The sequence below is a fragment of the Mchenga conophoros genome, linkage group LG5 (assembly GCF_057382185.1).
Source record: "Mchenga conophoros isolate Kocher_MC1m ecotype Shallow Benthic linkage group LG5, M_conophoros_male_GT1.1, whole genome shotgun sequence".
Lineage (NCBI taxonomy): Eukaryota > Metazoa > Chordata > Actinopteri > Cichliformes > Cichlidae > Mchenga > Mchenga conophoros.
In genome coordinates, this window is record NC_140530.1 from 30,164,840 (window position 1) to 30,225,787 (window position 60,948).

The window sequence follows — 60,948 nt, forward strand, 5'->3', positions numbered from 1 at the left end:
CATTCAAAATAATTTCACGATGAGTTAAAAAAAAGGTTTAACTTGTCCAGCCAAAAGTAAATCCACTGAACACTGATTACCTGTTGTAGTCAAACGGCTACATACAGTGAAGATTGCTTCAGTCAAACACACACATGCATATAAAGTGTTACTGAATCAGAAATGGAAGATAGAAACCATCATGTAAAAATGTTATTGTTATAACAGCTAAAATCATTTGATATCTTAGTTCTTTAGTGAGATCTACTCCCTTTCTACACACAGCGTGGAGGTCAAAGTTCAGATACCTTCTTAAAACACAACTTCACATGTGCACACACAGTCATGTCACAGAGGATGGAGTCGTCATGCCAACAGCAGACATTACCGCTGGTTTCATCACAGAGACAATCCCAGGCTGGCCTCTGTGTGTGTGTGTGTGTGTGTGTGAGAGAGACTGTTTATACAGAACTACACCCCCAACACACACACACATGCATCCATACAGTATTTAAGTGTCTTCTTATCTCAGTTTTGCATCATCCCTGGTGACCTCTGTGTGTGTATGTGTGTGTGGGGATTACAAAGGAGGCTGAGACAAGATCAGGTTTCACTCTACAAAAAGAATCAAAGGAAAAGCACAACAATTATAACTGATAGGAATAATATGTACTGTAATGAGGCTATGGTGATTTTAATAATCTGAGGGATCATACTTTGAAGGCTTTAGTTGCTTTTCATTGCGAAGAGTACTTTGAAGTGATCGTCCCTTCTTGTGCAGCAACAATGGTTGTCTTTCATTTAGAGGTGCCAAAATCAGTTTCTAAATAACAGAAGAAGCACAGGGGTCTTGTGCTTGGATATGAACTCTTAAAGAAGTAACATATTTTAACGAGGGCTTATCAATGGCATATGATAGCATAAGAAAAATCTAAAATCCTGCTGTAAGTAATTTTCAATATGTGGAAATGTCTTTAATATTTATTCACTGTGTTCACTTTTGAATAAATACGTAGGCTTTCATGGGTTTTGTAAACTTGTCCAGAATTGCTGATTTGCTATCAGATCAGCATTTCATAATGAAAGTTCAGCTCATGCCTATTAAATCTTTCATTTATTTTTATTTTTTCATTTTTAACTTTTTTTTTTCTGCTGCCATCCATGCAAATTCCATTCATTTAAAAAAAATCCTGTTAATGTATTCTAATATGAAATCACACACAGATTAATTTTAGAAACAAGTCTATTAAAGTTTATGTAGCCTATTAGCACCTAAACAATATTTCATAAAGCAGGAAAACCCAAAACAGATCAGTCTGCAAATGTAATTCAGCTGTTTATAGGAACTTTTGTAATTGTTTCTCAATCATCAAGAAATCCATGAAACTGAATTTTTTATGCTCATCTGCTCATTAAAATACTTCTTCAGTCCTTTAAATAGACAAAGTTGATCGTGCCATACTGTTGTTTACAGTACATTTTATAGTGAAGTGCCCGGACTTCACAGCTCTGAGTCACGGTCACAGTGCTGTTCATTTCTGGATGAATCATTTTCTTTATTGCAAAGTCTAAAAATTACTTATTGCGTTCATGGAGTGCTAACTTTGCACTCTCCAGCTGTGGTATAGAGTCAGGGGAGTCCAGAAACTAGCTCCCTGCAGCTTTTTAATAAATGTTTACAGTCTGATCAAATGGCCATTTCTATAACATAACACAGAAGAAAAAAGGCAGGACCATCCTGTGGTGAACAGTGTAAGAGAAAAGTTTTGCTAAAAAGAATGGGACTTGTAAGACCTGTGCTTAGATGAAAGTAGCAACTATGTAACCACAACTATGAACTATGAACTCTGCAAACTTAACTGGAAGAAAAAGCATCGCTTGGGTGACCAAAGGCTCAACTTTCCACAAAGCCAGTAAAAATTGTTAAAAAAGGACGAAAAAGCTTTCATGTGCTTGAAAATCTGATTTGCTGCCACCTCTCCAGCACCAGCATGCACTAAATGGAAAACCATCTACTATCTGTACTAAATGGAGAACGCATTTAAAATCACTCTGTACAGAAGGACATCCTAGACCTCCACTCACTAAAATGGATTCTGCTTTTACTTTGAGACAGATTCACAGTCAAAATTATTTATACAGAAATCCATTTTTATTTGTTTGTTTATTTGTGAACTGCAGGGGATTGCAGTTTTGTCTTCCATAGACTGTATATAAATGATGGCCATGGCAAGGGACTCCTCTGGTTGCAAAAAAACAAACTTGTGAGCTTGCTAAACACTTTTTTGTTTCAGATAGTAGTTTCAATTCAAACCTTGAATGTAGGATGAGGTTAATTTGCTGGTAACTTGATGCTTTTAGAGTCAAAAAAAGTGCATAAAGCAGCGTATGCTTTATGTTTTAATAAGTTGTTACTTTATGGTCATCAGTTGTCAAGAGCAACATTCAAAGCACTCAACTGGAGGCATTACAAAGCCTGATGATGTCATGGTGGCTACATCCATCTTTCAAATACAGTCTATAGATCTCATAGACATTTGCCTAAATGTAGGTGGAGAGTATAATACAGACACAATAGCAACATTAATTGGAAAAAACAAAACAAAACATCAGGCCTACAGTGATATACAGTCCCTAAAAAGAAAGGTTATATACTGTTTATTGCTGTGAGTTTTAAAAGTGAGAGACCATAAATGCATGTAAACAGTTGATTATGTAATGAACAAAACCTGTTATATTGCACTTAGATGTGGTGGCACCAAGTGGCCTAGTTGTAATACATGAAAGTACACCTATAATATTCATGTAGCTCTTAAATATAGCCAATAGGAAACACTACTGTGGAAAAAAAATCAGCTATCAATTGATTTATGCAGCACTTAGCACAGACCACAGAGCGAACAGGTCCCAGGCGAAGAATACGCTCAAGGGTGTTTTATTGTCTAACCACCTCAGGGCTTTAACGGTCTTTAAAAGCTCCCACTGTTAGCCAAATTTTAAACTCAGTGTGTTTCCCTGAGGCTCAACAGATCAGGATGCCCTGAAGCGAAACACAGAGAGGGAGAGACAGACACAGAGAGAGAGAGAGACCACCAGAACAAAGCAGAGACCAGCAGCGGGTCCAAATACAGGAAGTCGATTGAAAGCTATAATACACAGACAGCTTGACTGCAGCTTTAGTCAGCTGGAGATCAAAATATCAGTGTCACAGCAGCACAGGTGTTAGACAGGTGGTAATCCAGAGACTAAGGACGGTGTGTGTCAGAAAAGAGAACAAATGTGTGTGTTTTAAATGAGTGTGTGTCTCTGCGTGTGCGAGTTTGTGCATGCTGTGGAGTGTTGTTCTCGGTCTGTGTGTGTTCTTGTGGCAGGCCGTAGTTGAGTCAGACACTTGGCCTCTGATTTCATCACGTCGGTTATGAAAGAGACAGTAAAGTTTAACACACACACATCAGACACACACATTCCTCTGTTTCTTCAATATTTCATCATGTGGCATAAAAACACGCTAACCATGTGGAGATAACCTGCTATGTGTGTGTGTGTGTGTGCGCATGTGTATATAACCAGGTCACTCATTCTCTTTACCTGTCACTTGAAATCTGTCCAATCAGAGCAGAGCTGCATATACTCAGAGGTGACAGGTCACCACACATGGGAAATCTACTTAACAAGGATGGGATCTCATTTCCTGTGGAGCAGCTGGTGTCTGTCTGTGATTACTGTGAGGATTAAAGGACAAGTTTGCCCACAGGTCCATACACACATGCTGCTCCTTCTGTTCTTCCTATCTGAGATGCTGTATAATACCCACAGCCCTCATTATGTGTAAAAATGACTCCTAAAGTTCAACTGAACATAATATAAAGCTCAGGCACTCTAAGTCAAACAAATCAGGAGCAGAGTTTCCGCATTTCTATTCTGTGCTGAGATACATATTACCTGTGCTGAGTAACGACATTCATTCGAGTAGACGCCGTTTTATTTTTCTCCTAAAGTGAAATAAAAATGTATATATTTGTAAACAAAAAAGAAAAGATTTTACACATAAATATGATTTTTTTTTTAAATAAAATTATTTTAAATCATAAACTTCTTTTTGACTTTTTCCATTTAACTTTAATTTTGTTTGCTGGAGTGATAGTTTGTTTGTCCACGCTTACTTTTGTCCCTTTATTAGGTACACCCGTTCAGCTGCTTATTTAGGCATGTGGACATGGTCAATACAACCAAGCATGTGAATTAGGAAGAAAGGTGATTTTTAGTCACACTGAACGTTGCATGGTTGATGATGCCAATGTTTTAGAAACTGCTGATCTTCTAAAGCAGATGAGCTTCAGCAGCGTGTGACAAATGCCACAGATGCAACTTCTGTCTGCTAAGAATGGGAAACTGAAACTATAATTTGTATAGGCTCACTAAAATTGGACAACTGAAGGTTGGAAAAATGTTGTGCAGTGTGAGAAATCTGGATTTCTGCTGCAGCATTTGCATGGCAGAGTCAAAATTTGGCGTAAACATGATGAAACACCACTGCCTCCGTGTGTTGTGAATCGGAGATTTAGGTCATGGCTGGGGCTGACAAATCTGCAGTAACTGAAGAAAAAAAAGAATACAAAGAAAATATGAGCTTGAGTACATTCATGTATAGGGTGCAATCATTGTTTAATGTGTAAAAGTGAAGGGATTCACATTACATTTTTGTAATTCAATGGATTCTGTTACTAATAAAGAAAAATGTCATTTACTGCATATACTGCATTAACCTGTGTGCAGATCTGGGCGAGGCGGGGAGGGGCTGAGGCATGTCAGCTGAAATCAAACAGGAGAACGTCACTGGAAACAAAACAAAAATTTAATTAAAGCCAAACGATACGTAAACAAAGCTGAATTCACGTGTTTAAACTGTGTTGGATTGTTAGAACACTGAATGATAATTTGTCATCTCAGACAGGTTGTTTATGGATCTAAATATACCCGAAAATGTCAGAGAGCTGCAATAATACACACATGTGCAGTGCAGTGCTGGTGAGAGGTGTGTTTCATAGGTTTTAATGCCTGAAAAAACAATCAGACTCAGACAAACCGACACAAACAAGTGCAACTGCTGAGTGTCTGATTGCTCCAGGCTGAAAGGAGATTAAGGTGAGGGGTCAACAGGTGTCTGAAGCTGTGCAGGTCAGCAGTCTGTCTGAATGACTCCAGATTACAGACAATATTGCGATTAGTCTGTGAGTGCCAGAGGAAAACCTCCTAGCTAGTTGATGGTGTTAATCAGAATCAGAATGAATTGTTTTCATATGTAAACAATGGGATTGTGTTTGTAACAATCTAAACATTGTACATGAATGTTGGATTGTCTATAATTTAGCAGCAATATAGAAAGTTTAATAACTTTCTTCAAGCAGCAAATGATGAGTTTTCCATCCTGACAAATTTACTGATTCTTTTTTTTACTGTTAAGACTTAGCGTAAATTTTCAAAATATTTCCAAAGACATAAAACTTACGTGAATAGGTTATCAAAACAGCTGGATTCTTCTCATTCTTTTAGCTTTGCGGAACCAGGAGGGGGTGGGGAGTCTTCAGGTTCCCTTTTCTGTGAAACTGTGTGTTCAGCGCAGCTGCCATTAACTTGGGATAAACTGGTGCATTTTTATAGACAAAGGAGGCCTGTCAAAACCCTGGAAATCATTAATAACCTTCCTTTCTGTGGTCTTCATCAGAAGTTTACATACACTTATGGGCATAAATCTCATGGAAATGTTTTTTAGCTGTTCTGTTGGTTCCGGACAGGATTTAAATTGGCTAATATTTGACCGCTCTTCCTTTGTAAACAACAAGCTGGGAATTTCTCCTTGGCGGATCTTCACTGAGTTCTTTGAATTTTCCCATTGCTCTGAGTATTGGCCGATTTCACGAGTGCTATCAAACAAGAACTTTTTATGCTGGCAAAGAGAAACTACCAGTTCTCATCACTCATGTCATATTTGAACCAACATGTTTTTAACCATGTGTAGACTAGAGAAAATACAAAATAAACTAACTTATACATGGAATTCTTATCTTTAAGGTTCTACAGTGATTCTACTCTGGAAAAAGAACATTTCAACCATTAAAAGCCCCAAATTACTATGATATTCAAGCCTATGATGATTGTGTGTAAACTTCTGATCACAACTGTACATCACTAGTGAAAAGACTGTGTTCACTCAGTCTGACACACATGTTGCATTTCTGCTTTCCTAAAAAATGTTCATTTTATTCACGTTTTTTGTCCTCTTTTTGTCTCAGTTTTAGTAACTGCTTCTCGCCTGTGGAAGAAACTTCCAGGTGACTTAAGAACAGACACAAACTTAAAGAGTTCCTACAAAACCTTTCACTGTTTTTGTGATGAGTCATATTTTGCACCTAACGATAATACTCTGTTTGGATTAAATGTGAAAAAAAGACATTAAGCCACAGATTTCACAAGCAGTGAAATTTTTTTATAGTCTTACATGATAAGAGTAGCCACTTCCTGTTAATTCATAGACAATGAGCATTTATTTAAGGAAACACAAAATAATGAAATATGAAGTAGCTGCTCTTTTATTGGTAAACAGTCATAATATAAAGCAGCTTCACTCCCCCGTTTAATAAAAGTTTAAATCATTTTTACTTTTTATCAGGAGTTTCTGTATGAAATTGCATTCTTTCCTTTCGTAACTAGCTTTGTGCAACTTATTCAACAACGTGATACATTTTTTGTTGAATCATACATTTCACAAGTTATCTTCAGTGTTTATGACACAAACGGCTCTTTTGTGAAATCTGACTATTGCAGCTTCTGACGTCACATCAGTGCTGTTACAATATTTTCAAAATAGTTTGTTAACACCTGCTTTTTCAGAGAGCTGCCTCCCTTTCACATTAGTTGGAAAATGTCTTGTTCTCTTCAGGATAAGACCAAAGAGGTTTGACACAAAATGATCTGCAAATATCACACCCCCAGATACTTTCTACTTTGGCATAAAAAGGAGCTTTTGGTAAAAGGCATTTAGAAACTGTGACTCAAACTATGAAAGTAGACACTAATGATGTAACTTGCGTTATAAAAAAGAAAGCTCTGAAATGACTGACTATGTTGCTATTTTCTTTTTCATTAAAGCCATTCAAGGACATCTTGTGATCCTTCCTGCTGGAAGAAGTCACTTTCATTAGGACTGAAATGTCTCAGGATTAAAAGTTATAATCAGAATAACTTTGATTAGCAGAGACCAATATAGCAATACAGAAGTTGGCCAGGTGGGTGTCACAAATAATAAACAACCCACAGCACAACAAAATAGTTTAGGAACAATAAAGGTAACATGTAATATACTCCCCTTTGACTTTTTAGCTACACCTGTTCGAGTACCTGTTAACACAAATCAGACACAAGGCAGCAGCTCAATGAATTAAGGCACGTAGACGTGATCCAGAGGACCTGATGAAGTTCAAACTGAGCAAAAGAATTGGGACGAAATGTGATTTTAGTGACTTTGAACAAGGCGTGTTTGGTGGTGGTGCCAGATGAGCTGGTCTGGGATTCCCCTACACGGCCATTTCTAGGGCTTCAGGGGTGAATGACCAGACTGCTTTGAACTGACAGGAAGATAAGAGTAAATTAAAAAACACAACAAAAAACACACACAGAAGTAGAATAAGTAAAAGATTAAAAAAATGTTTTCTGGCCTGATGAGTCTTTTTGCTGCAACATACAGATAGTAGGCTCAAATATTTGGCAATAATACGAAAGCACGGATCTGCTGGTGGTGGTGTAAAGGACATTTTCTTGGAGCCCCTTATTATGACCCGAGCATCATTTAACACCATGGCCTACCTGAGTACTGTTGCTGAACATGTCCATCCTTTAATGCCTATAGGGTCTGATGGCTGCATCCAGCAGGATGACGGGTCATGTCACAAATCTCAAAACTTGTCAGACTGATTTCTTGAACATGATAATGTGTTCATTGTACACATGGAAATACACCTGACTAATGTTTGCAACTGTGTGATGCTATGAATACGGACATACCTAAATGTCGAAGGAATGGTTCCAGCACCTTGTTGAATCTTTGCCATGAAGAATTAAGACAGTTCTGAGAGCACAAGGGGGTTCAAAGCTGTACTGGCAAGATGTACCTAATTTTCCAGTGAGTGTATTAATGGAAAACTGATACTTAATTAAATTCTGGTTATTAATAATTTAATGTTAACAAACAATTAACTGATAACAATGTTTAGTGATTGGTTTACATCTGTTTGCAGGGGTCACTGTAAAGTTGTAAATTATATTTACCTCTGTAAATGGTTAACACTGTGTAGCTCATTTATAAGCATTGCTTGAATGGAAACTGATATTTATAGTACTTGATTGAAAGAACGGATATTTAGGGAAGTGCAATGATAGCGTCGCAAAACAAGCTTGTGAGCTTGGAGTCCTCTTTTATTCACTCTTTAGTTTTGGTTTCACTTTTTTGGTGACCTCGAGTTACTCTCCCTGTCTGAATAGGTTTAGGGAAAGACTATGGCGTGGGTTAAAACCTGATGAGTTAGTAGTGAAACCTGTATCACTATTGCCACCACAAATGAGTCACAGGAAAAATGCTAAAGGAAACCCCGTGGGTGTCTCTGAAATGACAGCAGGGTTCAGTAAATGGCAGTATCTGATGCCCTTGGGATAAGAACAGGTTCACTGATCACCAATAACCCTCACTATAGTACGCTTTATCTGCTGTAAAATACTACACACTAATATCTTACTCATAAAGTAATTATTTGATGTGTATGAAGATTTTTAAACATTGTTTTATGTAAACTAATAAAGTTTTAATTATTGATCAGTTGGCCATTTACAAGCAATAGTTATCCAACTTAAGGGTTTCCAGGGAGTGCTGGAGCCTATCCCAGCTGCTATAGGGTGTGAAGCAGAGTAGCAGTTCATCACAGGACAAACACACAGAGAGACAATCGTTCAGACAGTGGGAGAAAGCTGAATCATTCTGAAGAAACCCACACAGGGAGAACATACATCCTCACAATGAGTGGTGTGACAGAAGTGTTAACCACCTTACCCCAAAAAGTCAAACAAATACAACAATTGGTTGAAAATGAAGATTTGTTAGAAGCATTTGGGGGATTTTTTGGACTCTTTAAGCTGAAAACTCCTCTTTACTTTCAGATTTTTAGAATTTTAGCAGTTTAAATCAGGGGTGTCAAACTCAAATACACAGTGGGCCAAAATTCAAAACTGGAACAAAGTCGCGGGCTAACGTTAATATTTATTGAAATATATTTATTCCTCCAGATATAAGAATGAATCTTTTCTTATGGACTCAAACACGTTTTGCTGAAAAACTGAATATGGAACAAGCAAAACTTAATACTAAACAATATATATATTAGCTGTATAATACCAGTAGGCCAGCTCTAATAGTAATTTGGTATGGCTCCGCGGGCCAAAGTTTGACACCTATGGTTTAGATTATCTCACTGCGTTTGTCCTGCTCCATATAATCTCATATGGAGACGGTGCTCCACATGTTGACTTACTTTAGTGAAGTCATGTGAGCCTCACAGGAATGTGTGGTTCATAAAGAGGCATCACTGAACCCCAAAATGCTTACCAGCTGCTGATATGAAGCAGATTAAACATTTCATGCAACAGAAGAACTGAATGCACGAGTGCACATTTATTATAAATAAAATAAACTATTTGTTCTTCATATGATCCATTTCAAACCGGTTTATTAAAGTTACGTATACCCAAATTTCACTCTGCGCCTTCCATATTGTACTACTCAAAAACATTTCCCCACCTCTAGTTTGTTGGGATCTCATTTAGCTGCTCTAATGGGTCAAACTTTGTCGAGGTCTTTCCTTTAATCAGTCACCGCTCTGCCATGCCAACCGTCTATTTTCTGACGACTGCTCGATACAGGATTGCAACATCGAAACCCCGCCCCCGCTAGATGACGACACCGGGGGAAGAAATATCGAAACCAAACAGAGCCGAAGTCACTCTGAGTCCGCTCAGCAGTCCGGCTGAAAGTTCTGAACTGCAGCAGGATCCGTGGAGACCGGAGGGGATCTTATCCGGACCGGGGTCGTTTTAATGAGACCCGCCGATAGACGGATAAACGGACAGACAGGAGGACCCGAGGACTCGCTTTGTTCACTTTATCTCCGGATATTCACACAGAGAAGGACTCAAAACTTTCTCTTCTCTATTTCTTTTTCACACATAAGTTTTGCCGATTTGCTTTCTTTCTGCTGCTTTTTCATTGAAACCAAAGAAGTCGCTCAGAAACCGCCAGCTGACTGACGACAGGTTGCGCAACCTAGACAATAAGAAGCAAACAAAGACGTCACCACCAGTTCTCCCAGTTGCTGGTCCCAGTTGTTTTTATGTCTACACCGATTTCTGCTGCAAAGACAGACAGAAGCCAGCACCTAAACGCCGACTCTACTGGATTTCTACTAAATCTACTGGCTTCCTGTTGACCTGCAGTCCGGACCAGTCTGCCTCAAGGTAAAAAAAAACCCCAAAAAAAACCCCAACCTGGCTACTTAACAAAACTAACCAAACCATAAACGAATGCGCCTGTACAGACACATGTAAATAACATTCAAACTGTTACTTATAAAATGCAAAAGTATTATCTGTGAAGTGCACTTGAAGTATTACGTCATATTCACGTGTATTTCACTAAGCTTCGTGCATTGTCAGTTTATAAAACGATAATGCAGGTGTATGAGGCAGAGAAAAAGCGCTGTCCTATCAAATATGAACAATAAGAACAGCAAAGATCATTCCTAAACTTTAAAGTAGTTGCTTGGGAAAATCGAGCTGGAGTTTCGCTTTGTTTCCAGGTATGACGTGCTCATCATCATTTGGGTTTTGCGCTCTCGTTTCCGGTAGTAAAACCTGAAACTGAACTTTTAGACAGCTTCACCCTTATTTTCAGGCCTGCAGATCTGAGCTGATGAAAACTGAAGCTGTAAGTTTTATGACAATTTAGGACCTTGAATGATTTACGTTTAAATGCATGTTACAAACTGACTGGATTGTAGCAGTCTGAGTGTGCAGTGTGAACACTAATCATAAACAGACAGATGCATTAAAAACCTCCCAGAATGACACAGTAGACTCAACAGCAAAATACGGCATCAAATAAATTATGAAAACAGGAAGAAGAGAATAGCTGAAAAGCTCTGTAAAAAGTAAAAGTAAATTCTACAAATCAGATTTTCATTTAAGTTATTTAAGCAAAAATGCCAAAAGAAATTGGGATTTTATTGGAGTGACTGTTGAGTATATCTGCTGCATATCTGAGTTTCTGACCAAGTTAAAAAACAAAACAAAACACTACAGTGCCACACTGTTCCCGTGCGGTTCAAAAGGTTCGGTGGTGAAAACTGCTTCATCTCCTTTTACCTTTAAAGTACATTTGTGGACGGTCAAAACAGCGGTTCTGACTTATCATTCATATGGAGATAAAAGTAAAAATCACAAGTGAGGCTACGTTAAAGACTTAAGCAAACTCAGAAACAGGAATACACACAAAAAGCCGAGATTAAACTACAGAATGAAGAAACCTTGTAACAAATACCAGTGGGATTTTTGATAACTGCATTTACTTAAACGCAGCCTTGTCACAGATCTGCTTTACCTTTTTAGATGATAAAGTTGGATTGTAATTAAGATTAAAAATAAATAAATAAATGTTAACAGTTGTGTAAACTCCCGTTTCCCATGAGCTCTAGCCCCTCTCAGTTTGAAAAGTCAAAAGTTTATTCTGTTAGTCTATTTAATAACTGTTGTAATTTTGCTGAGCTATCTAAACTATTCCAGCAAATGTTCACTTGTTTTTGAATATGAAGAATAAACAAAAGAAACGGGCATCATTAACAAAATGCTGAGTGCCACTACATTTCAGCACACACCGTTACACACCCCACGAACGTTTTCTTTTAGATTATTTTTAAGAACCGGATTTCTGATTATGAGCTGAACAGAACGTCATGGAGAAATTATTCATCTTAGATTCAGTGTTTGTGTATTTGGGGGTGGATGACGTTGCTGCTGTGACTCAGGGTGTTTCAGCAGAGTGAAAGCAGCATTGCCCCACAGCAGGCAACATAGCGTTACCACAGCGACCACAGGCTCTAAAAAAACTTTACATAAGTCTCACTCACTCACACACACACACACTCTCTCTCTCTTGCATGTGTGTGTGTGTGTATTTGTTGACTGTATTTAAAGCCTGTTTAAACTATAAACTGTTGTGCTCTGATGCAACTATCTGAAAGCTGAAGCACCCATCAGCTTACAGGAAGTTGCATCATGAAGCCTATAGACACACCGACTGTGTAACATGTGAGCAGCGGAGACGCAGAACACGGAGAGATATGATACAAATATAACTTCTCTTACTGTATGTGAAAGTGTTACTGACAAGTGTTCAGCGGACAGAAGGGGCCAAGTCAGAGTGTCACCTGCAGAGGGCGCTGCAGTGCGGTCACGGCCTCTAAAATTAAACAGCCAAATTACCAAACACTGAATGAAACATTACTTAATCATTAACAATAGTGCGCTCCTCTTCATAGTAACTGTTTAGGATTAAGGATTTCTGCAATTTTTAAGAGCTTTTTAATGCTGCATAAATTGAGACTCTTCACCCTTTTATCATACTGACCATATAATGACAAAATGCATTTATAAAGGTGCAATGCACAGATACACACGCCTGTTATTAGTGCTAAGTAAGATACTAATAAATTACCAGAATCTCAGAAAATCACGTTTAAAATGCTCCAGAAGTAACCAACAAGAAAAGCAAAGTAAAGAGGACAAGTTCAGTGATTGAATTAGTGGAGATGAGGCCACCCAGAGGTCAGATTGGGGAAAAAGTGTCTGAAAGTGAGGGTTTGGAGCACTCTGAATCCTGGCCTTTTGGCTCACAGGTATTACTTCTAGATATGGTGGCTTTATTCATTTAAATATTGGCTGTGTTTAATTGGGATAGTTTGGGACTGTACTTGCTGCAGCATATTACATGGAAGTGTACATTAACCTGATGATGTCCCCAATCACAGATGAGCGCCAGCGTGTCTACAACCAGATCTCAGCTGTGTCTTAAGAGGCTTCTGGACGAGCCTCAAGTCGATTCACTGAAATGTAAACGAGCCCGTCTGGCTCCACCCCCTACCTCTACTGGGATATCACCCTGCCTGAGACCCACAAGCCCCGCCCCCACATCCAACTCGAGCCAGTCTTCATCAAGAGTTGGGTCATATTTCCTCTTTGAACGGTGTGAGAGGGAAGAGACCTACAGGGCTGTGCATGTGCACACACAGCAGCAGTACACCTGTCAGGTAACACTCAGAAAAACGTCACTGTTACTTTTAATAAGAATTGAATACATGTTAAAAACTGTACTGTCGATACTACAGAAGTAGTGTTAATGATAATATTAGGAAGAGATTACTGTAAAACACTTGTGAAAGTAGTGACTGTATTGTACATCATACTACGTTACCCATGACAGTCACTCCTTTTTTTCCCCACAGGTGCTCCCACTGCGTGGATACCAGGAGCGGTTGGCGGCCTATGACCGGATTGGTAAACATGAAAACATCTGCGCTCTGCAGGACGTTGTAATTGGCCAAAACAAGGTGTATGTCTTCCTGCCTGGTCACCACGGTGACATGCATGCGTATGTGCGCAACAGGAAACGCCTGAACGAGGAGGAGGCGGGGCTTTTGTTCGCCCAGATGCTGAATGCTGTCATGCACTGTCATGACCACGGAGTCGTTCTGAGAGACCTGAAGCTCCGCAGATTCGTCTTCATCGACAAATACAGGTGAGACTCCGAGACTGGTGCTTTGGTAATAGCACTATTACAGCAGTAATACCTGGGACTGTAAAAGACAGATGTAGGGCCCAGGTGGAAGTGCTGTGAAATATTAACTTTAATGGCCTGCAGGGGGAGACTCTTGTGGTTACAAAATACATTGATGAGGCATATCATAAATGGATACAGTCCATTCACGCTTACATTTGTAGTCACAAAGGTCCATTTTGAGGGAGTCTAAAAGAATGCATACTACTCCCAACAAATGGACAAGTATAAATATCGCTAGATTGATCTTACTAGCATGAAGGAGGCATATGGGGGGGAAAAAAAGTACCTCTATTAGTACTTTTACTGTATCTTACAGTCTTGGCTACTTAGCCAAGACTGTACAAATACTACAAATACTGCTGCTGATAAACTTCTGTCTGACTAGTGTTTTCTTTTTCTTTTCCCAGGACTCGTCTGGCACTACTCGGACTCGATGACTGCGTGCTCCTGCATGGTAACAACGACGATGACTCTCTAACAGACAGACATGGCTGTCCTGCCTACGTTGGCCCTGAGCTCCTGACCAATGGGAATGGGTCGTACTCAGGCCGTGCCGCAGACATCTGGAGCCTGGGCGTGTCTCTGTACACAATGCTGATTGGCCGATACCCTTTTCAGGACACGCAGCCTGCTGCGCTGTTTGCTAAGATACGCCGTGGAGCATTTAGCCTGCCCGATTGGATGTCGCCAGAGGCCAAGTGTCTGATTGGCTGCATGCTAAGGAAATCTCCCACTGAGAGACTGACGGCATCTGAGCTGCCGATGCACCCGTGGCTTACCAAACCTCGCATGCCACACAGCAACATGCACAAGATACATCACAGCTCCCACACAACACTACAGAATAAACAAGAGGACAATGACCAAGTGGTGCCAATATGGACTGAGACAAATTAAAAGACATCTCTATTTCCTTGTGAGGACCTGAACTGCTATACTGAATCCCTGCAGCCTAAACCTGATTCACACTTCAGGTGTAAAACCTAATCTGGACTATAAAAACAGCGTCTTCGGGATGTGTGGCTCCGTCCTCACACTCAAAACTCCAAAGAGGTCTTCACAGATATAGACACATTAAAAGCACAGCCGCACTACAGAGACAGTCTAATCCTGGATTACTTGACCCTTATGTGCCTTCTTTCTCTACCTGTGTCTCAGTTCAAGCCCGGCCTCTTTTAGGTGGCAGGGCCTCCAAAGGTGGTTTTCTTTCTCAAATTTTCCTTACAGTGGACTCCCAGCAGTCACTTGTTCCAGCAGTAACAGACACAAATGAGAACTAATGGTGTGTTCAGGTGCACATCCTCAACAAGTGCAGTGGAGAATATCCTACATCCCAATCTGCCCAACTAACATGTACTTGAGCAATATGATTAAGCAACTGTCATCTACTAGACTGCCCCTCATAAACTGAAGGTTTGAACAGCAGATGGGTGTGGCTTCTGTGCTCAGTGCTATCAAAGCTGTATATTAGGCATACCTCACTGACATCACATAGAGCCAAGTACTGCAATAAATTGCTAAAATAGTGTTTAAAGGAAGGTTATGTATACATATGTTGACCTTGTTATTTGAAAATGTTAAAGGTTTAGCATTATATTTTTATATATAACAATAAGGCATAATAGGTCCCCTTTAAGGGCAAAAAAATGTACTTGAGTGTGTTGAGAATTGCCCTGAACGCACCTTTATATTTAAAACTGTGGACTCAAAAGGAGGTGGAGCTTAAAATGGGACATAGCTTTTTTGTTTCAGTGTTTACAATGCTGATTTCCTTCTGTGATTGTGAGAAAGATCAAACACATCTTTCTGAAAAACATTAGGAACCAGATTATACGGTAATTGTTTTTAATATAAAAAATGGCATTGAAAAGGAATACAGCTTCAGCTATCAGTGTTCTCATCCATTTTTACACAAGCAGAGAGCAGCCATGGTTGATAAAATATTTTTCAGATCTTAGCAGACCTTAAAATCAAAATTTCATTGGGTAATTTAATATAATTGTTTTTTGTGGACTTATAAAAAAAATCCTGTATCTCATAATAATCTCCACAAATTATTTATATTTTGATACAAACTTATAAACTGTTTTCTCATGTTTGACATTTATTTGTGAATGAATAACAACTGTTTATTCTGGGACACATCTTATTCTCTCACAATGTCACTGAGCAATTTAATTTGGGAATAACAGGATAAAGGAGAAGCAACATTTGTTGACTCATTAAGAAAATAATGAAGTGATGATCTTGAGATAATGGAATACGATTAATCATCACTTACTGGTCTTGTGTGTCTATTGAGGATGATAATAATTAGAAACAAACCTCAACTCAGACAATAAGCTGTTTCCTGGTATGCTGTATGATTCTGGTCCAACTTACAGATGACGAGAAAAAAAATAAAGGTTTTGAAAAATGTTTTGGTGTCAAAGTTTTTTTTTGTTGAATTTTAATTAAATAAACTTGACGTGTTCTGAGCCTGCATATGGTCTCTTTTACATGTACACACACAATCCCCGTATTATCTTAAGACAACATTTTTTCAAGTCTGAAGTGTACCTGTACCAGCATTTTGGTATCATTGGCTTGCAATTTTACACCCTTAATTTTCAAACATAATAATAAAAATAATACATGTTTGTATATAACTGCAAACAAGTGAATGACCCTTAGAGGTGCTAGAAAGAGAGACTGTTGACCTGTCTGTGCAAGTGCAAAGTTTAGGGTAGCTCCATATTCAGAGAGGGTTTTGGGAAAAACTGATGAAATTTCCAAAAGTGGTGCAGAGTATCATCTGCTAATCATCCAGTAATAAAGAACTAGAGAGTTGCAGTAAGAGTAGTCTGAGTATAACTGGAACTGTTTCATAGTATTATAAATTATACAGCAGTTAAGAAATTCCACCCTTTTTTTTTTTTAAATATCAGTAGTTGTACTGATATTTGATAGTTGTGGGGTGATACCCAGCTACATATTAGTTGAAAGCACAGAGAAATAAAAGAGTAGCCTTGACTTTAACAAAGAAAGTAGGAGAAGAGAAAGAAAAGAAAGATTACAAGTAAACATAAATACTGACAGGAGATTTTCCCCCCCTCACCTTCATGTTTTATTATGAAATCCCACCTGAAAGCAGAGTAAACACTCTGTGTTCATTACTTCAGTCAGACCTCTGACTCACCTCTATTCCATTTCTGTGAAACCTTCACTTCACTTAGAAGTCTGATAAGAACCACAGGCTGCTCTGTCCTTGTTCCAGTCTAAAACACATTGCATCAGCAGTCAGTAAACTGTCCCGCATGCGTCACTAAATCAAGAGGTCAGTGGGAGCAGCCATTTAGGAGCCGGCATCAGTGTCCATGTCATCAGCTTCATCCCCCTCTGAGCGGCAGATCTCGTCCAATGCCAACTCTACAAGATGTGAAAGATGGCAAAAAAAATGTGACAGTTTTAACGTATGAGAACACAAGAGCAATCGGGTAAGGTGTAGAGATGGCACGATACCACTTTTTTATGTCCGACACCAATATCATAAATTTGGATATCGGCCGATACCGATATGAATCCGATATAGGGTGTTTTTTAATCAATAAAACTGTTTTTTTAATATCTTGCTGCTTTTTGTATAAGTTCATACTCAAGTTAAAAAACCCCAAAAAAATCCACTAAAGCTATTCCTGTTATACCTGTATGCAAAAAATGCACTGCACCCAAAATATTTCATAGTTCAGCAAAACCCATCAATCTAATAAACTTAAACCTACTCCATCCTCCCTATTCTAGTATTTTAAAGAGTAAGCAACCTAACTAATAGGGCTCTAAAACTCCCAGCAAAAAAAAAAAAAAAAAGGGAACCACCCCCCACCTCATGATGCTTAGTCGACGTAATCAACTTTAATTTGATGCAGTGTGGAAAAAAATGCACAGAAATCAATTATTTTTCAAGAATAATTAAATAGATTCAACATCTTTCTTCAACAGAATTGCAGACTGCACAGATGGTACCTTCCCAAAGGAAAAAGTACTATAGCTTACTAGGGTATATTAGACTTAATAGTTACTATATACAGTAATGGACTTCTATTCATTTTACATCAGATTAAAACTTTGGGTGTAAGATTCAGATAATAATTTAATAAAAGCTAGACATTTTAAATGAGAATAAGAAAGAAAAGTATGTCTTTGTGCCCCCTTCTCCCTGTTCATGCCCTATCGGCCCCCCTGGCTAAACTTTGCTAGATCCACCCCTGCACAGTTACCGTCAGCTGCGTAGAAAAGGATCCTGGTCTAGAAAGTAATATTAAATAAATTCTAACAACAGATTATCAAGCTTAAACGTGCTGCTGTTATTCAGCCGCTGGTTTCCTCTTTCTGGTGCAAAGTGGGAGATAAACAAGCAAGAGAGACGGACTCGCGACAGAAAAGCCGATCAGCTGATCACTGATCAGTTTCATGATTGAAGTAGCAGCAGGAGACGGAGAGAAGAGGCAGTCGCTCCATATATCGGTTGTTAAGCTTAACGCTGGAATGCTTTACAAACATTCAGAGAGGAACTTACACACTTGCTTTACTTCTCTCTGGGATAACTTCCTCGGAGATGAAATGCTGGTTTGGTAGTGAGGCTACAAATACACACAGCCGCTCTATCACGTGAGCACACTGCGCTACTGTTATGAGGAGAGTTACGCCGTGTCGCAAGTTTTGTGAGGTGCTTTTTTTGATATTTAATGGATCGGATTACATTTTTTATTTCTCTCCGATATCCGATCCAGTAATCTACATCAGTATCGGACCGATACGTAATATTGGATCGGTCCATCTCTAGTAAGGTGTAAATACTGGATGATGTAGCTAGCAGTCATACTAAAATGGTCAAATTGATAATATCAATGACATTCAGACATGATTATGTTTTATTATGAGCAATGCACACTAAGTAGCTCTGACGTGGAAGACAGACAACAAAGAGAATTAGTTTAGATCACTCAAAGAGAAGCAGACCTATAAAGCTGCATCATGCATTAAATATGGAGAAAAAAAAAACAGAAAGCCATCCTGTCATGTTGGGCTGATGAGTATTTGTTTTCTTTTCTTTCTTTTCGTTTTGCACTACAGCAATACTAAAGTTACATTTAAATATCCAGTGATCCTGGTACATACAGCTAGATTTAAATACTGATGAACAAATAAAAAGCTGTTTAGGTTCGGAGATCTCATCAGGATGCCCCCCCAGAAACTGCCTTTGGATGTTATCTGGGCACGTTTAGCTTTGAGGAGACCCCAGGGAAGACCCACAACTTACGGGAGGTTATAAATATATGATGTGACCTGTGAGCACCCAGCAGCTGCAGCAATGGGAGGTGGAAAATGTTGCTGGACAGAAGGTGCTGTTTCTTTCCTTAAGTTTTATTTCTGGCTTTTCTGATATAATACAGGAATAACGGAAGGTGGGAGAGAGAGGCGGAATGACATGCAGTGAATAGTGCGGGGGCAGTTGAATATAGGAGTGCTGCACTAAGGATTTTAGAGTTAAATTTATGGAGCACATGCTCTACCAGGTGAAATCCAGAAGCACCCCAAACCTCAAGTTTAATACCAGCATAATCACAGATCATCAGGTGGAATTCTAGTATAAAAATGGTTTGACAACACGTACTACCAGAGATGCCTCATCACACAACTGAAGACAGACATGTTGTTATCTAACAGCTAAAATTATCTGCGTGATACATGTAAGATTCGAGGTGGTAATTAGTCATATCCAGGAGGGGGTGTGTGAGGAAAAACTCATCATGCTCTTAGCGGTTAAGAGAAAGGAAAGCCAAAGCTCTTCATACAAAATTCAGCTATGTTTGAGTTGGTGTATTCAGGTGTAAACAGTTATAGTGGAACTTAAACATCACATTAAATCTTCCTAAATAGTTTAAAAGATTAATTCAAGGCTTAGATTCAGCGTGCATGTTTCTGTGCGTCCATACCCTCGCTCTCGGTCAGATCCGGGATCTTCCTCAGCGTGTCTCGTACAGCAGGGATCACCTGGTCGTACATGTGCAGCAGCGGCCTGCAGCTCTCGGAGAAGCTGCCATGATGCAGAAGCAACCAATGCAACAGCAGCACACACTCTCTGAGCAGAGATGCCGCTGAGTTGTGCCACCATGGCAAAGAGGAGCTACAGCATGGCTGCAGAGGTGAGGCAAACCCTGGAACAAGAAGCAATGCAAAGAAACCGTGTTTTTAGAGACAGACTGTCAGAATTATTATAGTTTTGTATTTATTATTGGGTTTGTATTGTTATTGTCATTTTGATTTTCAGTAGATTCAGTTTAGTTTTAAATTCAAATTCAAATTTTATTTGTCACACACACACAACCATACACAGTATGACATGGGGGTGAAATGCTTGTAGCTGTACAATGCCCGACCATTAAGTGACAGTTCATTTAAAGAGTGTATTTTCTTATTTCAGTTTTATTTTTATTGTTTGAAATGTTTAGTTTTAGTTTTTTATTAGTTTCAGTGTTTGTTTTAGTCTTTTTTATTATTATGGTAAGTAGATCAGAGGCAAGATTTCAAAATAAATGCAAGTATTACGATAAAAACCTTTCCAAAGCAAGTTGACTCAGATTGTTATAGACATCCAGAACTTCATCCATCAATGGCTCATCAGCCAAGTTGTAACAACATTTTATCAAAAACTAAGGATAATTCCGTTATATTTTTATTTTATTTATTTTTCCAAGTTCCAAACCTGCTATCCTTAGTTTTAAAAATTTCCAAGGTCTAGTTTACTTCTGTTAATTAATTTAGTTAATTATTAAGTTAATTATTTTATAATAGTTTTTAACTATAGTAATCTTTCAGACCATTGTGTTACTGACATTTCATGCTTTCAACCTGAAATATGACCAACCTGTTGGGTCTGTTTGCTCCTGAGAACCACGCAGATCTAACCACTGACGATGGAAAACAATCACTGCTGTCTGAACCAGCTGTGAAGGAATCAAACACAAATGCATAAAGATGCAACACTCGTCACTCTTCACAGGGACACAACATTGTTTCACACAGTTACCTCAGTATAACACTGACAGCTGCTCCGCTGGTTGGTAGCCCAGCTCTCTGATCTCTGAGTCATCAGTCTGCTCAACAAACGAACCACCTGACACACACAAAAAACCCCACTGATTATTAACGCAGACATATCGTAAATTCTCAAATAAAAGCAGTTCATGTGTTCACAATAACAGCATTCCCAGAACGATTAAGCAGTGTATTAAATGCATTGCTTAAAGTTAACAACTAGAAGAGGGAAAAGATTGTTTAAATCAATGCAATTGATAATTAGTAATATTAATTAAATCAAACATTAATAAAATCAACAAAGCACTTTGGGAGAAATGTATTGTGCAAATGTAAAGTGCAAAAGAAAGAAACACGATGCAAAGAGGATAAACAGTCATAGAGAACAAAGAGGATGAGCACATTGGTGTTTTTTTTTTTTTTTTTTTTTTTTTAAATAAATGCATCCTTAGGGTTTAAACACTAAATTTCAAATAAACCATGAAATAATTAGTGACCGATATTTTTTCATATACATTTTGATGGCCTTTTTTAAGATTAAGAAGTATGACTCAGGGTGTATTTTAAACTTCAGGGCTTCGCGTGGCCTGTATATTCTCATCCTCCCATTCTAACTTCATCTGGCCTGATCATCATTTCAGCTGCCAACAACTACAGACATCTTACAGTTTGTTCTTAGCTGAAGGAAGCAACTGAATATCTAAAATATTTTCCACATTTCTCTGAACAGGAGACTCACATTTGTTACATTTTCTAGGACTGTTATAAAAAAGTAAAGAAAATATGTGAAGGTTAAGATCCTTAACACAACTACTTGTGTAACTTTTCATAACATTAGCATTCTTAGACAAGATCCTGTCTAAACATGTGGATCAAAGCATGGCTACCACTTATAGTTTAAATATATATATATATATATATCTAGATATATATATCTAGATATATCTATCTAGATATATCTAGATATATATCTAGATATATCTAGATATATATCTATATATCTAGATATATCTAGATATATATCTATATATCTAGATATATCTAGATATATATCTATATATCTAGATATATCTAGATATATATCTATATATCTAGATATATCTAGATATATATCTATATATCTAGATATATCTAGATGTTGGTGTTCTATATATCTATCTATCTATCTATATATATATATATATATATATATATATCTATATATATCTATATATATCTATATATATATATCTATATCTATATATATATATATATATATATCTATATATATATATATATATATATCTATATATATATATCTATATATATATCTATATATATATATATATATATATATATATATATATATATATATATATATATATCTATATATATATATATATATATCTATATATATATATATATATATATATATCTATCTATATCTATATATATCTATCTATCTATCTATCTATCTATATATCTGATTCAGAGAGTTTAGACTACAAAGCCACAGAGTTGTTGGAGGGAGATAGAGGAGCCCAGACTAACACAAAAAGGATTTTTCTTCTTCCCAGTTTGGATATTCAGAGCACACACAAATCCTGGCTTCAGATGCAGCTGACACACATTAAACAGAATACTGTACAAGTCAGTACACCTTTACAGTGTGTGTGCACTACCTGAAGGTCTAGCTGAATCCAGTTTGTGTGCGCTGTGTGGTTGTCTGGTCTTGTCCTGATGAACTGAAACAACTTCAAGAAAACACAGGGATCTAAAAGAAAAAGAATAAAAACTGCAATTGATTTATTCTGCTTCACACAGAAACTTCAATAACTTTGTGATTTTTTGAGCTGAAATAAAGATACATAAAAGCATAACAGCACACAATAAATGTCATCATCAGAAACATAAGAGGTGGAAACATGGCACTGAAATCTATGGAAGGATTCAATTAGATATAAATAAATAGTTCTGAGACTTGCTTCTTGTAGGACTTTGGTCGAGCATATAAATGATATTAAACTTCAGACAAGGTAAAGTGCTGCAGAGGGGGCAGCCTCACCATGCTGAGAGCATAGCTTCTTCGCCAGTGCTTCATGGTCAGACATCGATGTGAGGATGGACACACACTGTGAAACTGTCTGGAACTGGCTGTCCACTGACACACACGTACACACCACCGGCATCACACACTCTAACCTGTGAGAGGGAGGAATGATGCACACATGACTAACAGAGATTCATACATTTCTAGGTTTACACATATTGAGGCCTATATAAAAATCTTGAACATGGTTACGCACATCTAAAAATGAAGAAATTCATCATAAGCATCTTTCACATAAAATGAATAAACTATAGAAAACAAACACAAACTAGAAATTGCAGCTCTGAATCTCTTTTTGATTAAACTATAATTTTGGACTCTTGGACCCCTGTTGGTTTGGATGTTTCACAGACAGGATTTTTGAAGTTAATATCACAATGAAAAACTGATATTACCAGTAAAATTCACATTGTTGAAACTGTCAGGAGTCATGTTGTTAAGAAATGCATTTAATGATTTATGCTGAATAATTATCATCATTACTTTCCAGCACCTTCATCCAGGTCTTGAATGAGTTGTTGTGATTTCAGACTTGGTATGAAATGATAAAAGGAAAATGAAATTCCTGACACCATCTGGAGTTTTCCAGTTTAAAAGCTGGCCCCTGTGCAGAATAACTGTGGGATGAGTTTCACCATTTTCCAGAAACGTCTACAACTGATGGTAATGAAGTTTATATTTACATTTCATCACATTTCTACTTTTAGTAAGATGACCGCATTGACCATGAATCACCGCAGGTAGTTTACACTAAGATGTTACGCAAGTACTGTGAGCTAGTGGAAATTCAAACAACCCTATCACTCATCACTCCTCTGCCTGCAGCAGTATTCCACGCAACTGCAGCTGTATCATATTCATGTGTATGTATAATCCTGCAGACTTTGCACAATATATAGAAGCATTATCAAGCATTAAAATGGAGTTTCTGGTCACTTTCTCTCTTCTTTGCAGTACTGACAAACTTGAGAAACATAAACATAGTTTTTTCTTTGTTTCTTTTTCTCTTTATGTTTTGTTCAAAATCATGAAGAAGTCCTCTAAAAGACAAAAGCAACCATCATGGGATCTGCGCATGTCTATACCAAGTAAGTAACAGGCGAAGTTTCACTTCCACATTACTTTTTAATATTATATTATTTAATGAATTGCTTACATTCTTATTCACAAAGTCTTTTGGTTTCCATATTGCTAAACTATACTAAACAAATGTGTTGCCACAGAATAAGATCTCTTAACCATCAGATTTCAATTAAAAATTTTGTGTACCTGTCAACATGTTTGTCTGGCGTTCTCTCAATTAAGACACACAGAGTCTTCATGGCATTGAGGGAAATCGCCTCAATCTGTGGGCTGCTTCCACCGGGCCACGGATCACACAACCGCAGCAGTGACTGTAACAAAGTGTTCTGAGAGCAGAGGTCCACTCCATCCGCCTAAAACAAGAGCGAAGATGAAATTACATCATATAAATCTTATTCTCTGTTCTGGTCAAGACAATGAGGGAAAGTTAATAATGTTTAATATAGCACAACAAAGTGAATAGTAATTCCCTCAGTACCTTACGGTCGATGGCTCTGCTCTGACTCTCCTTTGACAACACAGCCTCCACCACCTGAGGACCACGTAAAATGTCATTACTGCACAACTGAACAGCATTACAATTCATTTGGATAACACTTTACTGATAAAGGTGTGCTATGTTTTTTTTAAAGTCTGAAAAATATTGCAGCAGTCGTCTGAAACTTTATTATTTTTCTGGTATTGTTCTGTTATGCACATAATGTCACAATAATGCATCTAGTTCATGCTCATATTAAACAAGGACAAAGTTTCAAATTAAAATGTCAGCGTATGTAGATGTAACCCCTGTGACCCCAAAGTTCAGGCTTCAGACAGCTCTAAATACTCAGGTTCTGGAGCTTTTTTCTACTCTTTTTTTCTCATATTGTTGGATTCATGTAAAATAATACAGATGTTTTCTTTATATTATTGTAGGGTATTTACCTTACAATATAAAGTGCCTCGAGGCAACTGTTGTTGCGATTTGGCGCTATATAAATAAAACTGAACTGATTTGAGTATGATGTCAATAAGGCCAATAACAAGATCACTAATTATCCATGCCATTGCCAAAGGGCAAAAGGCAGGGTACCTAATGGTAACTAATTAATAAGCTGTTAATTAGTGAGTGCTAAACTCAGATTAATTTTTCAACCAAAAAAATATCCAATGAAGCCAAGGCTGTTTTAGACTAATAAAGAGTATTTAGAAATCTGAACCATGCAACGCTACTATTGTGAAAAACAATATGGAACTCCCGACATTCACCATGCAGTTTGCAATTTGTATATTTGAGCCACCATTACACATTGTTACTATACTGTTGTTTTTGTGTCATCACCTCATCACTGTGGACAAGCAGGAGACAAAGGAGCCTCAGAGCAGCTAGGCCAATGTCCTCCACTTTAAACCCACATAAACGAGCCTCCTCCAGTCTTCGCAGCCCAGCAGAAGCTGCAGCAGTGCGGCCTGCTGGAAGTGTATTGGCAGCTGAAGAGTCTAAACCACTGCTGCTAGCGGAGGAGGAGCGGAGCGAGTCCAGAGACTGGCATAGCTGAGACAGGTGAAGGTCCAACAGAGAGAGGAGGAGGACACCTCCAGGACACGACCTATTTACATACACAATTTTTATTTTATTTTTTTAGATTTTTCTATCCAAATCGTTTAACCTACAACCAGTGGATTATTTTCCATGAAGATATTTTTCTCGTTCTGACTTAAACCATTCATCCTTAAAAAATGAATCTGCCCTGTATTCGCCTTTCTCAATAGCCATCTAATGACTGATATGTCTATCAGCAAGGCAGTAGCTGTCATGCTGTTTTCACTCCTTTAGCTGCCGTTGTTTTTAAAGAGTTTGTCTCCATAATTCTGTGTTAAAGAGGAGAGTACATGCAGGAAGAACAAAGCCAGAAATTAATCAGGTTTAATGATAAAATTTTCTTTCCAGTCATCTGTTTCAGACTGGAAAGTTAGGAAAATTTATTCCAGCCATCCTCTTCCACTTATCTTTATGAGGGGGGCTGGAGTCTATCCCAGCTGTCACAGGGCGAGTGGTGGGGTACACCCTGATCAGATCACCTGTCTATCGCAGGGCTAACACATAGAGACAGACAACCATTCACACTCACATTTACACCTATGGGCAATTTAGAATCACCAATTAACCCAACCACACTAAGTGCAAGTCTTCGGACTGTGGCAGGAAGCCAGAGTACCCAGGGAGAAACCACGCAAACACGGGGAAAACATGCAAACTCCACTTCTGTGAAAATGATTTTTTTTTTATTATTATACTGGTGCTTTAAAACCAATTATAAAAACAACATAACACTCCATATAAATATATGGCCCTTGTAGCAATGCCCACAAAGTTTCTCACCAATGACAAAATAAGTTAACATAACCACCAGGACTAAAATACTAAATATTTAGCTGGCCTACAACTCTATGTAGCTTTTATTGCTTTTAAAAAATTGTTAGTAGTTAATAAAAATGTATTTTTACACCGAGAAGTTAAAAGGTTAGCAATGTAAATGGACAATTACACTGCAGAAGTGATATGCCTCAACTCACTGACTTTAGAAGCTGCCATTTACTGATTCTGCATTTTATATAGATTCCATAAAATATTTTAAAGCAATAATGAATAAAAGTATCAGGTATTTCACCACATATCTTGAAAAAAACCTATCAAATTTGATTTAAAACAAATGAAACACTCTTTTGATGTGCTCAAAAAAATATCAAAGTAATCTATATACAGAGATCCTTCAGAGCCAAGGACAGAATTCATGTACGATATGGGGAGAATTTTCAGCATATTACATTAGACCATTTAATCTGCTTTTACACTGTTTATCCACAAGAGGACTCTGCTGTCTATAGATCAGAAAGTGTATGCTGTTCTTCTGCACTTTGCAAAGAGAGACTTTTTATTGTTTCAACTGAACGGCATCAGGGTCAGTCATCCTACCTGTTTTTGCTGCTGGCTGCAGATGCCGGTTGGCTCTGACTCAGCATGTTGAGTCCAGTTACAGCCAGACTCTGGACAGGATTAAGAGCAGCTCTGGGAGCTCCAGCTCCACTGACACCAGCTGCAGCATCAGAGTTGAGCAGAAAACCTGCTGACAGCCGACTGAACACATAAACAACACACAACATCAGCACATGAGTTAGTCTTACAACTTCATTTAGGTTTGAGAAGTATGACTAGTGATACAATCAATGCTACGGCTGTTTTTGAAACACTATTAGGGTAAAGTCAATGCTATAAAGTTTTGTATATTGTATGAAAAAGTTCTGTTTTTGAGGACTTGGCAACAGCATGTGATGACTGATTATCCAAATTTGAAGTCTGGTAGCTTGTTGAAGTCAGTTTCAACAAACAACAACATCAACAACAAAAGAAACCCACAATATGTTTGTTCCTAAAGTTGGATAAATTAATTTATTGATATACTTCATTTAAGCTGTTATTACATAAAATTTATTCTATCATCACAAATGTTAAACCTTTCTTTCTACTTTGCCAGTAACTATTACAGCACTGCTTTATACATATTACACTACATGTTACTGCTCAGGCTGTCAAGATTAAAGTGCAAGGTGTTTACCTGGATGTCAGGTGAATGTCAGTCAGACTCATACTCAGCAAATGAGAGAGCCCGAGGCTACTGGGAGAAAGAGGCTGCTGCAGCAATAGCCCCAGCAGGATGCCACCTGGTTGGAGGATGACACAGAATAACAGACACAGATTTTAATCAGATTAATACTCACTCATGTGATTGTTGGGGTTTTCTCTTATCTTTGTATTATTGTAAGGTAAAGCACCTTGAGGCAACCCTTGTTGTGATTTGGCGCAATATAGATAAAAGAAAATATAACTGAATATATACCAATAAACGTTTACATCGGTTCCTTTACAGATTCTGATAGTTGACGGCAGCTGATAACAGTCTGCATATGTGGTGGAACATTTATTGAAGCTGTTACTGTTTCTGACCCATTCCGTGTATATTCTGATGACCCTACATCAAGTGAGCATCAGAAAACAAATAGCTGGCAGAATGCTGCATAGATGATGGTGAACCTCACAGAAATGAAGGAACCGTTAGGAGGGTACAGAAATTTATACCTTCCACAGTACAAGAAAAATCGCATGGTAATGAGGTCCCAGATGCAGAGTCACTTTTGTGTATTATGTCATGCTTTATGAAATAAAACAACCTACATGTAACCTATTTCAAATTCTGATACATACATGAGCTGGATCACAATCAGGCAGACATTGTGTAGCCTGACTGTAGCATAAGGGTGTACAGGCTATTTTCTGACAGACTGTGTGTAGGAAACAGAACTAGCTACAAACAACTCAACTGTGTAAGGTCAGGAAGGTTTAATATTTCTTTCAGCTGTTCAGTAAAATCTCTAAAAATCCTAAAATTTCCTGGTAGCTTTAAAATATGAAATCTTTCAGGAACCCTTTGAAGGCACACTGCAGGGGGACTGACCTCTGTGCTGCAGATGAGACGGTCTGACAGACAGGAAGGGGTCTGGTCGAGACACATCACTAGATTTGCTGCTGGATGCTCCTCTCTCTGCTGCAACATATACATAGATATAGACAGGCAGAGTTTAACCATGAGCAGATAATTTTTGTCTTTGTAAATATATTGCTCCTACTACTGCCCCTATATTTTTCATGACATCAGCGTTGTCATACAACCCACCATCTCTCCGTGCCTTCACTGGTGTCACTCTGGATGATACCTGGGCTCCAAACATCTCCTTGGTGATGAAACCATTTCCTATTGGAGAGGATGAGCTGCTGCTTCCATGATTCAGGATTTTAGGACTGTGGGGAGAAAGAAAAAAAAAAAAACAACAACCCAGTAATAATTGTGACCTCTAACTCTTCTGGCTGTATTAGAACTTGACTGAAGAGTGGAATTGACTCAGTTATCTGGACTCTACATGATAAAATGTGGCATTAAAACATTCAAAGCTATTATCTATCACGTTTTCCAGTTTTCCTGTCATATACAGTATACATTCTTACAACGGCAGCTTCCCGTTTTTTGTAGTCAAAGTTGTAAATAATGAAGTCTGAGTATGTATAAGTAATCCCTATGAGTTAAAAGCTGAGGATGACATTCCTGGTTCAGCAAGGCTTAAATCTGTTCTAGGAAGCACCCTGGACCCAGTGCAGGTGGTGGGAGACAGAACGACTCTGGCCAAAATAACATCTCTGATGGACAGAGTCTCCCACCCCATGCATGTAAATGTTGCTGAACTGTAGAGCTCCTTCAGTGACAGACTGCTGAATCCTAGATGCGTGAAGGAGTGTTTCTGCAGGTCCTTTCTCCCTGCAGCTGTCAGACTGTACAACCAAAACTGCTCCCAACAAACATAGATGTTTACATCAGCGCTGTAATTTGCACTAATCAACATAACTACTACTGTTACAACTTGCACATTACATACACACTATGTGTGTGTGTGTGTGTGTGTGTGTGTGTGTGTGTGTTTGTTTCTGTTCTGTTCTGTCCTGTTTGTATATGTGCTTTTATTCTGCTGCTGTTACAACCAGATTTCCCCTTGTGGGACAAGTAAAGGATTATTCTAAGGCATATTTATTCATGTTAAACTCTCCCTTTAAAGTAAAATAGTAAAAGCAGAAAGCTGACAGCAATAAACAGAATTTTGCAAAATGTTTACAAAAATAAAACAGTAAAAGATTAAAAATGTTAAGACAATCTAAACCCCTAAGTAACAAAGTATTTGATTATCAGCTCTGCTGATAATGTTGAGGATGGCTGACCTGTTCCTAGGCAGCGGAGAGGCTGTTTTGTTTTTGTCTGAAGTGTGCAGTTTGGTCTTCATCTCATTGATCTCTGCTTCTTTAAACTGCAGTTCAGACTGCAGAGACTGAACCTGTGCACAGAAAACATGCCAGTGTCACATTATTCCAAAGGATCATAACCACCATATGCTCTATGCTTATGTGTTTTTAGTGCCTCACCTTCCTGTTAAGCTCCTTTTCCCTTTCACTATACTCTTTCTGTCTCTGAGTGTCCAGTAGGGTCTGATTCTGTCTCTGAGCCTCCTTCTCCTGTTGAGCTGCTTTTAGAGAGTCCCTCAAGACCCGGATCTCCCCGCTCTTCAACACAATCTCCTCTTCCACCTCCTTCAGCTAATAACATACACAAAACACAATAACTTATCTAAATAAACAAAAAAATGCAGAAATCCTGCTTTGTAAGACATTTGCTACTGATGAAAATAGATACATACATCTAACGTTCTAGTACAGATATCCAAATTTGAACCAAGGCTTTATTGTATACTTCCATGTTATGGAGAGAAACTAGAAATGGCATAGAGTCTCAGGTTTGTTAAGGAGTATAGACATTATAAAGTTAAAATACTATAATAATTTTCACAAAATATTAAAGCTATGTGAGAGGAAAAAATGAAGGAAGGAAAATTTGCAGCCTCCACTTTCTTAAAAAAGAAATCAGGACCTTTTGGATGTTGTACTTTTGGACAGTCTCCATTTTAAAAGAGCCTCACCTTCCTCTTCAGCTCTGCATGCTGAGCCTCCAGGAGACCGTAGGAGTCCTCTCTGTCTGACCCAAACTGCTGCTGCCTGTTACCTGAACAGCAACAGCTTTATCAATGTGTTCAGTACAAAAATCGACTGTATTAATACTTTGATAATGATTTTTGCATTTGCATGTTAAAGGACTTTACAAAAACTTTTCAAATACAAACGATTAGCTACACACTAATTTTTTCAAAGGTCTTTTTCAAAATGTAAGGAAACACATGAGAAGATATTTTGTTTTCTTATCCTCCTGTTTACAAGCAAAGATCGATGATTTTACTCAATTTGAGCTCTTGATTGGATTAATTAGCAGGTCCATATCAAATGTTTTATTTACAACTTTTAGCCATTCATCTGTTTTTGATGGTTCTCCTGACTCCTTCACAAACATCACATTTTGTCATCTATTGTTATATCATCTTGTCTATCTATACACACGACTGTACTTGTGAATCCTGTCTCTGAAAGGACAAAACACCATAAACTGTGCCCACGTTTCAAATGCCCACTGGCTTTTGGTTACATAGAGGAGCAGATTCTGTCCCAGATGAAGGTCCAAAACACTTTTCTTAACGTGATAAAGAAAAAATAACAGGAACAGATGAGATGGAATTCACACCTTTTCAATTCTGGACTGGGAAGATAAAATTGCATGTGGTTTATTGTGTTAAATAACTGTTGTTAAAAAGAATACTACCCTCACAGGAACTGTGTAGACATAAGCATAATTCTTTTTTGAACACTGACAGTGATTTATTCAGTCTCCATCTCGTATATTAAATTAGTTTTTATGATATTTCAAGAAATACTACAACAGGTTAGGGGTTGTTTTTTTTTAGAAGGAAGACATTGAAAAGGTACTTTAATGTGCTGCTTGCATGAATATCAAAAAATAATTGAATTTGCTTCAGCTATTCCTAAAGGCAGCTCCCTGAGTTTTAGATAAAAGAATGAAATATGACATTTAACACATGTAGGACGGTTATTACACTGGTTTCCACGTAATTTTAGAACAGATTTTAAAATCTGAATGCTTGCTCTTAAAGATCCTGCAAATCTTCATCTTCATGAACTATGAAACAGCTCCACCACTTGGGTTATTTTCCAGGTGTCTTCTACTACTACTGAAGACATAACCTTTATGCTACTGCAATAACCTACAAAATCCTAATAATGGTGTGCCACCATTATCAGTATGTGTTTAGCAGTGCCTTTCAGAAATCCAGGTACTTATCAATTAATTTCATTTTGCTTATTGCTCTACTTTTACTTTGGGAGTTTTATCATATTTCCAAGGCTACCATGATTTATATTTATTATTTCTACTTGTTTTGCTTAACTTATTATTTTTTTCATCTAATGCTTTTTTTATTGCCTTGTTGTTGAGTGCAATTTGTAAAGATTTTATTTATTCACCTGCTCAAGCCCATCTATGAACTAACCAAAATTGTATCAAATTACATTTCCCATATAGTTTTGTGGCTGCAAAACTGTAATATGGACTTTTTTATGCAGCTCATTTTGCTTCTACAATGAAAGTGCTACTTTTTTTTTTCAGAGAGCTACATAAATAGTTTTTCTTGCTTGCAATTTTCAATGGTAGACTAGAAAGACAGAAATCAATCTATTCAATGATTAATGCACACGATGAAAAGGAATTAAGCATACTGGAATGTACAGTGGGGCAAAAAAGTATTTAGTCAGCCACCGATTGTGCAAGTTCCCCCACTTAAAATGATGACAGAGGTCAGTAATTTGCACCAGAGGTACACTTCAACTGTGAGAGACAGAATGTGAAAAAAAAAAAATCCATGAATCCACATGGTAGGATTTGTAAAGAATTTATTCGTAAATCAGGGTGGGAAATAAGTATTTGGTCAATAACAAAAATACAACTCAATACTTTGTAACATAACCTTTGTTGGCAATAACAGAGGTCAAACGTTTACTATAGGTCTTTACCAGGTTTGCACACACAGTAGCTGGTATTTTGGCCCATTCCTCCATGCAGATCTTCTTGAGAGCAGTGATGTTTTGGGGCTGTCGCCGAGCAACACGGACTTTCAACTCCCGCCACAGATTTTCTATGGGGTTGAGGTCTGGAAACTGGCTAGGCCACTCCAGGACTTTCAAATCCTTCTTACAGAGCCACTCCTTTGTTGCCCGGGCGGTGTGTTTTGGATCATTGTCATGTTGGAAGACCCAGCCTCGTTTCATCTTCAAAGTTCTCACTGATGGAAGGAGGTTTTGGCTCAAAATCTCACGATACATGGCCCCATTCATTCTGTCCTTAACACAGATCAGTCGTCCTGTCCCCTTGGCAGAAAAACAGCCCCATAGCATGATGTTTCCACCCCCATGCTTCACAGTAGGTATGGTGTTCTTGGGATGCAACTCAGTATTCTTCTTCCTTCAAACACGACGAGTTGAGTTTATACCAAAAAGTTCTACTTTGGTTTCATCTGACCACATGACATTCTCCCAATCCTCTGCTGTATCATCCATGTGCTCTCTGGCAAACTTCAGACAGGCCTGGACATGCACTGGCTTCAGCAGCGGAACACGTCTGGCACTGCGGGATTTGATTCCCTGCCGTTGTAGTGTGTTACTGATGGTGACCTTTGTTACTTTGGTCCCAGCTCTCTGCAGGTCATTCACCAGGTCCCCCCGTGTGGTTCTGGGATCTTTGCTCACCGTTCTCATGATCATTTTGCCCCCACGGGATGAGATCTTGCGTGGAGCCCCAGATCGAGGGAGATTATCAGTGGTCTTGTATGTCTTCCATTTTCTGATGATTGCTCCCACAGTTGATTTTTTCACACCAAGCTGCTTGCCTATTGTAGATTCACTCTTCCCAGTCTGGTGCAGGTCTACAATACTTTTCCTGGTGTCCTTCGAAAGCTCTTTGGTCTTGGCCATGGCGGAGTTTGGAGTCTGACTGTTTGAGGCTGTGGACAGGTGTCTTTTATACAGATGATGAGTTCAAACAGGTGCCATTCATACAGGTAACGAGTGGGGGACAGAAAAGCTTCTTACAGAAGACGTTACAGGTCTGTGAGAGCCAGAGATTTTCCTTGTTTGAGGTGACCAAATACTTATTTTCCTCCCTGATTTACGAATAAATTCTTTACAAATCCTACCATGTGAATTCATGGATTTTTTTTTCACATTCTGTCTCTCACAGTTGAAGTGTACCTCTGGTGCAAATTACTGACCTCTGTCATCATTTTAAGTGGGGGAACTTGCACAATCGGTGGCTGACTAAATACTTTTTTGCCCCACTGTAATTGCCGGTGGAATTAACATTCCACAGCATATTTAAATGTTTAATAATTCTTCTTCTCCTCTTTGCTGCTTCCTTTAGAGTTTACCCTAACAGATAACTTGCTTCCATCTCAAACCATCTTTAGCATCCTCCTCTTTTACACCAGCCCTCTGCCCATCCTCCTTCACTATATCCACAAAACTTCTCTGTGGTCTCTCTCATTTCCCCTGCCTGGAAGACCCATCTTCAACATCCTTTGTCCAATATATCCACACTTCCTCCTCTGCACACATCCAAACCTTGTTAACCTTGCCTCTCTAACTTTGTCTCCAAACAACTCCACCTGAGCTGCACCTCTGATTTACTCATTTCCAACCTTGTCTATTTTTGTCACTCCCAATGAAAACCTCAACATCTTCCACTGACACCTCTAGCATCTCCTGTCTATTTATCGGTTTCCAAACCCTGCCATCTTGTAAACCTTCTATTTCACTCCCGTTCTGTTCCTTCTGTTACAAATCACATCTGAAACTCATGTCCGCTCACTCCACCTTTCCTGCACTCTCTACTTCACCTCTCTTGTGCACCTTCATTGTTTTGAATGACTGACACGAGTTATTTAAAATCACCCACCTTCACCTTTCCACCTGTCTTCCTTTAATTTACACACATAATGCTCTGGTGTTTAATTAAGGGCATATTTTTACATAAATAATGTTAATAATAGTGTAGATTAAAAAAATACAAAATAAATACTCACCCAATGGTTCTCTACTTGGTATCCCCGCATTCTCTCTGTGGCTACTGTTTAAAGAAAATGCATTTTCTCTGCTATGATTAGATGTGGTTTTGTTCACAGGTTTGTTCTGCCCAAAGGAGGATGGCCAGGATGACCCGCGGGCTGGCTGAGTCGTTTTGGATCCTGTCCCTGGCTCTACACCTTCCGAAGCCGACGTGATGGCTTGCGAGGCGATATCATCGATTTCATCTAAGACTTCCTGGGTGAATTCTTCATCATCTCCAAAAGGGTCATCAAAAGCCACTGCTGTCACTACATCCTTGTTCAGGCCACGGAGACGCTTTGTTGGGGGACAGTTCATGCTGCATGGGGGGAACATATCATTAGCATTTGTGAGTAATTCTCATGCATGCATATTCACAAACACTAATAGGCGACTGTGTGGGTCTCTTAGGAATAACTAGTATAACTGAAGATAACTATTTTAATTAAACCCGTACTTTGCGATTAAAACTGATTCGTTTAATCGCTTCAAGACTAGCCCTGAAATAACTTAGTTAGGTACAGCATCAGCTAATAACTTATTAAGCAAAGTCACGTTCAGGAATTGAAAAAAAACTCAGGCTAATGTGACTGAAGCAAAAAGAAAAAAAAACCCAAAACGCATGTTTCTTATTTTAGCTTAACTACATGCATGAACACGTACAAGTTTCTTCTGACTTTATTGCGTTACCTTGCCTCTGGCTTCTCTGGCTGTCGCTGCTGCCAGCTAAGCTAGCAAAAACTAGTCGTGATTTCCAATGGGAAGTTAGCCTGCTAAGCTACAAAACCTCATTCAGTCAAAACAATATTTGGATTTATTGATTAAAAAGACATAGAGAGTGTCTTAAATAGAACTCCTTTACACGGCGCCCATGAATTAAACTGTGAAATGCTGTATAATATGGTACAACAACACCAAACTAAAGTTGACAAGACAGAAGTGTGTCGTTCATCCCGCTCCGGTGTGCCTGATAACGTGACCAATCATAGTACTGCTTTCGCTGTTCGGCCAATCATTGACACCGAATTCCTAAACTGGGTCTTTTACAGGTACCCGTTTGAGACAAACTATACTAAACGCGCAAATTGGTATCCTTAAAGGAGTAGCTACGCATAATAGTTACTGATCTTGTTAAGGGTGAACTCATGACTGAAGCTTTCCTTAGAACACTGTTTGGAAATAAGGGAAATACCTTTATTATATAGCCCAGAATGTTTTTTCTTCGCCCACGTGTGTGTGTGTGTGTGTATGTGTGTGCGTGCGCGTCTGAATTGGGGCAGGGGCAGAGACTATTTGGGCTATTTCTTACGTGTAGTAACTTCTTGAAGTGTCTGGTGGTTGCATGGCAACCACATAGTGATTAAAAAAATCCGTTATCCTGTGTCCAATATCACTGCCTTATTCACCCTTCTCTACATAACATTAAACCAATATTCTTCATCCCCAGTGGAAATTAACATGGGTGTAGTAAGAAAATGAAATTTAATTCATTAAACTGTGCCCTTGTAACACCCACCACGTTGGCGTGTATAATCTGACATCAGCTGCCAGTTTTGTATCCACATCCTATGAATCCCTACATGTACGCTCTCTTCATATAGAAGCTTCTTGTGGCTTCTCAGCAACAGCAAGTGTGCTTTCCATTTTTAGACACAGACAGGTTTGCGTGTCGCAGCTGAGGCTCTACTGTGTGTGCGTGTATGTCTAACACTGACACATGCTCACTCTACCGCTGCCTCTCTTTCTTTTTCCGCCTCCGTACTTCAGTACAGAAATGGCAGAGCTCAACGACAGGCATCCAGATGCACCCTTCAGCCTTATGAGCAGCAGCACCATGACACGCACACACGCGCGCGCGCACACACGCGCAATCATCACCAACATCTGCACTAGCACAGTGATGCCAGTAACACCAGCATTCAGCACCACTGCAGGTCTCATCTGCACAGATTATTCTCTTCACGTTTTAAAAAGACAATTGAGTAAATTAAGAAAGCAACATAAATACACTCTCTCACACACAAACACATATATTTGGCAGGGAAGCTGGTTACCATAACAACCAAACAGTCAAAGCTCAGAGTGAATCAGATGAAATGAAGCCCACATACAGTACATGTACATGTGACTGCAGAGCAGAAGAGTAACCCTGTGTGTTTTCTTTCCTCTTTTACAAGATCCTCTCAAAATCCAGGTGTTTGTTCTGCTCACCTTATGGTGGTGTGTATATACATTCCTTGCAATGCACCCACCACATCTAAGGTATGAGTACCATCTTCCAAGAGTGAGACAATGCAATGCATTTAATTAAGCATTAAGTAAGGTAAACCCACCTTATTCACTGTCATGCCTGTCAGGTTTTCTGTTCTGCACTGCACACGTGCGATTCACTGTTTGCTTTGTGACATTCAGACGTGGGTGACATTTAAAGAAAGAGCTGAAGGTGCGTGTAAAATTGGGCACTTTGATGAAAGGGGAGGTAGAGAACATATAAGGAGAGACCAACAGTGCATGTTTTCATTCTCACTCATTCTGCATCACTAATGGATTTTACAACTTTGCCACTTAAGACATAATTGATGACGATCCTCATGAGTGTGAGGGACACACTGTTGACTTCTCACAGATTCAGCTGCATCATTGAACTTTATTATAGCACACACTTTGAGTGACATGACAGTCAATTTGGGTTCTGTTTTATTCCTTCTTGTCACTTTCTGCATACAATGTGCTTTGCTAAATATTAATTTGTCCGTATGCAACTGTATGACTAGTTCCTTTAGGGTGTTCTCACCAGTTTCACGGTTTGTTAAAATTATTTTATTTTCATTGTGCATCAGAGATGAAGCCTGAGATAATAAACTAATACTCTGTAGAAAGGAGAACAACATATAAGCAACATATTATTCTGATATTTATTTTAATTAAAATTTTTAAGGTGTGTACTCCTGATTGCAGTAAAAGTGACTGAACACTGACATGTTAAGTTGCTATCAGATTAAAGGGGTTCATGTGTGAAAGGCACTATTACACAAAATACAGTAAACATAGAGAAAATCAATTTCTCAGTTGTCACTGTGTAACCATGTTTTAATAATTTGTGTTAAAGCAAGAGCTGAAAAGGGTTTTCTAATGGCTGCTGAGATCATATTAAGGTAAAAGACAGATGCTTGAGGTGCATGGATCATTAGGTGGTGAGGTTGCTGACTTCTAAAAAAGTCAGCAACCTCACCACCTAATGATCCAGTTAGATGACAGAAAAAAAAAAGCACCGGACTGTTTCCGTGCTGCAATGCAGAGATAGCTTGTTCCAGTATGATCATACAGTAATGGCACCATAATAAATTAATTTCTCAATATTTTGGATGGCATACTAATATTTATAGTTCATGTTTAAGCAAAGATGCATGCCTAAAAGCAAAGCAACAGTGCACTGTACTCTTGTTTTATATCTTTTAAAGTCAACTCACCACATTTTTTTATAAAGAGCGTTTTCAGATATATTCAATTTGTGAATGTAAATTCTTTCTGTGGTCTGTAAATTCAGATGGTTATAGATCTGTTGAATATTTTGTTCATTGATCTTTACAAGAAACAGAAGTACACAAACAAAGAAGTCCTGCCACTAATTATTGCTTCAATGTTAATTATGATCAACCTACATATAATAATTGGCCATGTACCACAGGCCTTCAACCTTCAGAATCCAAAACATTGCAGCAAGAGTACTGACAGGGACTAGAAATAAAGAGCATATTTCTCCTATATTGACTTCTCTTCAATGGCTCCCTGTGAAATCCAGGATCAAATTCAAAATCCTGCTCCTCACGTATAAGGTCTTGAATAATCAGGCCCCATCTTATCTTAATGACCTTATGGTACCGCATCAGAGCACTTTGCTCTCAGATTACAGGCTTACTTATGGTTCCCAGAGTATTTAAAAGTAGAATGGGAGGCAGAGCCTTCAGCTTTTAGGCCCCTCTTCTGTGGAACCAGCTTCCAGTTTGGATTCAGGAGACAGACACCCTCGCTTTTTTTAAGATTAGGCTTAAAACTTTCGTTTTTCCAGATAAAGCATAAAGCCTATAGTTAGTTACACTGCAATAGGTTTATGCTACTAGGGTATTCCAATGATGCACGAACTGGTCATGGCAGATGGCCGCCCCTCCCTGAGTCTGGTTCTGCTGGAGGTGTCTTCCTGTTAAAAGGGAGTTTTTCCTTCCCACTGTCACCAAAGTGGTTGCTCATATGAGGTCATATCATTGCTGTTGTTTCTCTGTTTTCTTTGTATTATCATAGGGCACCTTAAAAAATGGAGCGCCTTGAGGCAACTGTTGTCATCATTTGGTGTTTTATAAATAAAATTGATTAAATTGATTGAATAAAGTTTGTTTCATGTGTCACATTCAACGTACATTGCTCGTAATTTAACAGTTACCACAATTTGTATCCGCAATGGAATTTTGTTGGACTAACCATTAAATATCAACTAAGATTTGAAAAACCACCATAGGGCAAAAGCCAAGATACACCCCGGACGGATCGCCAGCCTGTTGCAGGGCTAACACACAGAGACCATTCACACTCACCAACGAATTTAACCACACTGACTAGATATCTTTTAGGTGTGGAAGGAAGCCTGAGTACCTGCAGAAAACCCAAAAAGACGCAGGGAGAACATGCAAACTCCACACAGACTGGCCTTGAGTAGATTAGACCCCAGGAGTGCCTTGCTGTGAGGCAACGGTGTTAAGCTAACCACCACACCAATGTGCTGCCTACACACTGATTTTCGCTTGTAGAAATATGCTTGGATTGAACAGATAAATTGTAGCAAATAATAGCAGGGCAATGCAAAACAAGAAGGCTGAGGCAAAGGACTTAACAAAAAAGGGCTAGAACTTTTTGTCAGTTTTGTTTTAGAAAATATCTTCCTCTGTTAGAATACACTTGGATCAGGATCTGTTCGAGACACTTCCAACACTCTGTCTGACCATTTCTGTAACTTCCTAAAAATTACAATTAACACTCACACCCACTTCACGACATGATTGGCTATTGTGTGAAGGTGGTGACTGTACGCTGGGTGTGAATCTCTCACTATTTTTTTCAATTCGTTACGCAACAACTTGTCGTGCTTTTCGTGAGTACAACTGAGTGTAGCACTATAGGTGTTTTTAATCAGAGAAAAGGCACTGTATTATTAGCTGCACTTACACAATAACTTAAAACTGCAGACATTTGGTACAGGATAGATGCCAGGCCTCACAGACTGGTTCTGATTATGCTCAGGTCCCTCTCTTTTAAAAATAATTATTAAAAATAAATTATTTATTCATTTTAAAATGAAAATCTGCAAATGAGCTCCAGCGCCGCTTCATCACACCTGCTGTCCTATTCCAAATGTATTAATTTGATACTATTTTTTTATTGCTTTGAATCATTTTCCAATTCATTTCACAATGAAATCAATCAATAGAGCTATTTGGCAAACTTTTTTATTTATTCCCATTAAATGCAGAATCTATACGTTTCAGCTATATTTCAGCCTCAATATTTAACCATTTTTCATTTATTCGATAACTTTCCTCTACTCCCTCTTCACCCACGACTGCAGACCTGCTGATGGTTCCAACACCATCATTAAGTTTGCAGATGACACCACGGTGATTGGCCTCATCAGTGAGAACGATGAGGCCGCCTACAGGGAGGAGGTGGATCGTCTGGCTGAGTGGTGCGACAGAAACAACCTGCTGCTTAACACCGAGAAGACCAAGGAGCGTGGACTACAGGAGGAATGCTGACCCACATCCACCCATCCACATTAAGGGGACGGCTGTGGAGCGTGTGAGCAGCTTCAAGTTCCTGGGAGTCCACATCTCCGAGGATCTCACCTGGACGACCAACTGCTCCAAGCTGGTCAAGAAGGCTCACCAGCGCCTCTTCTTCTTGAGGACTCTGAGGAAGAACCACCTGTCCTCAGACATCCTGGTGAACTTCTATCGCTGCACCATCGAGAGCATCCTGACCAACTGTATAACAGTCTGGTACGGGAACTGCTCTGCCTCGGACCGGAAGGCGTTGCAGAGGGTCGTGAAAACTGCCCAGCGCATCGCCGGAGCACCACTTCCTGCCATAAAAGACATCTACAGGAAGCGGTGTCTGAAAAGGGCTGGGAAAATCATCAAAGACCCCAGTCACCCATCACATGGACTCTTCACCCTCCTGCCCTCTGGGAGGCGCTACAGGAGCCTCCGGACTAAGACCACCAGGTACCGGAACAGCTTCTTCCCCACAGCTGTCAGACTCCTGAACTCTGCCTCCTGACATCTGACCCACGTTAAACTCATGGACTGAACATACACACACCCACAATGGACAACTGTACCCTCAAACACAATAATAACATGGACTGAACCACCACTCACAACCACTAGCACTTTATATAGCCTCTGTAGAAACTATCTACACCCTCACTTATCTTAACTGCACTACTGTATAGCTCTGTGTAAATAATCATTCTGTACATTCGATAATCTTTAATCCTACAACTGTTTACAACTTGCATAGTTCCCATTTCTGTATAGCTGTATATCCCAGATTCTGTAAAGTTATTTATTTCATATTCTGTATAGTTTTTCATATTTATATCCTGTTCATATCCTGTACATAGCTTGTACTCACTACAGCCTGTACATACTTATAGTTATAGAATATTCACAACATACTTCATACCGTGTACATTATAACATACCATAATAGACCCATTTCTGTAATATACTCACATATCTATATTATTGCTAATATATATTGTAATATATCTATATCACTAAAGCACTTCTGGATGGATGCAAACTGCATTTCGTTGCCCTGTACCTGTGCATGTGCAATGACAATAAAGTTGAATTCTATTCTATTCTATTCTATTCTATTCTATTCTATTCTATTATTCAACATTTTTTTTTCTGCCTTCCTTTCAAATTTGTCACCCGCTGCTATTAAAGCTGGTTCTTTTTAATGTTATAATTCTAATAAATCTAGCCATTTATATTGATACTATGAACTGCTATTATTTTTTAACAGTTTACATTTAATTTCAGCTTCACCCATTTCTTTTTAGCTGATATATTTACAAACTACCACTACTACGACTTTTTTGCCATCTATGACTCTGGTGTGCTTTTTTAATTGTAAGATGTATAAACTCATAAAGCGAATGTATCCTATAGAGTAGGATGCGATTTATAGTACCGCAGGATACTGTAAACTATGCTCCCTTGTTATAAGCAATCAAGTATACTCTCTTGTACAGCATATACCACCTCGGTATACTTTGTATTCACTACACCTCCCAGCATGCATCAACTGGGGGATCCTGGATGAACAGCAAGAAGATGGATGTCTGGATGGTGTGTCTCCTCTGCCACTGTGGGTATATTGCTGCAGTAGAGGCTGCCTTATGCATGAGGCTTTGCTGAGGAGTTTCAGTCACAGAGGAAGACATCCACAGGGAAAATGCTGCCTCCGATTGGCTGATGATCCTTTAAAGACTACCAATCAGACACCATCCTCATAGTGTGACTGCGTGTTTCCCTCTCCATCTCTAAATGTACCGTGTCAGCCTGCGCATATTTTTATGTTTGCAGCGTTGCATGCAAGCGTGTCTGTGTGTGTGCAGGATGCCAAAATCAGAAGCCGTAAAGGAAGGGGAGGGGCAAGGATAGAAACGCTGAAGAAATAGATAGAGGGATACACAGAAGAGAAAAGAGGACAGTGGAGAGGGGACAGATGCCGAGAGACCAAGAGTGAAAGGCACACTGAGGAGAGACAGAAAGCGTGAGGAGGAGGAGGAGGAGGAGGAGGAGACGATCTGCTGAAGGAAGCAGCAGTGTCGTTGATTTTCATAGGAGTCAAGGCAGCTGTCCTCTGTCACCGTGACGATGGGCTGCTGGCTTTCTGGACCGTGGATGGGCGACCAAACGGTGAGCCGCCAAATACCTGCCTCACTGTTACAGATAATGCTGTAACAGTGTTTTATGATGTCTCATTAAAGTAGATGGAATTAAGCTTCATTCACATCCAGGTTTGAGTGCGTGCGTACGTGTGCATGTCTGTGTGTCTGTATGTGCAGATGCAAAAAGGCATCATCATTTCTGCAAGACTACATTTTTGTGTGAGTGCGCATGTTTATAAATGGATGATAAACCCAATTCTTCAGCATTAAATCTAAATACTTTTTGTACGCGTGTCAAATTTTTAATGTTGTGTGTATAACATCTTCATCATCTCCTGAAGACTACTGCCGTCCTCTGGCTACACACACAGGTGCCATTTTGTGCTTCTCAGCTCATGGTGTGTGCGCGTGTGCCTGTTTGCTAGTGTGTGTGTGAGTGTGCAGTTGAATGTAGAGGAGGGTGACTCATGGTTGTGATGTGCTGGAGTTAACAATACTGTCCATGCGTCTAATTCGATAGCCACTGAGCTGCATGTGTGTGACAGTGTATGTGTGTGTTTGTGTGTGTGCATGAAGCAGGATGCTGCTTGAAGGTATTAACCCTTTAAAGCAGCCGTGGATACCATGTCACTATTTTTCATATTTCCTTTAAACTGCCATAATTCAGCTGTTTGGGTGTTGCATACCGGAAAAAAACTACCATCTTTCTGCAGGCGGAGGGTCTTCTGACCTAGTTGCGTAATATTGAAAAATTGAGTCCGTTTGTGGTCTGTAGTGTGTTCACACTGCAAAACAAACAAACAAACAAAAAAAAGCCCTACATGAAGTGCATTTAAAATGGCAGCGGGCAAGCATAAATTTGATTGTGATGTTGATGAATGCAGTTTTCCCACAGCACATTACCAGATTATGTTTGTTTGTAGAACCTCATCATTCAATTAATTCTATCATGTCATTAGGGCAAGAAGCCACATCTTTAGTCCACACCACCCACTCAGTTTGTAACTCAGGTGTCCAATTTACACATTAGTGGTTTCTAAGCTTAAGGCCATGTATCTGCAATAAAATCACAAGGGTTTATTTTTCAGACTTGACAAAGTTCTTCCAGAGCCACATAAGGCCTGCCGTTTTCACAGGCTGTGAAGGATTAACCATAGCTACTGTTCTATGTAGCAGCTGTTACATGTATTATATTTAATCAGGAAAAAATAAATCCACAATAAGACACGTACTAACAGTACCAACTGTCTGCAGTGTGGAGTTCTGTTTTGTTCTACCTCACTACCATAGGGACTAAAAAAATTCTGTTGCTGGAGAAAATCTAGGAGTCAGAACCAATCCAAAAAGATGACGCACGAATTACACAAATATTTTATTTTGACCAACCCCTAGCTAAGAGTAATGCTAGTTATCCTTCAAGCTGTAGGCACTTTTTTCCCCTCGAGGCTGGTATTTATAATCAAAACCAACCACTACTCTGGTTATTATTTTTTACCTGTAGCTGAGTATAGTTCTTTTGGAGCGCTTTGTTCTAACCCATTGGTGGCAGGACTTCACTATGCAGTTTGCATGTTGTCCCTGTGAATGTGAGTGGAAATAGTTGTTTTTCTTTTCCTGAGTCAGCCCTCTGATGACCCAGGGTGTATTCCTGCACTCTCAAAGTGTCACCTGAAATAGGCTCAAGCCCACCTGTGAGCTCTAAAGTTTAGAAAATATATAATTGAGATGGAAACCCTTTGTTATCAGAAGATTTCACATTTACAATCAGACAGTTTGACGTGTTAAAAATGAGACACTTACTCTGTTAAGTCTTAAGCATATACAAAGGTTATATTAGTTAATGAAGGCAGGATTATTAGAGTATCGAGCTAATGTTAATGTGTCCATTGGTGGCGATTGATGTGTCCTTCAATGAGCTTTGTGTCACATGAATTCAGCAGCAGGCAACTTTGCTAACATCACAACCCTTCTGTCTGTTTGCCTCAGATGAATGGGCGGAGTCTAGCACACCTGAGCCAAAGGGATGCTCTGCGAATCCTGGCAGCCAATCAGCGTCCAATCACCATGCAGATCAAGGGCCAGAGGAGGCGTGGCACAGAGGCAGATAGGGGATCCTGGGAGCCCCTTCCCCTTGACCTGAAGCACCTCAATCTGCCCCTCCCTCTGATGGGGGCGGGCCTTAACACTTCTAGTCCCTCTTACCAACACAGGTAATAAAACATATGATTTGTTATGTAATGTTAAGAGCTGTAAAACCACTTTGTCTCACAGTGATTTTAAGAAATGCCGGTATGCAGTTACATCGGATTTCTTATGACCACACTGTACTAAACAACTAAATAACAATGTCATTATACTGTGCAAACATCCTTGTATGCCCTGAAAAGTTAAAAGGAGCCAGTATCATAAATAAATTATAGTGTTTGCTGCATCCCTGTGCAGTGATGATTGGAAACTGTTTAATTGAACAAGAAAACTAAATGCTTTACTGATATTTGTAAAAATGTAAAAACTTTTTTAGTAAGAGGATGCTTCTTGGGGTTTTTTTTTTTTAAAGCAAAAGCAGTAAATATTCAATCATTCCACTTTTAAAGACCACAGAAAATGACTTTTCTTAAAAGTAATGCAGTACATTACTTAATTATGCTAGAGAAAGTAATTTGTTTCACTACTCATTTCATTACTTTCTCATTACTCAGTAAAATGATCTAAAATACGTTGTCTCATAATTATCCATCAACAATATAAACCTGAGGCTACAGCTTCACATACCAACACAAACTCCTATCCTAAAGAGGATACACATGGGATCTTTCTTTAGTATTTAAACATAAACACAAAGCTGACAACACAATGCAAAGTTTAAAACCAGCCCAAAGAGACTTAAAAGCGATCGTCACAGTGATTCTCTTGTAAAAACATGAACAGGTAGAAACTGAGGCTGTAAACATGACTGCCCATCATTTACCTGTTGAAGTTCAGGCTCTGGCTGCTGGGTTGGGGTCAGCATACACTCAGCTCTATAGGTTTATTACTCTAGATTCTTGGCTAGCTTTGTGCTAGCATGCAAATAACACAGTTAAATTACTGCATTACTGAAAAATGTAATGGGATTACATTGTAATGTATACATATACGTGTGTGTGTTTGTGTGTTTGTGCATGTGTCTGAGTGACATAAATTTCATTATCACATGTTGAGTACAATGTAATGATTACAATGATTATGCATGCGCCCCAGGTGGCAGGCTTCAACTAGAAGCCTGTCAGAATCAAGGATTACATGAATGACTACTTAGCCGTTGTGTCTTTGGCTGTTAATCGACAAGAGTACAGTCAAAGGATTTTCAAAGCCGCTATCATATATTGCGGTGTTCCTGAGATGCCGTCACATGTGGTTCCAAAACACCAAGATGGTGATGTAAACACACTCAGGATGAGGTGTCACAATAGACTTCATGACCAGTTGATCCCGTCATGGTGACTACACCCGTCTCTCATACTGTCGGCAGTCTCATCTTTAGTTTGTCTGTGAACTGTTGATTGTAAGAGTCAGTTGTTATTTTTTTAAATGTGTGAAATAAAAATAAATAAAATAAAAATTTAAGTAACTGGGACAAAGTTCAACTTAACAGACTATACAGTGAAACAGACACAAATGTATAACCATGATATGCAGCCTGAAAGTTAAGGAACGTTACTTACGTCTTCCAAGGGGGATACCCACTTGTCCAATGAAACGTTATCCATGTTTGTTTTGAAGAACGTTAGTGTCTTCGGACCTGTATAATTCCAGGATTTTTGCTTTAAAATGTCTGAATTCTGTGTCCTTGTCATCTCTTTCAGACATTATTACAACCACCTGTCTCTGCCTCAAGATCACTGTGATGGCGGACGGTATAGCTACCTGTCTAGCTCCCCACGGGACACTGTGGACATTGGTCGCCAGGTGATATTAAGAGAAAGACAGACAGACAGACACACACACACACACACACACACACACACACACACACACACACACACACACACACACACACACACACACAGAAGTGCATCAGAACACTTGCATCCAGATTGTCGATGAGGCCATATAGCACAGCTTATTACTATTTTCGTATTTTCATAAAACACAGCTCAGTAGCTTCTCTCACGTGTTTTTTTGTTTTGTTCTGGCTGACATGGCTGAAAAAGCTCATGAAAGGAATATTAAATGGTCTACCAATTACACCTCTAATTTCTAATCACAGTTTGATTTCCAAAACAACCAACAACAAAAAAACAACCCTCATGCACACTCATCTGTGATTCTAGAGTTGCACTGCGGATGAATTTGTAAAAGTTCATTTGCAATATATACCTTCACACTGTAGTTTCTGATTTGACCAAGAATGAGTTTAATCAGTAACAAATTGTATTACACATTCTCATGTTCTTCTGTCACTTCCTACATTACTCAGGATCTAGAACTAGCTGGCCGTCGATCAAAGGGACAGAACTGCCTGATGGGATGCTGCAGTACTAACTTAGAAGAGCAAAACGCCTGCCACAGTCAGGTATGTAAAAATCTGCTTTTCCATAAAATTGTTAACGTTGTTGTTTTAAACATATATCTGGCGAGTATGCAAACCCTGTTTGTTAAATCAATTATGAATTGCTTATACTTGCTAGTACTCTCTGTGCAAGTAGTAATAAAGCTTACTCATTTCAGTCATGGAGTCATTGAGCCTCACAGCTGCACCGGCTGACACGTTCCTTCATTAACATAAATGCACCCACTATTATTTATTCTCAGTTCAACTTATACTATCTGGAAATATTTTCTGTTTTAGTAGTGTTTATTTTCAGTGACTAGCTAGTTTTTTAATAGTCATTAAGGGTTTTTTTCTATTTTTATTTTTTAATGAAACATAAAAGATCCACCTCTTTCATATTAGGCGATATGAGCTTGTGGTTCAATGCTAGACAGACTGGCAACACTATTTACAGGCATACACGATTAAATTTGTTTAGATTTGTTAAAATCAAAAAAGAATACTGGCACCCTTCCTCTTTGGCCATTGATGTTGATTTAACCGTCACTCAGGAACTTTTAAAAGCAGGAAACAACTGAACAAAAGGCAAGTGAATAAACTGAGAATTAGAGCAGATCTCAATGCTTACCTTTAGTATTTAACAGTTTTTCACTCTACAGACACAATCAGCCAGGTTTCACTTTTTACTGAGATTCTTCACACATTTAAAACATAAAACATGTTGTCATTTTTAGTGTTTGGTGTCATGATGCACTGGACTGACCCTGCCTGTTTTTATAGACAGATGATGAGGATTTTATGCTAGAGAAGCCAATGGGTTTCCTGCCCCTGCACCATGAGTTGGACAGTGGTCTGGGCTGGACAGATGGCTCCCTTCACCAGGGTGACCTCTCAGGTCTGGAGACCGAGGAGGGAGGTCTGGAGGACTGTCATTCACATGGGGCCCTCGCCCCAGGAGGGTGTGGGGGTTTTGGAGGTGGTGGCTCTCCTTCCTCAGAGTCCTTCATTTCCTCAGAGCTCAGCGACTCAGGCTTCTATAGTGTAAGCACCGGGGAGTTCAGGCACTTCCAGAGGCTGCTGGAGAAGCGAATGCGTCTCTACAATGCCAGGCTGCAACATCAGGGTGAACCATGCGAAAGGCAGGAACGGCGTGACAGCTGCCCCAAGAGCCACCGTGAGCTGCTGGAGGCCATCCCTGAGGCGCTGACAATGCAGCCTCAATGTCAGCATCTGCAGATTGGGATGGAGGATGGTGCTGGGCCTGTCATGGACCTGCCATCACGTGGCCTAGTCAGGTAATTAGAATATCAAATTTTTATCGTGGTGCTGGTTTCTCTAAGGTCTGTCAGATAGGTGTACATAGTTAAACCAGTCTTGTTTTTAATATTACTCACTTATATAATACCAGTTACAAATGATACCAATCTAAACGAAAGCCAACACACAAAACAACCATTGATTGCAATGTGATTTAAAACTTGTTAAAAAAAATTTTTAAAACACTTTTTTTTTTTCAGAATAAAAAAGAGGTATGCTGCTTGGAACTCAAACATTTGTGTTAATTTACCAAAAAAACATATCTTTGTAAAATACAACCCATGGATTACAGGGACTACACATGACCTAAAACCTTTTCTTTGGTGCCTTTTTTTCATTAAACTCTTTGTATTTCCAGGGTTTCATCAGTCCAGTTCCACAAAGCTGATCGGCCCTGTCTGAACCGTCACAGCTCCAGCAGTGGCGCCCTCTTCAATCCCTCCCATACACACACTGCAGTGTCACGAATGACAGGCCCAGTCCTCTCAACCTGCAGCACTCCCTCTAGCCACCGGAGACCACTAGTGCCAGTGCAGCACCACCAGGGGTCAAGCTCAGTTGGGATGCTGAGGAGAAGCAGAACATTGCACCATCGGCCACCTCCACAAGAGTACCGTCGACGAGCCAGCCACCCAGCTTCCCCATCCTACTGCGCTGCAACCCTGCACCACTGTGGAGGCGTCGCACCATGTAACGTCTTGCCACCAGGCTTGCCAGAGGAAGCCGAGCTAGTGACAGGTGTGATGGCTTCCCACCCTGGAGGCATGGCCCTCTCACCCCAACAACATGCCACCACTCTGGGGCACATCAGAGGTGCCAACAACCATGAGCGTTGCTATGACAACAACTCCAACAGCCAGCTCGCGCACCATGACTGGTGGCACTCACAAGAAAGAAGCTTGATGCCTGAGCCAATGTTGGTAGAAAGGAACAGAGAGATAGAGAGGGAACTGGAGCAAAAAAGGCAAATTCAAAAAGAGAAAGAGCTTGAAAGGGAGAGGGAGACACAGATTCAGGAGGAGATGGAAAGGGAAAGGCAGAAGGAGATTGAGAGGAGCCGAGTCGGAGAGCAGCAGCACCTCCAGAGTCTTGTCTTGCCTCCTCAGGCCGGTGACGTCAATGACACATGGCCAAAACCCGCCAGCCGTCAGTCTCATGGAAGTGGAGGTGGCAGAGGCCTCTACAGCACTCTGGAAGGTCACACAGGAGCTTGTGCTACAGCTGGACAGGATGTAAACAAAGGACCAATTAATGCAGGTTCAAGTTTAAACCACAGTTCTGGTCTGCAGTCAAAATTTAATCCAAACTGTAAACCCAACACAACCACACGAGTCTCTAGGAGCCAGTTGCTTAGAGATCGAGCCTCTCAGCTAGCGGATGAGCGCAGCGGGATGAGCACCGACGAGGAGACCAGCACTGACATGCTGATGGGTCGATACTGGAGTCGAACGGAGAGGAGGGAACAATTTCTTTTGGCCCGTGAGCAGAGGCAGCAACAGCAGCTACAACAGCTGCAGGCCAGTAGAGGGACTGTACGAGATGTCGTTAGCAGGGGAGGACCCGTGGTAGGAGGAGGAGGAGGAGCCTCCGCTGATGATGGAGGTCTTCTGGACAGCAATGGAGTCAGAGGTTTTGCAGAAGGCAGGTGCAACACGGTCCTGGAGCTGAGTCAGAGGAAGCTGAGTCGTATGAGGAACAGAAAGCTGTTGGATGACTGGACGACAGTAGAGGAGCTCCTGACTCATGGGACCAGGCTGGACAACCAGGATGACATGCTGTGTCCCAGCTCCCTGCTGACGGTCACCACTGTCTAACTGCATGGACACAGTGTCTAACTGCAACTCTGCGTGTGAATGTGTGTGACATTAAGCTAACAATACAACATTTTAGCAATTGTTCTTGTGCTGTCTCTCCGAGGCCAGATGAGACGATGATATTAGTTTTAACTACATGTGTCACTTACAGAGAGGTCCAGGACATATTTAGCCTTGCTAAGCACAGACTAGCTGCAGCTTGCTTCCAGTCCTTGTGTTAAGCCAGGTTAAACACTGCAAAGCCATTCATGTATTTTTTTTAAAATGATCCAGGGCAACATGAGGTATTTACAGCTAAATAATCCTTTTATGTCTCACCCAGTTCAGCTGGTTTTTGGTCAGTCCAGGATTTTCAGATTTGAGTTAATTTATGGTTGATAAACAGATGGCCATAAATTTCATGTCAAACCAAACCCAAATTATGAGCTGTGAATTTTCATAGTAACATATGGGTCCATATGACTGGCATTTGTCCCCGGTGCACATACAATGGAGCGTGCAATGTTTACCACACTCTGCTGTTCATACCTTTGTTGCAGCAGTAATGTGTAGTGACTTTGGATGAACAAGGTCCTCACCATCTCTGTATTTGAAGCATAATGATGAACCTAATACTCATTTTCTCAAGTCTCTGGGGAAGACAGAGAACAAGAAGACTGACAGAAAGTTGAATTGTTCCTTTAATGAATGTGTGAATGGGAGGGAACCTCACTGTCATTGCTGTACATCACCTCAACTGATAGCTTTATGTGTGGGTGTTTGACCACTGTATAGCACTCTGGACAAAACGTCTGTGTCAGTGCATGGCGCTTGTTATAACACACAAACGAACAAGGTCAGATGAGTGTGTTTGTTTGCATCATTTCTTTCATGCTCCATCTTATGCCCCATTTATTTCACCGAAGCTCTGATAGATTTACAGAGATTTAGGTTTTCACTTAGATCCTCAATCTAAGACGTTCGGGGAGCAATACTGTTCTACGTGATGCACCTGGCTGCGCACTAATGATGAATTACATGCTTTTTTATCAGCACTACAGAAACCATCAACTGTAGCAATTCAGACAATGACAACTGAGATTTAATGCCAAATCCTAAAGGTTTCTTTTTTGTTTTTTAACAGAAACTGTTTACAATTCAAAGGTCAGTGGGAGCTTTTCTAACTGAAATGCTAAATAGTGTGACCTGATTGACTGGCTTGGGCAACATGAGTAAAAACATGCTGATCAAGGGGGTAAAGAGTTTGCCATGGAGGTTTTTCACAGGTGACCACAGCTTTAGTCTGTGAAATCAGTTGTAATAGTCTTTGGGAGTCAGTTTTATGCTACATTCACGTCACATTTTTAATGCCATGAATTACATGCAGCTGATTGGAATATTTGTCCCACTTGGTGAAAAGAGAACCAAGAAAGTGCCAGTATAAAAAAAACGATAAAACTAATGGGAAGCCATAAAATAAAAATAAAAGCCATTGCCACTGGCAGTTACATCTTAATGTAATTTAATAAGATGGATACAATTGATTCAGATAATTAAAAAGGAGCCAGAAGGAGCTGCACATATTTGTTACCTTCTGGTAAGCCAAACCTTGTATTTTATTTTTGATCGTTTAACTATAGGTCACTTCTATGATGAGACCAAATGATGGCAATGGACATTACTAGTTGTAGCTAGTGTTTAGCTAAAATACACCATTACTGCTGAGTGGCACATTCATATTGCAAAGATGTTATGACAACATTTCATCCCTTTCTTACTGACGTGATGAGAATGCAGCATCAGATTTCTGGCCCTTCCTGGCTCATGGGTCTCTGTTCTTGGTGTCTTTACTGTTGGCTGGATGTTTACAAATCTATCTGTGCACTAAATGTTTATGCATGTTTACTGAAATCTACATGCGTTGACTTTGGTGAGAGAATTTTCAAGAAAAAAGTTACACCTCAAGACAGCTTTAGATTAAGTTTGCAGACTGCTGCTGCATATGGTTACAGTCAGAAGGTTGCTTACACTCATCATAAATGTTATAGCAGTTTTGGGCTTGTAATGATTGCCTTGAACTGCTATTTTTTTCCAGACTGACATGATTGTAAAGCATATATCTTTATTGACCTCTAGAAACAAGAACTAGGTGCACAAGTTTGAATTTATTTAGGATTTCTCAAATCCACACAGGATCAAAAATAAACATACTTAGTCAGAAGCGCACATGCTCCCACACTAATGTTTGGTTACATCTCCACCAGACCCTTTTGGTAGCCATCAACAAGCTTCAGGCAAAATTCTGGCTGATTATTTAACCACTCTCCTTGAAAGAATTGGTAGAGTTCATTAAAATTGGTTGGTGTCCTGGCACGGACCCTGCTTTTAAGCATAGTTCACAGATCTTAATTAGCGTTTAGATCGAGGCCAACGAATTTAAAGGTCAGAAGTTTAATTTAAACTTGTGCACCCAATTCTTGCTTTTTAATGACCTATACTGTACAATCTTTCCCTCTGGAAGAAGTACAGTTCACAGAAACCATTGCAATCCCCAGAATTACCATGACATTAAGGCCAATGATGACTGTATGTAAATTTGTGAACACAACTGTATGTCTGCCCAGAACAGACAGAGCTAAAGTCAGCGTCGACATTCCACTAAAAGCTGGTATGAAGCGTGAGTAAATCTGAAAACTTACTGATTCCAGGTCCGCGGTTCAGGAAAATGTGCAATAATACCTCAAGCTAGTTTTAATATGACAATGACGGTGTTGTGTACGCTACCTGTCAGGGTTCCATCGAATGCAGTAACTTGTTTTCGATTCAACAGATGCACAAAGTGACAAGTCACCACAAGTGTACAGCAGTCGTAGAATTTACAACAGCAACAGCAAAGGTTATGTATATATTTACGTTATTTCTTTACATAGTTTTCCATGAGAGGGACCTAAGAAAACAACTTTTTGCACATCGTTTTTATACAAAAAGTTTTCCCTACTTTTCTGTACCAGGGACCGAGGCCAGTGGAACGACTGTAGATAGAATGACAGTGTGTGTTAATGTTTTCTTTATAAACTAACATAGTGATTTATGGAGGAAAAAATCGTTTATTGTGATTGTGTTGGACATATTTCAATATTTTCTTGTGATGGTTTCAAAACCAATGTGAACCGTTTTTATGATCTTTAAAATCTTTCCGAGCTACTTTAGTTAAAAAGCTGGTTAAACCTTGATTTACTGTTTTCAAGAAGTGAACACAAAATGTGAATATTATTGTCTCTTTAAATGGATCAATTGAATTTTACTGTTGTTTTGTGTCATTAAGACATGTAGATATTGATTTTGTCAGATGGTGCGTTTGAGGACTGGACAGGACAGGACATGAAAATGCCATCAGACGCCTCCAGTGGTTTATGATGTGATTCTGTAGGTTTATAGCTGTGTTACGGAGGCTGTATATACAGCACAGAGATGAACACTGTAGTATTAGTATGCTTAAAACTCACATCCACATTATCAGCATTCATGGATAGTGGCTCATTTTGGTCTGAATGTTAAATGTGACTTCCATGAATTATGAGTAAGATAACAAACACTGTAATGCTTAAAAGTGACACAGACAATACAGACAAATGTTTTCTGTCTTCTTCAGAGTGAGATGTTTCAGATATATATCAGTTTTATCTGATAGTCAGTTCCAGACCCTTTTACTGTGAAGCTCCATGAAGCTTGAAACAAAGGTTGTATGACTTAAATCTCAATGTTATCAATCTGTGAATATGAAATGAAAAAAGGAGAAATTACAGTTTTGCTGTGTTTTAAAAGCGAAAGACTTAAAGGCAGGAAACTCATAGACTACTTATTTTAGAACTTGTTATTAAATTCCTCATGAAGCAAAACTAGATAGACGGTAACACGGAAAAAATAGCCCTGTGAAAAAGTAAAATGGAGACATAACAGCTGATTAATATCCTCTATCTTGTGAATTTTGAAACAAGCTTCTCCTGTTTCGTGATGCGATGTACTGTGCTGCATTTGCACACAGTTCAGTCATGGCTGGATTAGCAATTGGGCAAGTTTAGCAAATGCCCAGGGAATTCAGACAGCCAGGGTCCACAACAACCAGGTTTACTCTGTATTATTTGGGTCTGCTTCATTTCATTTATCTCAAATTAAATCAAAATCTGCAGATTGTGAGTACAGTGTAAACTTCTGCTAAATCAGAGTTTCAGTGTATAGGTTTAAATCATTGTACTTTGTTTCTTTTGCTGTAAAATCTGCTTCATTACATTATTATTATTATTATTTTCACATTTCCAGAAACTAACACAAAGAACACCCACAACAGGATTATCTTAATTCATTATCAAAGTGCTGTAAAAAAAAGAATTTTAAAATTAAATGATTTTTTTGGCGTTTAAAATATTAAAAATAGTATTCAACCTTATGCTAAGACACTAATAGCCATAAGTTGTATTAAAAGATGTCAGCTGAAGGTTCCAGTTTTTGTGCTAAACTAAGAGGATCCTGCACTTCACAGAAATTGCTGCTTTCTAATTAATTAATCTCACTCGGAAGAAGACAGACAAAATCTTTTTTTTTTTTTAAAGAAAATTCAAACAGTTTGAAACCTGTTAAGCATTCAGTGAGGAAAGACATGAAATCAACCTTGCACCCTGTTTATTTCCCCGTTTTACCTCTTTCAGCTGTGACTCAAACACTCTGAATAATGGATGACGAAGAGAGAAATTTTCCTTCTCACCCACCCCCCTCATTCTCTTTGCTTACGTTACACAAGGACACAGAGGGCTGAAAATAGCGCTGCTGTCCTCATGTGATGTGAAATTAAAAGCACACTGGAGCGGAGATACTTGCTGCTGGGGGATCTCAATACTTGTTTTACTCCATCTGACAATACTTCCATCCAGCTTGCAACACCGCATCCATCTGTCTGTGCAAGGGTACTTTTCACTACGGCAAGCTTTTTGGAATATAATGATGTACATGTGATTGTAATAAAGAGATTTTAATTAGCTATGAAATTGTTGTTTTGTGCTTTTATTCAAGACTTAACTTTTGTTGCCAGTCAGACACAAGCAATAAACTTCTGTCTGTACACAGCTGTTTTGAACAGGTGAGGGTTTTTTGAGCCTAGCCATTTTCAACAGATTGCTGCAATTCAGTCTTATATCACCTTTATCACTACTACTCTAGAAAACTCGGCTTTCAATGTGTCTTTGACAATATTTGAATTAAAATAAATAAAGCCATTTCAGCTTCAGGTGTTTTAAAGGATAACTCAAGAGGTCCCACATTGCAACCAATCAGATCACCATTAGTTAATGCTGCATTAATCCATAAGTAAAAACAATGAAAAGTAAGGACTCTTAAACTAAGTAAGAGTCCAGCTGAGACAAAAGGTTAAGACATCTAAAATTTCTGAACCAAGGTTAAGATAGAATTGGATGTAAAAAGGAAATCCTGCCCATCTGTTTTAGAATAGTCTTACATTGGTGCGTGTTTATATTATAACGACACTGACTTAAACTTTATGTAAAAAACTGATGATGCTCGCTATTGTTGATAACTGTCCACTTTAAAAAGACTATAGGCATGTAGTCATTTATTACTGTATTGCTACACTTACTATAACATCATGTAAATAAGTTTCTTTTTTGTGATGTACATTAATTCAGTTTTTACCATCATGTACTTTGCTAAATGAAACATGTAAAATATCATAACCAGATAAAATGAAATAGTCTCTTTGGGACCAGTGCTTTGGCTGTATCAATCTAGGCTGACTTCTCTCTCTTGTAAGCTCCACAGCTCAGGCCAGCATCTCCAAAGACAAGAATCCGATCAACAGCTCCCTCTGGAGGACGTGGGCAACTGCTACAGGCTGGTTTTAATATCAGACAAAATGAGATGTTGTTTTTGGATATCACTAAAATCAAATCCTCTGACTTTTTTTCTTCTGTATGTATAGATAAGCATCGTTTTTGGATGTTTTTTTTTTTCTGAATTAGTGTTCAAAGTAGTTTCTTAAGAAACAACAATTGGCAGATAATGTAGAGCAGTGTTTCCCAAACTTTTGAAGCCACAGCTCATATTTTACATTAGAAAATCACATGGCGCACCACCAAACAAAAATGTTACAAAATGAATGTTGATAATTTTTCCGTTTACCGTTTTTGCTTTCTTTTGACCACTACACATGCTAGGGCCTTCATCTGGGTCGGAACTTTCTCCAGGACCCACGTCATATTGACTACTTTTTCTTTTCAAATATATTTATCTATTGTTATTACTCGCTGTGTTGTCTCACTTGCAGCATGACTATTATATAATTTCTACTTCGTCTTCTTCTGTTTTACTGGCAGCTGGCAACCCATTTAATGTAGTTGTACACGGTCACTTAGTAGTAATCAGGTGGAACCAGATAATCTTCCACGGCACACCTGATCATTTCTCACGGCACACCTATGTGGCGCGGCACAGTGGGTAGGAGACACTGGTGTAGAGCAGGGGTCTCAAACTCAAAGGAGCTGTGGGCCACTGCCGGCAATGTCATCTCATACGAGAGCCACTTTAGCCTTTAAGTACTACAAACAAACAAGAAAACACCCACAAATATTTCTGAAACTGCAAACGTGAACACATTTTTTTCCCTCACTTTTAACTAACTGAAGCTTTTAACTGAACAACCAAATAGAAAAACTGGTACTCTCTTTCTGGCCAGACACGTGACATCGCAATTTTGTTTGTATTTAACAAAAAGAAATGCAGACATAAGTGTACACATTAGTGAAAACTGTTTTCTTTACAAATAACTCACTGAGCTACAACAGCCAATCCCTAACGTTTGTACTCTCTGCTCATATTGCCTTCATATTAAATAAGATTTTTCTTTTTAAAGAACTTATTTTAACATTGCACTCAACAACAAACAAATCTTCCCTAACAAAAAAAGTAACTTCAAGGGCCAAATTGCATTATATTTCTTCACGTCAATATACGTGAAGAAGTAGGGGTGATGTGGGCCACTAGTTTGAGACCCCTGGTGTAGAGGTTTGAGGTTGTGTTAGGCAATACGTTTCTCACAGGCAGTCATTCATCCAGGAATGAAGAACAAATGCTAGCCAATAGATCCCCCCCATGACCCCCCCAATAATCAGACCCAACCAATATAACCCCCCCCCCCCCCCCCCCAATAAAATTATGAATTATCCTGCATAAATAGGCTGTTGATTTTCTTTACTCACTCCAGGTATTACCAGCAAACTAGTTGCATGTTAAAGCATCTGGGAATTTACCCAGGTTTATTTATTTATTTAGACAGAGATCTTGACACCCCCCCCCCCCTCCCCCAGTGTTCAGCACAAAGTTACGCCGATGATTAGTTTTCTCACTTCACTCAAAAATATCAGAGCAACTGTCATCTCTACATAAAGATTACGAGGTTCATCATCAGCGTTACTTAAACTGTTAAAAATGACATTATCTGCACTTTCTACCGAAGCTGCCATACTGATGTGATGTACCAACACATCCTACCTTCCCTGTTTGTGCAATTCCTTTGAATACACACAAACACATCTAGTCCTTTGCATTTAGGCTCACATGTCCTCTTTTAATTTGTTTTTGTTTTTTTTTGTTTTTTTTTTAAGAAAAGACTTATTAGAGGATGAAGATTGACTGTTGTGTGCACATAAAGAGATCTGATGAACTGACACAGTTCTTCTTGCTCTATTGTTAAAGTATTGAGGAGAAAGTTATGGAAATTTTAAGGAAACAAAAGGTGTTCCCAGATTAATGTGACACATAATGAGACACAAGGTAGTGATCCACCAGTAAAAGTGGTAAAGGGACAGACTGTGAGAAAGCACAGAAGAGTCCCGGTCAGATCCCCAGAGGGACAATACACGAGACCTTTGACCTTAATAGAAAGATTAAAATGAATATGATCACACTTAAGGAAAGCTATATTTGTCAAATCAGTGAGCTTGGTAGAAAATCTGGTGTAAATCAACGCTGCTAAACAAGAAAAATATTTATTTGCAAATTTAAGATGAGTTGAGTCATAATATGTCAGTTATGTAACAATGTAACATGCTAAACTCAATGTAGTGAGCATAGAAAGCTCTAAGGACAAAATTCAAGTTGATTTGCATCCTTAACCACTCCGGTGCCTGACTATTTTCCTGGGGGATTTGGCACACTTTCAAAAACAGCTGCCTCAACCTCCCCCTTCATGAAAACATATGACGTTCATCAGCATCCGACAGCATAAAGGTCTCATGATAATTAGATGTTCTAACTTCGCCCAGTTGCAAAATGTAAACTGAAACGATGGATCCCAGAATGGTGGTGATGTCAATTTCTGCCTCTGTTAGAGCTCAGTAACCATTTAAAGACCTTTGTAGTGCACTGACATCATCATTTAACCCTACAACTGTTTACAACTTGCATAGTTCCCATTTCTGTATAGCTGTATATCTCAGATTTCTGTAAAGTTATTTATTTCATATTCTGTATAGTTTTTCATATTTATATCCTGTTCATATCCTGTACATAGCTTGTACTCACTACAGCCTGTACATACTTATAGTTATAGAATATTCACAACATACTTCATACCGTGTACATTATAACATACCATAATAGACCCATTTCTGTAATATACTCACATATCTATATTATTGCTAATATATATTGTAATATATCTATATCACTAAAGCACTTCTGGATGGATGCAAACTGCATTTCGTTGCCCTGTACCTGTGCATGTGCAATGACAATAAAGTTGAATTCTATTCTAATTCTATTCTATCATTCAATACTGTGGGAATCTGACAGCAACTTCCTGCTCACAAATTCATACAGAAAGTGTATCAAGATGATGAGTGTGTGCCCAGTCAAAGTCATTGATCTCAGCATCAAGGCAGTGTATTAGTATTCTCTACAAGGTCACAGTTTTCTATTATCTGCACACAGCTCTCTGAGTCTTTTACTCCATCTCCACTTCAGTCCACCACCGGTCACCTGAAATCAAACTATTGTCCCCTACTAATATGACCAGCGCACATGTGGGAGACCAGATTTCTTTCCTCTTATGTCCGGCACTCTACTTGGTCAAGACTGTGGGAAACTCCAGTCAGACCAAGGCCCACACATTCATATGGTGATGTGTGAGTATAAATAGGAGGGATGAAGGCAGCAGAGATCAGAGTCTCTCTACAGAGACCTCTACAGCACAGAGATCCGGCCATGGCAGCTACAGTCTCTCCAGTAATGACTAATTCTCAGGACCATGTGACTCTGAATCATAAGGTAAATTGGATATTATCAGAATGTCATTCATTATTCATTAAAGATGATGTTTAATAACACTAAACCTATGCACCAGAACTGTTTTATTAATGACTTTGTTCTTCTTCTTGCAGCTCAGAAAGCCTCTGGTGGAGAAGATCTGCAGAGAGAGAATCAACAGCAGTATTGAACAACTCAAGTCTCTCCTGGGTTCTGAGCTCCTCAAACAGCAGCCAGACTCAAAACTGGAGAAGGCAGACATCCTGGCTTCCTGCAAAGACTGCAGCAGAAGTGTCAACCTGTGGACTCAGCAGCTGTTAAGGGCTACTCAAGATGTATTCAAGAGCTGGTGCATGTTCTGTTAAAACAGGAGGTGAAGACTCAGTCTGAACCACATCAACCAGCTGCACATTTCCTCTGAAGGAAACCTGACTGAGGCGGACTTCTCTCCTCTGATTGTCACAGCCAAAGACAAGAGTCCAGTCTACAGCTCCCTCTGCTGGCCATGGTAGAAGCTCACAGACTGGAGTCACTACTAGATCAGCTATACTGATGATATTGACTGAATTCTATGAAATTTCAATGACTTAACATTTCCTGAAGAAACAGTGATATCGCTATCTTTCAAGTAAAGAGAGAAAACACAGATAAGCTGAAGGACCAAGGCTTGGTCAGCTGGTTGGTTAAATATTTGAAAAATAAATTCTTTTTTGGGGAGTTTGACGTTTAAATTTTAAACTAAGTGTACTTCACACTTCCTTGTCAAACATATTTCCCATGGAAGTAATTAAATCAAACATATCTTTTGTTTTAAGAAAGAACGTTTGACATTCTTGGTGTTCCAATCAAATCATAAGCTGACCAAACAAGCATATCCAGCTACTGCTCACTAGTATTTAAAGTAACACTGTACATTACATTGTGGTGATATGTGTTGAAACTATTGCTTATTGTTCTGACACTGATATGAGGATTTATGTCACAATGTTTTTGTCTTTTGTAAAGACAGTTGATCTTTCACTCTTCATGTCCTGCTGATGTTACCAAGTTACAGCTGCGATGCATCATCACCATTATCTGTTTTCAACCGCAGCCTGAGTTTATGCTAAAAAATGTATAATTGAAATCAAATGATTTTGTGTGACATGTTATTTTTATTTTACAAATCATTCCGTATTTTTTTGTGTTCTTCTTTTGTATGGACAACATGTCATGAGTTGTCCATACAAACCTAAAGAACA

At 39.1% G+C, this 60,948-nt stretch overlaps 3 protein-coding genes and 1 pseudogene across 5 annotated transcripts; 3 read left to right on the forward strand and 1 right to left on the reverse strand.

Annotated features, from left to right (window-relative positions):
- Nucleotides 1-9,993: 9,993 nt before the first annotated feature.
- On the forward strand, nucleotides 9,994-16,389 carry LOC146574827 (tribbles homolog 2-like). Its single transcript, XM_085274801.1, has 4 exons — nucleotides 9,994-10,536; nucleotides 13,104-13,382; nucleotides 13,578-13,870; nucleotides 14,320-16,389. Exons 2-4 carry the CDS (start codon nucleotides 13,104-13,106, stop codon nucleotides 14,807-14,809), a joined length of 1,062 nt encoding a protein of 353 aa, XP_085130927.1. The 5' UTR covers nucleotides 9,994-10,536; the 3' UTR covers nucleotides 14,810-16,389.
- Nucleotides 15,741-35,830, reverse strand: atrip (ATR interacting protein). 3 transcript variants are annotated; one of them, XM_085274798.1, is made up of 18 exons: nucleotides 35,488-35,830; nucleotides 34,776-35,116; nucleotides 30,717-30,799; nucleotides 30,166-30,336; nucleotides 29,965-30,077; nucleotides 28,874-28,998; nucleotides 28,655-28,741; nucleotides 27,758-27,863; nucleotides 27,118-27,279; nucleotides 25,483-25,750; nucleotides 24,640-24,693; nucleotides 24,348-24,514; nucleotides 23,034-23,170; nucleotides 22,651-22,742; nucleotides 20,982-21,068; nucleotides 20,820-20,898; nucleotides 19,888-20,109; nucleotides 15,741-17,320 (listed from the first exon to the last, which is right to left on the reverse strand). In XM_085274798.1, the coding sequence occupies exons 2-18, from the start codon at nucleotides 35,113-35,115 to the stop codon at nucleotides 17,247-17,249; spliced, it is 2,367 nt and encodes a 788-aa protein (XP_085130924.1). In that variant the 5' UTR covers nucleotide 35,116; nucleotides 35,488-35,830; the 3' UTR covers nucleotides 15,741-17,246. The 3 variants fall into 3 exon arrangements, with proteins under 3 accessions (XP_085130924.1, XP_085130923.1, XP_085130922.1); XM_085274797.1 differs by having other exon boundaries at nucleotides 28,655-28,744; nucleotides 35,461-35,830; XM_085274796.1 differs by having other exon boundaries at nucleotides 28,655-28,744; nucleotides 35,488-35,829.
- A 6,506-nt stretch (nucleotides 35,831-42,336) lies between these two features.
- On the forward strand, nucleotides 42,337-55,437 carry LOC146574829 (uncharacterized). The gene is made up of 6 exons (XM_085274795.1): nucleotides 42,337-42,779; nucleotides 44,738-44,961; nucleotides 46,597-46,699; nucleotides 47,211-47,306; nucleotides 48,066-48,580; nucleotides 48,961-55,437. Exons 1-6 carry the CDS (start codon nucleotides 42,738-42,740, stop codon nucleotides 50,414-50,416), a joined length of 2,436 nt encoding a protein of 811 aa, XP_085130921.1. The 5' UTR covers nucleotides 42,337-42,737; the 3' UTR covers nucleotides 50,417-55,437.
- Nucleotides 55,438-59,605: 4,168 nt separating this feature from the next.
- Nucleotides 59,606-60,219, forward strand: LOC146574830 (transcription factor HES-2-like; annotated as a pseudogene).
- The last annotated feature ends 729 nt before the right edge of the window (nucleotides 60,220-60,948 follow it).

What these genes read in the sequence shown, in the direction of transcription:
- LOC146574827 (XM_085274801.1), top strand. Translation starts at nt 13,104, where the DNA reads ATGAGCGCCAGCGTGTCTACAACCAGATCTCAGCTGTGTCTTAAGAGG. An exon ending in AGCAGCAGTACACCTGTCAG is followed by an intron (nt 13,383 to 13,577) that starts GTAACACTCAGA and finishes TTTTCCCCACAG; the next exon opens with GTGCTCCCACTGCGTGGATA. An exon ending in GTCTTCATCGACAAATACAG is followed by an intron (nt 13,871 to 14,319) that starts GTGAGACTCCGA and finishes TTCTTTTCCCAG; the next exon opens with GACTCGTCTGGCACTACTCG.
- atrip (XM_085274797.1), bottom strand. Translation starts at nt 35,115, where the DNA reads ATGAACTGTCCCCCAACAAAGCGTCTCCGTGGCCTGAACAAGGATGTA. An exon ending in GACATTCACCTGACATCCAG is followed by an intron (nt 27,280 to 27,757) that starts GTAAACACCTTG and finishes TTATGTGTTCAG; the next exon opens with TCGGCTGTCAGCAGGTTTTC. An exon ending in CCAGACAAACATGTTGACAG is followed by an intron (nt 23,171 to 24,347) that starts GTACACAAAATT and finishes TCCCTCTCACAG; the next exon opens with GTTAGAGTGTGTGATGCCGG.
- LOC146574829 (XM_085274795.1), top strand. Translation starts at nt 42,738, where the DNA reads ATGGGCTGCTGGCTTTCTGGACCGTGGATGGGCGACCAAACG. An exon ending in CGTGGATGGGCGACCAAACG is followed by an intron (nt 42,780 to 44,737) that starts GTGAGCCGCCAA and finishes TGTTTGCCTCAG; the next exon opens with ATGAATGGGCGGAGTCTAGC. An exon ending in AAAACGCCTGCCACAGTCAG is followed by an intron (nt 47,307 to 48,065) that starts GTATGTAAAAAT and finishes CTGTTTTTATAG; the next exon opens with ACAGATGATGAGGATTTTAT.